At 38.6% G+C, this 72,089-nt stretch overlaps 1 protein-coding gene across 1 annotated transcript; it reads right to left on the bottom strand.

Annotated features, from left to right (window-relative positions):
- Positions 1-33,903: 33,903 nt before the first annotated feature.
- LOC149253628 (small ribosomal subunit protein uS14z/uS14y/uS14x) lies at positions 33,904-35,390 on the bottom strand. The gene is made up of 4 exons (XM_089459989.1): positions 35,154-35,390; positions 34,742-34,842; positions 34,461-34,560; positions 33,904-34,260 (listed from the first exon to the last, which is right to left on the bottom strand). The coding sequence occupies exons 2-4, from the start codon at positions 34,801-34,803 to the stop codon at positions 34,252-34,254; spliced, it is 171 nt and encodes a 56-aa protein (XP_089316115.1). The 5' UTR covers positions 34,804-34,842; positions 35,154-35,390; the 3' UTR covers positions 33,904-34,251.
- Positions 35,391-72,089: the final 36,699 nt, after the last annotated feature.

The raw sequence follows: 72,089 nt of genomic DNA, 5'->3' as shown, positions 1-72,089 counted from the left end.
GACAAGAAAAATCTTTATGTAAAGAGGATAAACATGTGTTGCACTTATTGCCATAAGCAAGGACATATTGTTTAAAGGTGTTGGACTTTGAATCCAACAATTCTTCCACAAAATTTGAAGAAGGTGGAAAAAGAGAATGGCAAGAATGGAAAGAAAGTTTCCATAATTGATGTGTTTCAAGATGATTCACATGTTGATGCCAATGTGCAGTTAAAGGAAGTGCCTTTGATGTGGATTGGTAAGAAATGGTTAGAGTTCTTATCCAATTAAGGTTGCATGTCTTTTGATTTGATGCATTTCTTTGCCAATGGAATGCAAGTTGCAGGGTTTTACCAAAAAGGTGAATGAAAAAGTTGAGTATGAGACTCACTTTAATGCAGCAAAATTATATTCATTTTAGCTTTGTAAGTACATGTACATATGATTGAGGATCTTGTACTTATGATTGTGCTTAAGAGAAAGTTGAAGAATGGAATACATACATGAGAATGGTATGTATGAACATAGGGATGTTGATGATTTCCTTGTATTTGAACATGTATGTGTAATTGACTTGATGGTCGATTGCTTTGTTTAAACATGCATGCAATGTCATGTCGACTTAGAAAAGTTGATTTTGTCTCCAAGATTGGAAAAGGGAGATAATGATGAAGTGTTTCACAAAAGGTGGAATTCTTTCTACTTTGAAAAAGAATTGTCAAGTTCTTTTTGTACATGCTTGACTTGAAGAGTCAGTTGTTTGAAAAGGGCATGTTTTTGTCAGCTTGTTATTTAATCGATCATTTGTAAATAAAAGTACTGAAATGTCACATGATGTGAAATTTGTTTCTTTGATGGAGCAAGAGTTTATGTCGTCAAATTATGTTGTTTTTGACAATATGTCAGTAAAACATACTTTCATTGGTACAAATTCTGAATGAGTCTAAAGAAGATAGTTCTTCACAGGAGGACAAGCACATCTAGGAAGGGAAGCGTTGACTACCTTTGAGTTTTGGTTCAAAGGCACTAGCCATGCAAGGCAAGTGTATGGAGGTTGAAAGAAGAGGATGTTGTTACTCTCATCTATTGTACAGATCAGTAAATCAGTCTTTTGGGGTCCAAAAGATTCCTAATGGGGAGGAGTGATCAAATATTGATCCAGGACCTTAAGGACCAATCAGGTGCCAACATGTGGCAAGCTTGGAGGCCACCACATGGCCATAGAATGGTTATGTAAAATATGTTTGGGTCCGACGGAATCGAATTCGGGACCTCCGGCAAGACAGGACAGCGCTCTAACACCTCCGCCAAACGTTGTTTCTTAATAAACCATGGATGTGGTGCATATTTGTTTTGTATTGGATGGAGGTTTGTTTTATAAAGTGCTTCAATCCACACCGTTGATCTAAACTTTCCAAATCCAATGGATATCGCGTCTTCCACTCACAACTAGCCCGGACGATCTCAACCATTGATGTATTCCGCTCAATCTAACGGTTTTCGCGCAATCTCACGTAGATTCATGCACAATGGTTAATACTCCGAAAGCACGTGAGAAAAGTGGTTTTCCTATGCTACATGTCGGTTGCTCGGGTTAATCGTGTGAATTTGGAAAATATCGGTTACAACCTTTTTATGCGCGCGAGATACCGCTCTCCACTTATCAATACCGCGGTTGAAGGATTAACCATGACTGCCAAATATACGCGTGATAAGGTCTTATCCCTCATGTACGTGCCCAACGGTTACAGTAATAGTTACCTCTGACGGTCATCCTAGCGGAGCAGATAAACTTAGGTGGATATGCTAATTTTAGCTGAAGATAAGTGCAGTTCGCCAATATTGGTGGAGTATCCCTAGAGGATATTGCATAAAATCACTCCAAGGGCAATTTTCGACAAGAAATAGAGGAAAAGCAGAGAAGCAAAGAGAGTGGAACAAGAGGATCGCTAGGCTAATTGGAGCCTTCTAAAGCCAATGGAATATTCCAAAGAAGCTAAGGAAGTCATATTCATGGAGAATTTCATCTAGGAAGATTGATTGTGCAACTCATAGCCACCAGGGGTTGGAAGCAGTTGTAGGAGCTACCAGTACTCATTCTCAACAAACCAATAGTTGTTCCTGGCTGTAATGAGCATTCTGAATCCATTGTAGGGATTTGCAGAAGTATTTGGATACTTCTAAAGGTAGAGATGCTACAGGGAAGTTTCAGGCAGCAAATGATCAAATGATCAGTCTGTTGTTGGTGTTTGATATGTGTTGGAGACAGTAGAAGAAGTTTCAAAGACAATTGAATAATTATGAAGGAGTTAGTGCCATCTAGAAGATCAATGTAGCTTAGAGCATTGATTGAAGGAATCAAGTCTAAGGAAGCTTAGATCTGTTTGCAAAGTGATGACAGCCATCACAGGGATATAGATGGTATTCTAAGCCCATTGGTTCAATTCAGTAACCTTTGGAGTTAAATGTGGAACTTTTAAAAGAAACTTTACCATCATCCCAAAGAGCCAAGTCAAGATGGCAAAAGCTCAAGGAGACGTAGCCCACGATATTTGGATGAACTCCTAGATTAAATTTGTTGTTATGTGTGGTTGTTTATTTGCTGCATTATATGATTGTTATATCATCAGAAACAAATGGACGTAAAGCACTTAAACAATTAAAAACAAACAACATACACCTGTTTCAAGTATTTAACTCCGCAAATGTCATACATAAGCTAGATCATATATTTGTTAAGATTTGAGTGTGAGGTTCTTGTAAGCATAACAAGTTAAAACCCCATTTCAGATCAATTAAATTTCTCGACCCTAAACCTACCATCTTCTACCATTGCTTCCACTCGAACCAGGAACCCTTCTCTCCTGTGAATTTATTAGCCAAATAAACCTTCATCTCTAATACTAATTGTTAGAAATTAATTAAAGGATCAATGAAATACAAAAAATATTGCGGAAACACAAATATAGAAATGCATATAACAAGAGAGGCATATATACGTGAGTCACCCAGTTTTGGCTACATCCACAGATAAATAGCTAGTCCTTCCTTTTATATTATCCATCAAAATGAAGAGATACAACCTACAGCAGATCCGTTGTATTTTCCTCTTCGCTCTCACATAGTATCCTCTCTATTTATCACTCAGAATAATAATACATAGCCGCAATATAATTTCCTCATATAAACTGAGGGTTGCCTTGTAGGGAAAAAATCCTTAAATTAACAAAATTTCTACCATCAAATCATCTGCATAATTAATCCATATTGACTACAAAATTGCAATATTTTACAAGGTAAATTTTCATCTATTTTTAGCTTTGGGGGCGCTGCCCCTGAACTCCCATTAGGGTGAGGGATTGAAACATGCAGTCACCCCCACTAGCCCCCCCAAGAAGCAATAGTGGGGATCCAAACACGACTAAAAAAAGGCCTCCAAGTCAAGAAGACAATCAAGCTCAACATCCAACAAGATGAACTACAATTACTCTTGAAAACTTTGAACAGGTACCTAAAACATATTGAAGACCACCTTGACCTACCTCTAAATCCGAAAAACTCGCCTAACAACAATAAGGCATTGATTGTGGTATACATAATAATACTCATAGACTTTATGGCAACTTAGTTCTCTCTATTGGATTTTTGGTTTTGTGTTAAATGGTTAATTACAGTGTAATGGTCTATAAACCAAACACCTGACGCACTAAAGAGGGGGATGGTCTGACCAACTCCCCCCATTAAATCACACATGCTATGAGTCATGAAAACATAGTGAATAAAATGGTAACCCCTGTGATCTTCATGTCTTCTTACCTTGCTTAAGCCTGCTCCACCATTTTCTACCAATTTTGCATTTTTTCCACACTCTAGGTTCGAATTTTTCCCCGTCAATGTTTGGTTCCTTGGTGCTGCAGTGAAGGAAGGCCCAAGCCCTCCTATCCTAGACCTCCATTGTTCTAATTACACTACTACTTAAACAAGTCGCTACCTTTTTACAACCTTTGGGGTGCAAGAGAGGAGACTGAATGAACCCCAACGAGGGTGTCGACACCAAGAACCAACATACAACCACTAGAGTGAGCACATTGTTCTCACGCTGGTAAAATATCTATTGGGCATGACCTCTCGCTAGTATAGTTTTTTTAATATTGTGTTTATTATTCTCAAGCCTAAGATACTATGTTGCACCACTAAGGTCAAACTCTATATGATTTTTATTGTTGTTTTTATCCCTATGGTTCTCTCCTCCATCCAAATCTCTTTATCTCCTTCATCTAAATCTCTTTCCCCTTGGATTCATCTATCCAAATGCTTTAGTACCTTCCCCCCTTTGGTTGGCTCAATATTAGTCCTTTCCCCTCCGACCTGCGCTGCTTAGACCTCCCCATTGTCTTACACCCGCCTCTTGAAGTCCATAGATCAATATTTTGGTCCTTTCTAAGCGAAATGCCCAAGCAGAGCATACACCCAAGGTGTGGGTCTTGGGGTCATGGTTCTTTGGATAGACCTAGAGCCTAGTCCCAAGCTCAATTATCCATTGAAATTTTCCTTTCAATCATCCCTCCTCAAGTTCAAGAATAAAGTCAACATATTAAAGCAATGACAACAACAAACAACAAGCCCATTTGAACTCTAAAATTCAAGTTGATTGTAATGTACCCCTTTCTAATTCCAGGCCACAACAAAGGTTAGAAGGAGGTGGTTAATGTAATGACCTGACCTCCATGGTCTTGTTATTGAAATGGGGTCTAGTATTTTTCTCTTTTTTGACCCCCTCACAGTATAAAACAGATGGCATTGTTGTGTTCACCTCATCGAGACCTTTCCAACGATATAAATTTTACCTTGTTCCAATTCACAAATTGAAAGGTATGACCATTCAAAGATAGATCAAGTACATCCTTGCCACATCATCAAATATTCCCATGTGGCAATCACATAGTAACCCTTGTGGCGCATGACATGACCTCCCTGTCATTGTGGCCAAATCCACATGGATAGATACAATCCTCCATGATGTAGACAGAGGTCAGCCTCATCCATGAATTCTCAAAATGAAATTCTAATCAGGGCCCTGACCCTGACCTAGCCGCCCAGCCTGACCCCTGACCTAGAGGCTCCGCCCGACCATACCTCTAGGGTTGATTAGGTAACATACCTTGTCTGGCTCGACTCCCGACTAGAGGGCATGCCCAACTACTCACTATGCACACCATGGGTCGGGCACAAACTCATCCTGAGTTCAACATTTTCCACCAACCATCTTGACCCCCAACTTGGAAGGTCCAACAAATAACTTTAACATGTGTTAAAGAGGGAGTCCATACAAGTTGATAGAATTTTTTTTATTGAGGAAAAACCTGTGAACAGATTTGAAACCAACATTTCGGACTAGCTTAGTGAGTCCATCATCAGGGCAATGAGATTTGTTTTTGAGAAGAGAGAGCGTGAAAAATACGGAGCTTATTAATAGTTATTTGAAAAATATTGTTGTTGTCTTATTTGAAATTTAAGTAATACATTATATATATATAAATAAACAATAATATAATAAAATTATAACTAAATAAATAAATAATAATAATATACAATAAATATAATAAATACCTAGCTAAATAAATAGGTATTTATTAATTTATTTTTATTTATTTATAATAAATAAATAAAAATAAATTAATAAATAAATAATAATAATAATAAATTAATAATAGATTTATTTTATTTGAAATTTAAATAATAAATTTTATATATATATATAAATAAACAATAATATATTAAAATTATAATTAAATAAATAAATAATAATAATATATAATAAATATAATAAATACCTATCTAAATAAATAGGTAGTTATTAAAATATAAATAAATAGGTATTTATTAAAATAATAATAAATAAATAATAGAATTATTTTATTTGAAATTTAAATAACAAATTATATATATATAAATAAACAATAATATAATAAAATTATAACTAAATAAATAAATAATAATAATATATAATAAATACCTATCTAAATAAATAGGTATTTATTAATTTATTTTTATTTATTTATAACAAATAAATAAAAATAAATTAATAAATAAATATAATAATAAATAAATAATAGATTTCTTTTATTTGAGATTTAAATAATAAATAATATATATATAAATAAACAATAACATAATAAAATGATAACTAAATAGATAAATAATAATAATATAGAATAAATATAATAAATACCTATCTAAATAAATTAATTAAATAAGTATTAATTAATTTACCATTTATAAGCCGACTACTAATAAAGACAACAGCAATATTTTTCAAATAACTATTAATAAGCTCCGTATTTTTCACGCTCTCTCTTCTCAAAAACAAATCTCATTGCCCTGATGATGGACTCACTAAGCTAGTCCGAAACGTTGGTTTCAAATCTGTTCACAGGTTTCTCCTCAATATAAAATAAAAATAAAAAAAAAACTTTAACATGTATTTACAAGGCTTTTATAATTAGAGAAATTTTCTAATTTTCCTAAGAAATTACCCAGGCTCGAGGCTTTCACAACCTGACCACCTGGTTATCTCAAACTTCTAAGATCGAGGATAAAGGTACAATATCTTTCACCTCTCTTTCAACACACCATGGCCATAGAGACCATGACTCAACACGTTCGGAGACACCACTTGCATGTCATTCAGTTCCACCAACTTCTCACTTTCAAACTCCATTGGAACAAGTATAAACTCGACCATTAACTTTCCTATTAGAAATACATAAAGAACATGCATCTAAGTGCACTTTGGGAAATCAATCAAGTTTCCCAACCGCGACATAATTAAGTATTTATTCCCATGCAATGCAGTTCACACACACAAAACAATTAATGAAATCAACAGGGTTACATGCAAACCAACACATTCATCAAGTTAAGGGAATAAACACAAACTCGATTTACCATCTCCTCATAACCAAAATTCATTGAGAGTCAAACTCACTAACATATACATGAATTCAATTGTTCTTCATAAATTTATAGGGGAAATCGACACCCCACTTACACACAGGAATTCACATTCCCCATTAACAGTATAAGAGTACAACCAGTACAATAGCATGTACATGTTATTCGAATGTAAGAAACATAAGTAAATAATTATCTTATTCAACAAAATAAATAGACAAATGAAATCAAGACTTTGACTCTCACCCAACCGTAGACTCATCAGAACCAAGTATGTCTTGCAATAGTCACCCTCAAGCCAGATTATAAAGCTTGAGGACGAGTGCTTAAGGGATCAACCAAATCTGCCAACTGAAACAAGGACTCTAGAGAACCATCCACCTCCACCCACCAGTTATTTCATGCAGTTATTGTCTCTCAGGGAATCTAGAGGTCCTCCACCTCTACTCTTTAAGTCAACTAGGGAATCCAAAAGATATGCTTCCAACCCCTAATCATCGAGGGAATCTATAGGCTATGCCTCCTCCCTCTAAGCAGCAAGGAAGTTGATGAGCCTAGGTATTGCAACAATAATGCTGCAACTCCTAGGGCTACCAGCTTTACTTATCAACCCGGGGTTCATACAAACTTGGAGGTGACAGTGTTATATGCACAAGTAGAAGTGAAGGTACTGCCTGTTGTCATTGCTCATCTGGCAAGGGACCCTAGGGGTTCCAAGCCAGACTTCTATAGGGTCAGAAGAAGCTTGATTTTGATGGAAGAAGAGCAAATATATTCTAAGGGAGAGCTACTCTACTGCAGTAATGAAGAAAACAACTTGTAATGCTAACTCACACCAGACCCTAACTAACCATCTAAACAGCTATGTGAAGCAGAATTGCTAAAACAACACTAATCTAATGCTGTTATCTAAGTTACAAAAGTAAAAGCATCAAAACTAGACTAAGGGGTAAGCAAAGGAAACTAAGCTAAGTCTGTGTTTAAGCGGAAGAGCAGTCGGAGATCAAAATTGGTCAAAAGAGGACGTAATGAGAAATAGTGCATAAGAGCCGTTGGATCAGGCGGGTGAAAGGTAAATGAACGGCTGAGATCGGATCATAGGAGGGTACATAGATAGATGGGTGAATAGGGTTAACTAACAGGATGAACGATGGAGATTATGTCGCGGTGGTTGAGTGAATAGATGAACGAACAGGGTTAACAGGAGATGGACGGCTAGGATTATATCACGGAGGCTAAGTCAAGAGATGGACAGACAGGATTAATCGGCAGATGGACAGCGGAGATTAGATCGCGGTCAAAAGGAACGTGTGAAAATGGTAGTGGGTTTGCAGAGGTGGTAAGTTGTATTTTGTGTGCCCTCAAAACTATACCCTGTATTTTGATATTTCACACGATTAGCCCTATCGAGCAACACGTAGCACGAGAAAACCACTTTTCTCGCGTGCTCTCAACGATTCATGCAAGTGTCCGCGCGAGATTGTGCGACAGTTGTTGGATCAAGCGGGCTGATCAACGGTGGAGATCAGCCAAGCTAGTTGGTGATCGGGTGAAACAACAGTTGTCGAATCAAAAGACAAATCTGTGGTGGAGATTAAAGCAGGAGAAGAAAACGTGCAACGGAGCGGTTTTAGAGGGCGGTAAGATGTTTATCGCGCGCCCTCAACGCTGTAAGCAGTTTTCTAAAATTTTACACGATTAGCCTCCCGGGAGACACATAGCATGGGGAAACCACTCTTATTGTGTGCCCTCAGGTGGATAACGATCGGACAGAAATCCATGCGATATCACGTGATAGCCGTTGGATCTAGCGAGGCAGATCAATGGTGGAGATTTGACCAAGCTAGTTGGCGAGCAGGTGCGCGATAGCCATCGGATCAGACAAGGCAGATTGACGGTGGGGATTTAAAGTGCATAAAGTCAACGTTGAAAATGAATTGGGCAATGATTGGTCGGGTTTTGCTGTGTAAGGTAATCTATGGGTAAAAACCGTTTAAACGTGAATTAACTACTTTCGCCTAAGTATTTCATGTTGAGGGAGAATGAAAGGGATATGAGGGAGATCAAATGACAGGAAGAGAGTGAAGGAGCATATGATCATGAAAGGAACAAACTAACAATGTAATGAGTGACTGCGTTAAACAACAAACTCCCTGTGAAAACCAAAACCCTGTGTTTTTGGGGTTTTTGCAGGGTTTCTTCCTCACGTCATGGTCCCAAAGAGAGGAGGTGAGGCCGAGACACCTGTGGGAAACCTTATGGATCTTTTATTTGCTAACCTGCTAATTGAATGAAAGCATAAATGAAGCAAACTGAAACACAACTAATCTACTCTACACTACTGTAATGAGACTGCAACTACTTAAACAAATAAACAGTTAAACAATAAACCTCTGTAATGGAAATGCAGCTACTTAAACAAATAACCAGTTAAACCATGAATCATCTACTCTATACTGTGGTGATGCAAATGCAACTACTTAAGCAAATAAACAACTAAACCATGAATCTGTACTACTGATGTAATGAAAATGCATCTAATTAAGAAAATGAACAGAAAACAAGAATCTATGCTAGCATAACAATACAATAAAGAGGAGCTTTGGCTGCTAGGGTCAGGCCCTAACCCAAGAGCTTCAGCCCTCTGAGTTAACTCAGTGTTGGCTCAAAACAAAACTCATCTTCATTATAAATCAAAAATTGTTACAAGACTTGTAGCTTGAAAACAAAGTAGAGTTCTACAGTGAGAAGTCTGAATTCTTGCTAACTCTTGGTAACTCCTGGTAACTAAAAAACTAAGGTCCTAAGCCTCTCTACTTATACATCTGAAGGCTCCAACGAATTCCTTCAAAATTAAGGAGGCATAGCTCCCAATTCAATGATAAACTCGTGCTTTCCCTTTCACTAGCTCGGCTTCCTTCTAGTAGGGAGGCTTCGCTCACAACTCAAGATAAACTCATACTTCCACTTGCTTGGTTGTCTTCTAGTACACATGATTTGGCTTGTTTTGCGCTCTCACTTGCTTGGGTACCTTCTAGTACTCCTGATTTGGATGTTTGCACCTTCACTTGCATGGTTGCCTTCTAGAAGGGGGGTTGTTTGTACTTTCAGCTGATGGAGGGATAATCGAATGGAGAGGCAGTAAATGAGGAGGATTTACCTCCTATAATTCCTCTCCCTTGTCCCATTCGATTTTTTACCAAGGCCTTTACAATAGTTCCTTGCTTTTATCTTTTATTCCTACATTACATGCACATTAGACCACAAAGCAAAATATCCAACTCTACTCATCTCATAAACAAAATATAGTCAAAAGTATGCAACAAATTGTGAGAATAGTTGGTTAGACTAAGCTAGGAGGTGAATTAAGGTCAATTAAGGCCCATATAATTACTTAATGATGAGGCTCATCAGAAGTCCGGAGGTTGTTCCTCCACCCTCTAAGTAGCCAGGAAGTCCAGAGGTTATGCCTCCACCCTCTAAGCAGCAAGGGAATCTTTTAGGGTCTAACCCTAACCCCTTTATTTATGTAATAAGCCCAAGGGGCCTAGTGAGAGTCATAGTTAGTTAGTTGAGTCAATAAATTCTGTAAGTGGTTATCCGCATTAATAATAATTGTAAGTGGTTCGCATTATAGAAAAGGGACAATAATTAGTTATAAACGGACCATAGTTAATAAATAAAGTGGTTAACTCGTGTTATGCAAAGGAGCACTAGAAGTTAGGGTTTTGGATGTCAACATTAAGCTATAGATAGGCTTAGATAGCAAGGGAAGAATCATCGAGTCTTATTGTAATTGAGCTCTGCTCTGTTGGAGGTTTCCCCCTTGAAGAGGCAAGTGAACAATGTATTTTGCTTCTGAATAATAAAATATTTTTGCATCTTATCTCATTTCATGTGATATTTTTGTGTTTCGGGCTATATTGTTTCGTATTTATCATATTCTGGTTTTCTCGCAGGTCAAGTACATAATAAGTGGTATCATAGCACTTTCTAGGGCTAGTGGTACCTCTAATTTTCGCAGAAATTTTTTAGGCTAGAGATGTGTTCTAGCGTCTTTAAACCACAGGACATGTTGTTGAGTGCATAAACCTGCAAATTTGGGGAGGCATGCATGCAAGAACTACAAGAGGTGATCATGCTTTTTGGACTCTCTTGTAACCGATGTGGATACCCCTTCAACTAGTAACGGATTAGACAAAATTGTGCATAGATTGTACTTCCACGTACCCTTGGGTACATCGGAAGCCCCCTAGGGTAACCTAAAACCTAACCTTAAATAAGTTTTTGTTCATATTGCTACTACAGTATACTAACAACAGAGCTCGGGGAGATTACTCACACATACAATAAGGTAATTGGGTAGTACAGCTAAGGGTACGGTCAATCCTCCTTAGTTAGTGCCCTAAAAGATTGGTTCAAGTACTATTGTTGGACCCCTGCGTATATTGTGATTTGTAGCACCTGAAACTCCTTCGAGACCACAGTTCCCTCATCTATCTAAAGATCACCCGCACCTTTTCTTCCAAATCAAATCTAGTTATTGAGGTCTAACTGTCGCTCTCCATATCAGATCCAATAGTTGGGGTTCTATCGATGTCGTACAGATCAGATTTAGCAGTTGTGGTTTTCACAACGCAGATCAGACTCTGTGCAGTAAGGGTTTTGGCCGCCATATTCAAGATCTGATTTTCATAGCACATTCTGCAGTACCAAGACTTTGGGGTTTCTATTACTACAATCCAGGCCTAATTTTCGAAGGATATTTGAAAGTATCAAGCTTTCTAGAATTTGGCCACTGCAGTGTTGATCAGCTGGGAGTAAAACTCCTTTTGGAGTAAAAAAAAAAAAAAAAAAAAAATTGTGGCCATTTTGGGACACTTGTAAGAGACCTATCCCATAAGATTTAGGACGAAAATATGGTCGCAATGGTACCATTCACTTGTAAGCCCCCAATTTTCAGGGAGTCCCATTTTTTTCCCTACGTGACTTCAAGTGACCCACGTCACTAGACTCCTGAGCTTTCCCTCTTTCCAACCATACTACTCTCAAGTGAGCTCAAAATCTCACTGGGGTTGGTGTATGTATGGTACCGAGTCTCAAGTTATCGTTGCACAGAAGGCAATGGAGAGAATCGAACTCCTCCAAAAAAAAATTGAGACCTTCTAGGCATCACTTAACTGCATCATTGATGCATTGTCTGACCTGAAGAGTTCTTGCAAACCCATGAGGGAAGAACCTAGTGTTGATGCACATGTAGAAGGAGAATCTAGCCATCACATTCATTTCCATGGAGCTCACCAATCTTCAAGCCACCGAGCACCCAAGTTGGACATGTACAAATTTGATAGCTCTAACCCCGTAGTATGGGTGGCACAAATGGAACAGGGTTTCACCCTTAATAATATCTAGGAAGATGGAACTAAACTACATGTGGGAGCCATTTACTTGGACCAAGAGAGATGGCAGTGGTGGCAGTGGCATCAGAAATGTTATCCAGGGAGGCCAACTTGGAACATGTTCTCAAAAGCCATATGTGACCGCTTTGATTGGGAATCTCACTTTTGGGTCGTCTCACTAAGCTCAGGAAAACAGGTACAGTAAGGGACTACATTGCAGCTTTTGAACAATTAGCCATTAAAACTAACGGACTAGGAGATGCCTTTTACTTGGAATGTTTCATCAATGTCCTAAAGGAAGCCATCCAAGCCCATGCATGAATGCATCACGCAATTACTTGGTTGGATGCATTCTGCAAGGCCTTAGATGTAGAAGTCGCCTTAAATGCCCAGTCCAATCGTCCAAATTTCATCGCAAAGGCACGTCCCACCCAGGCTATGGGCCCCACCCAAACACTTAAGGTTCAAAAGGTGTCGCCAGCAGAAATGGCCGAAAGAAGGAAACAAGGACTCTGCTACTACTGTGATGACAAGTACTCCTCAGGACATAAATGCAAGGAACCAAAATTATTTCAAATTGATAACTCGATCGATGAAGCTCCATCCACTGAAGTTCCTGAGGAAGAAGTGGGTGAACCCCAAACCGACCTAGACAATGATCTCATAGCTACGCCAAATGAGTCGATTATATCACTACATGCCTTGGATGGAATTTCTTCACCTCAAACTCTCAAAATTCGAGGTTTTATTAAGCATCAACCAGTAGTGGTGTTGATTGATAATGGCAACACTCATAACTTTGTCCATAAAAGAGTAGAAGAATTTGTTCATTGTTTTTTACGGGAGGTATCTAATTTACAAGTCCTTATGTTGATGTGGGGACCATGGAATGTGAAGGACATTGTGAAAATATTAAGCTTCATATGGGGGATTATCACCTCAAAACCCACATGTTTTCCATTGAAATGGGTGGTTGCGACATTGTCCTTGGTTTTGAATGGCTCGCACATTGGGCCCTATCACAATGGATTTCTAGGAGTTATATATGAGCTTTAAGCGAAATGGCCACACTCATACATTAAGGGGAGTCCAGGCAGGTGCTCCTACTATAATCAGGTCGCATCGAATGGAGAAGCTTTTAAAAAAGGGCCATCATGGGGTAGTAGCCCAATTTAATGTCATCCAAACCATTGAATCCACTCCTCCTCATATTCATCCTGATATGCAACATGTATTAGATCACCACCAACGGGTTTTTGACAAACCTAAGGAGCTCCCACCCTTTAGGGGTGAACATGATCATAGCATCCCTTTGGTCCTGGGTGCCCAACCACCAAATGTCCGCCCATATCGATATCCTTTTGCACAAAAGAATGAAATTGAAAAAATCATCAAGGAACTCCTCAAAGTCGGTGTTATTTGTCCCAGCACCAACCCTTATTCATCTCCAGTGGTCATGGTTCTAAAGAAAGATGGAGAATGGCACGTGTCCCAACTTTAGGGCCTTTAAAAAGCTCACTATCAAGGACAAATTTCCTATTCCAGTAGTTGATGATCTACTTGATGAACTGCATGGTGCTAAAATTTTTACCAAGATAGACCTTCGCTCGGGCTATTATCATGTAGACATGAAGGAAGTGGGCATTCCCAAGATAGCCTTTCGAACTCATGAAGGCCATTATGAATTCCTGGTCATGCCATTTGATCTCATTAATTCTCCATCCACTTTTCAGAGCCTCGTGAACCACCTTCTGAAACCATATCTCAGAAAATTTGTCCTAGTCTTTTTCAATGACATTCTCATCTATAGCATAACATGGGACAAACACCTTCAACATGTTGACCAGATATTGCAATTGCTCCAAGATCACAAATTATTTGTCAAATTTTCCAAGTGCTCCTTTGGCATGGAAGAACTAGAGTATTCACATTGTGGGTCGTGACGGAGTGAGGGTTGATCCGAAAGAAATCAGGTAATGCAAGATTGGACCCAACCAAAAACATTGAAAATTTTGCAGGGATTCTTTGGTCTCACAGGCTACTATCATACATTTATACGCAATTATGGACACATTGCCAAACCCCTCACTAATCTTCTCAAGAAAAAATAATTTCTATGGATTGACGTAGTCCAGCAGGCCCTCTTGGCTCTCAAAAAGGCCATGAGCTCCACTCGAGTATTGGCCTTACCAGATTTCACCAAATATTTTGTGATTGAATGTGATGCTTTAAGCACAGACGTTGGCACAGTATTAATGCCAGAGCGTATACCATTGGCTTTCACCAGTCAACAAGTCAGTGGAAAACTTCTTATTCAATCTACATCTGAGAAAGAAATGATGGTCATTTCACATGCAGTAGACACTTGGCGACCATAATTATTGGGGTGGCGTTTCTATATACACACTAACCATCATAGTCTAAAATATTTTCTAGAGCAGCATCTATCCTCGCCACAACAAAATAAATGGCTTGCAAAAATGTTTGGATATGATTATGAGATAATTTACAAGAAGGGGCGTGACAATGTAGTGGTTGATTCCTTATCGCGCCAAATTGAGGATGAAGGCACCCTTTTATCACTCTCTCTACCCATATTATATTGGATTGAAGTAGCCCGCCACGAATGGTTCGCCCACCCCTCTCTATCCCATCTCATTAATAACTTAAGATAAAATCTTAATGCCTCAGAAGACTACTCTTGGAAGGATGAGGTTCTTCACTACAAGGATCGGGTAGTGTTATCTCCGACCTCCACCCTCAAAACCCGCATCTTGGCAAAGTTTCACTCCTCTCCGCTTGTAGGACATTTAGGCTTTCAGAAGATTTATGCGCTAGCATGCCGCTCTTTCTTTTGGACCAGCATGAAAAACAACATTCTTACTTTTTTAGTTGAATGTGATGTATGCCAGTGCAACAAAGGGGAAACAATCAAGATACAAAGAACCTTACAACCATTTCCACTCCTAGTTTACCTCTGGATGGATGTTTCCATGGATTTCATTACAATTCTCCCAAAGTCAAGCAAAAATTCAATCATCATGGTGGTTGTTGACATACTTTCCTAATATGCTCATTTTTGTGCTCTACCACACCCATTTACCTCAACATTGGTGGCTCAAATTTTCATGGACCAAATATTCAAACTGCAAGGCAAATATGCTCATTTTTGCGCTCTACCACACCCATTTACCCCAACATTGGTGGCTCAAATTTTTATGGACCAAATATTCAAACTGCATGGCAAATATGCTCATTTTTGCGCTCTACCACACCCATTTACCCCAATATTTGTGGCTCAAATTTTCATGGACCAAATATTCAAACTGCATGGCATGTTGACTTCTATTGTGTCTGATCGAGACTCCACTTTCACCAGCAAATTTTGGCAGGAACATTTCAAGCTCCAGGGCACACAACTCCAACTGAGTATAGCTTATCATCCCCAAACAAATGGTCAAACAGAAGTAGTCAACAAATGTTTGGAGACCTATCTGCGGTGCTTCACTTCAGATAAGAAGAACCAATGGTTATAGTGGCTACCTTTAGCTGAATGGTGGTATAATACTAATTATCAAGAAGCCACCGAGATGACGCCATATGAGGCAGTGTATGAACAGCTCCCACCTCCACCAGCCTCTTGTATCCCCGGATGTTCCAAAGTACAAGCAGTTGGTCAACTCCTACAGAATCGTGCTACCATAATCGTTCATCTCAAAGACAATCTACATCAAGCTCAGAACAGAATGAAGCAAGAGGTCGACTTACATCATTCCGGTCAGTCATTTCAAGCAGGTGACTAGGTGTTCCTGCGACTACAACCATATAAGTTGACCTCTCTCAAAGAAAAGGATTTCCATAAACTAGCAGCAAAATTCTAAGGGCCTTATCAAGGACTTCAGCATATAAGAGCAGTCGCTTACAAACTAGGCATTCCAACTACTTTAAAAATCCACCTGGTCTTCCATGTATTGTGCCTCAAGAAATTTGTGGGGAACAATTGTAGGATTCAAATAGGTATGCCATAATTGGATGAGGAAGGCTCACTTTGGCTCCGAACAGAATAGGTCCTCAATACTCGTGAAAGACATCTCAGCAGTCATACGATCAAAGAAATCATCATCAAGTGGAAAGACACCTATCAAGAAGATATGATACAGGAACTAGCCACTATTCTTCTCCAGTTTCCACAGTTTCAGCCTTAAGGACAAGGTTGTCTTTTATGGGGGGGGGCATGTTAGGGTCCAACCCTAACCCCTTTATTTATGTAATAAGCCTAAGGGGCCTAGTCAGAGTCATAGTTAATTAGTTGAGTCAATAAACACTATATCAATAATAATTGTAAGTGGTTGAGTTGCATTATAGAAAAGGGACCACAATTAGTTATAAATGGGGCATAGTTAATAAATAAAGTGGTTAACCCATGTTATGCAAAGGGCCACTAGAAGTTAGGGTTTTGGATGTCATTAAGCTATAAACAGTCTTAGATAGTAAGGGAAGAATCATCGAGTCTTGTTGTAATTAAGCTCTGCTCAGTTGGAGGTTGCCCCTCAAATAGGCAAGTGAACATTGTATCTTGCTTCTAAATAATAAAATATCTTTGCAACTTGTCTTATTTCCTGTGATATTTTTGTGTTTCGAGTTATATTGTTTCGTATTTTTGGTATTCTAGTTTTCTCGCAGGTCAAGTGCATAACAGAATCTATAGGTTGTGCCTCCACCCTCTAAGCAGCAAGGGAATCTAGATGGTGCACCTCCACCATCTAAGCAACAAGGGAATCCAGAGGTTGTGCCTCCACCCTCTAAGAAGCAAGGGAATCCAGAGGTTGTGCCTCCACCCTATAAGCAACAAGGTAATCCAAAGCTCTTTGTAACAAAGAAACCAAGAAAACAAGCAAAGGGAAGTTAAAGAATTCTCCTACCAGTGATCCAAGGAGAAGGCCTCCACCCAAGTTGTAAAGGGGATCAAGAGAAAGCCATATCCACCCTCCAAACTTACAGGGAGTCCAGAGACTATTGTCCTCATTTAAGGGCTATCCTTTTACCTCCCAATACTAAACTGAATAATCACTTTTTTTCCCTACACTAGGTTAGTATCATAGAGATATCTTTTCTCTTGTGTTCTTGCTAGTTTCTTCTACATCAGAAATCAATCTCTCTTAGTGCGTGAGAGTACTCTCTTTCCCCCCCACTTCTTCGCTCTCTCTTGCATGGTCTCCTCTTCCCCGATGATGCCTCATCTTTTCTTCGAGTTGTCGCAACCATATTTTGATGCCTACTCTAACAATGTTGTCCCACCTTTTTTCTCATCCACAGTGGTTCTTTCTTTTCTTAGTAGTGGTGGGGATGTTGTTGTGTCAGCTCTCTACCCTTCCCTCTTGTTGGTCGACTTCCACTATCCCTTTTTCAGCGCAACCCATCCTTATGAAATTTGTCCTCTGCCTTATGGAATTATCCAAGGCATGCATGGCATTAGTTGTCCTTCTTTCCTACTTAATTAATATATAACGCAAGCCCATTCAAGGAACATCTACCAACCCTTAATGATTGCCAAGGCTCCTTCAAGTCCCATGCAATCTTCTTTCTCAAACTCTAGAATCCATGTCCTAATTCTTATGGCTTTTAGTTTGTAATCAAAATCCATGAGATATCTACAATTGTTTGTAAGAGGGGAATTTTCCAAAGGGGTTGCCACACTGAGGACTATCGTTGAGTCCTCGACCTTGGCCATACTAGGGAACGTCGAAGCCAGTGTCTTCATTCCATCACCCTCCACTAGCAAATGAAAACTATGTTGGGTCGTGTCCTCATAAAAACATGAGGACAACAATGAAATTATATCTCCTAAACAACATCCAATGGATTCAACGACACTAATGCTCATGTTTTTCAGCCTGGATGCCTAGCTAGCGCAAACTAAAAGGTATCTTTAGTGTGGGTGTCACACTCCAGCAACTCCAAAGTGTGTAGAATCCAACCCCAACAATATCCTCCAACTATTGATGCATGCACGAGTTTTTTATTTTTGTTTATTAACAAGGAACCTTATTTTATTTTCTTATATAATTTACAGCTATGGTATGTTTATATTATCCAACAAACAATATGTAATGGTTTTTTCAATGATACTTGACATTTGTCTTAGTGTAAGGATATTTAGGTAGTAGGATTACCTTTGTTCATTTTAATAGACAAAAAAATGATACAACACCTTCACTAGCATTGATATGGTTGCCCTTATGGTAAGCCATGAAAATGATATGATATGTATGCCTAATATATGATTTAATGGGAAAAAAATTAATTAACAAATAAATAAACACGCATACACACACCAACCCTTCTAAAAAAAGATAATTTAATTCAAATATATCTAAAATTGTGCTAACAAACAATTCAACCTCAATAAATATCCTTGAGCTTATTAGAAGGTATAACTATGATGGGAAGCTAAATTTTACCCCAAATAAATATCCCTCAGCGTATTACATGCTTTAACCTTATACATTAGGAAGTGAGTTGGGATTTGCGACTAGAGTTTCAAGCTCTGCGACTAGGGTAACTACTGGGCTAGTTTGTGGAGCAAGATCTCTGACCTGGAAAGGTAGCGGTGGATAGTGGGTAATCAAAAAGCATTCCTAAAGCATCCATTTAGGGTTTTTTTTGGGTCGAGCGAAGGTTTGGGAATTGATGTCTTAAATTGTCATGTTAACACCCTCAGTGCCCAACTATTCTCGTCAATTGAAAGCTATGCCGACAAGATTACTGGGTAAATCATTCTGCAAGATGACCTGGTTGGGGTTTATTCATGGATGATATTGAAAGGGTGGACTATGAACCAACACCTAAAGAGGAAACGTTGATTTGGGTTACCATACTCAAGTTTAAGGCGAAAATGAAGGATCACTGAATGGGATCACAATCGGAAAACGATGCAGAAGTTGCCCAGAAACAAACCAAAGGGCTGAATTGGGTTACCATACTGGAGTTTAAGGCGAAAATGAAGGATGATTGAATGGGTTCACAATCAGAAAACGATGTAAAAGTTGCCCCCGAACAAACCAAAGGTAACCAGGAGAAGCCAGATGGAGGTTTGCAAGTCTCCAGCCAAGAGTTTGGTGCAAGGGGGAAAACACATACAAGGACTCAAGCTTGGGACAAAGGGAAGGAAGTATAACGGTTTTGAAGATACCATGGGGGTTGTCCTAGGAGTTTACCCCTTTTGGGCCTGCACCTCTTAAAGAAAATGTATTTCCAAGTAATGACTTCCATGCCTTCTCTAACCTTTTGACAAAACCAATTCTAGATGAAGGATTCATTACTACATGTGTTTTGAACCATTTGTACCATCCCAAATGAGCCCTTCCCACAAAAATCGGCCAGCAACCTGCTTCGTGAATTTTTGGTGTCAAATGGGTAAAAGGACCTTTCCGTTGAAGTTAAGAAGGGAACCAAGGTCCAGGGAAATTCAAATCCAGCCTCTTCGAAGAAATAGGAGTCTAATGGTAGCTAGAAGAAGGGGTTAAAGAAGAAAAATTACCTCATAAAAAACTTGAGTGAAGCCAGACTATTGTTGGGAAGGGATGACCCCATGCAAAATGCAATAGATATGGCCAAGAAATCACTAGTGGATCGTCCAAGGAACAAGAAGTTCAGTATGGAATACATTGAAGCATGGGTAGAGTGTGAGATTTCACTAGTGATGCAACATCCACTAGAGGTAATGTTATTAACAAAAGGGTGGATTCATCTAATATTTGAGGATGTTGGGGAGGCCTCTCGAGTCAAGCAGAAACGGTTTGGACAATCCAAAAAACCCCCTTTCCTTTCAATTTTTGGATTCCCTTATTCAATGCGGAAAGGGAAAGGTTGGATGAAGTCCTTATATGGGTCAAACTTCTAGGATTACCAGTGAAATTTTGGGCTACACGTGTTTTAGGATTTTGGAAACCCCTGGGGGAGATACTTGGACCACAACTCCCCCTTCATTGGGTTTGGAATCAAAAAGGTAGCACAAATTTTGGTACTCTTAGATCTGTGGAAGGGAATTCTAGGAAACGTTGATATTAGACTCAGGTCGGGCAATCTTCAAATGTTGGACTATGAAGGGGTTCCATTCTACTGCAAAAGATGTCATAAATACAGGCATCTAGTTAAAAATTGTGATCTCCCTTTCCTTGGAAGAGCACAGTCAACACCCGCAAAAAGGTAGAGTGTCGGTTCACAGGGTTTGGAATCAAGGTCACTAAGGATGGACCAAACAATGCAAATCACATCAGATCATCCGAGGAAAAGCAGCGCGAAAAAGGATGGCTCAGATTTTGGCTTTATGCAAATGGAGACAAAAGCAATGATGAGATGTATTCCCACTCCCTCTCTTCCCTATATATTTTCCCCTGTTGTTGATGCTATATCTTTTGCACAACCACTTCAGATATAAATGTTTTTAACACCTCTTCATCCCTTCCATTTCTCGGGCCTTCCTCGGTCTTGGTCAATCCCTCTCTATCCCCTAACCTTTGTCCATGTAACCCTGCACCTTAAGGTTTTTCATCTCTGGTGATTTCATCACCTTTTTCCCCCTCGAAGAACTCAAAGATTGGAAACATGATATATAACTTGTTCCCAATCCATTATGCATCCATAGGAAGTGTTGGCAATGGGTTTGGGGAAATTCCAAATCTCCTCTAAGGAACCTAGGGGGAGGAGTAGAAAATCCACACTGACAAAAGCCATGGAACAAGGCCGCAAATATCTAGCCACGAGAAAACAACAAATTATCCAAGGGGAACTTAGAGCGATGAAACCCCCAAGAGGGGTTTCTAGATGAAGGACCTCTCCCACAATCGTCGAGGGTTAGCATGGGCCTCCAAAAGGTGTACTCTAAGGTGGCTTACTGACATCAATTCTCCAAACCTGATTCTTCTTTAAGAAACCCTAGGGGAGGGGGATGGTATTGTTCGATGCCTTGAAACCATCCTAAGCCACTGGTCTTTCATTGGGTTAGATGCTTGAGGCAAGTCTAATGGTTTGGCTTTGGGATGGAACAGAAGAGTCTTAAAGGAAAAAAAGTTTTGGGGCATGGAGTTGAGAATAAGGGTGGAAATATTCTCTGAGGACTTAGATGCCACTATCTCCATCCTAAATATTTATGGTCCCCCTACAAATCGTAAGGAGTTTTTGGATCACCTCATTGGCTCAATCTTGTTACAGTGAAACAATCTTATCTTGTGGATGGGGGGGGTGCTGAATTTTTCTTTGGGTGACGCAGAATCCTAGGGTCCTAGATTGACGCTTGATCCTCTCACTGATTATTTTTAGAATAAAATTGATAGAAGTTGCTTGGTGGAAGTCGACTTTGTCAAAATCAATGCCACATGGAGGAACTACAAAACAAGGGAGGGCAAGATTGCAAAGTGTTTGGATAGATTCCTAACCTCCGAGGATCTTCTAGAAAAGTTCCATCTACTAAAACAGTGGAATGAGTAGTAAGGGTGTTAGATCACTCCCCAATCTGTTTGGAGATTAAGGCCGCTTACAAGAAGCTAGTGAATCCCTTAAAAATCAACCCCAACTGGTTAAAAGAAGAAGAGTTCATAAACCTTGTCTTTCTCATTGGAAGATTTACAACCCTCGAGAGGGCACCTCTGTTGCCTTCTAATTTGAATCCAACCTAAAATTAATCAAACAAAAAACTAAAGAATGGGCCAAAAAGAAGCAAAAGACTACACAAGCATTGGAAGCAATAGAGAGCTAGCTTCAAGTACTCTCTGAAAGGGAAGGAGAAGCTTTCGAATCAAAAGAAGTAAAATCCAAATTAACCATAATTGAAAAAAAAAGGAATGTGATCTTCGAAGAAGAAGAGGTTGAATGGAGACTCAAAAGTCGAGCCATATGGCTCGAATGTGGACAAAAGGACAAAAGTTCAGGGAACTGTCAAATTCTTTTTGGATCTATATGACATAATAGGGGCCAACCTACTATCAGTCATCGAAGAGTCGAGGAAGTAACAAAAAGTTCTCCCAACCTTCAATATTGTCTTCATTGCACTTATTCCAAAACAAATGCCCATGAATCCTTTGATGACTTCAAGCCTATATCGGTGTGTAATATGATCTATAAGGTTATTGCAAAACCAATTGCCCTTACATTGAAGTCAATTCTTTCCAGAGCCATCTCCAAGGAACAATTTGCGGTTTTAGAAAGCAAGGGGATACATGATGTGATAAGAAGGGCTCGGGAAAGTGTCTATAACATTAAAATTCAGAGCCTTAAATAGTCTATCCTCAAAATCGATCTCTCAAAGCCTATGATACGGTAAATTTGAACTATATTTGTCTCCATACCCATATTGGCTTTAGTGTGTAATTTATCACATGAATAGTGAGTTGCATTCAGACAATGTCCTTTGCGATATTAATTAATGGATTGGCCGCCACTTTTTTCACGCTCAACATGGTCTCAAACAAGGGTGTTCATTTTCCCCCTTGTTCCTCTTGGGGGTTGAGGGTCTAAGTCACCTCATATCATACGCAAAACATAGGGGAGAGCTACAGAGAACTCATGTCCATAACACACTTTTTGGTAAATGATATCCTTATCTCTTGCACTGGATATAATAGAGTAGTTGGCAAGCTTTCAAAAATATTATCACTCTATGGCAAAGCGATTAGCATGCTCATTGAGCCATGAATAATCAAAAATCTTCTATATCCTTCCACAATTCAAACAAAGCTAATTTGAATCATATATCATACAACACATTCCCTTTACCACAAAGCCATTGAATGGAGTCAAATATTTAGGTTTCTACCTCTCTAACCAAATTCTACAAGAAAACAAACTAGTCATAGCTCATGGTGAAAATCGAGAAGAGACTCAAATGTTGGAGTCTAAAATGGTGTGTTAGGTATCTATTGTTGATAAAATCTACTTTGAAAGCAATCCCAATTTATTAAATTTCGTTGGCTTTGGTTTTGAAATCTATTGTTGAAAGAGTCAAAAGGATTTGATTTAAATTCCTTCGATCATGCACTCAAGAAAAATGAATCCTTCCTTTGGTTTGATGGAGGAAATCAATAATACCTAAACTTCTTGGTAAATGGGGCCTCAAAGATGTCTTCTTATTTTCAAAAGAACTATCGGTGAAGTGCAGTCAGAGACTCCTTGCATCGCAGAATCTATGGACAATGGTGGTTGCACATAACTACATAGCTCCAAGCCACCTGGAGGAATGGATTAGGAAGGAGGACAAACCAAGGGCAAATATCTTTTTTATCTGGAAGGTGGTTCTTGACCTTTTTGAGCTAATTAGAAATGCCCTGGCATGGAAAGTGGGGAATGGAGAAGTTAATAAGTGTGGGTTTGTGCCCAAGGCGTGGTGCCAACCACATCCTCCCGTAGCACCTAATTTTCTCCCTAGAGGAGAGATGATGCTCCAAGCTTGCCCATATCATCAAAATGGAAAATACCACAATCCAAAGACAAGTTTGGAAAAATGTTGAGGTGCTAGGAATTGAGGAGCAATATATTGAGATATGGAATGGTTAACTAATTATTCTAACCAACAACCACATTAGGATTACTAAACGAGAGGATGAGCTAGCCTAAGTGTTTCATCAATTGGTTTCTACACCCCCAAGCTTGGATATAGTGCTTCTACGCGGTGAAATAGAGCACCTGAAAATCCGAAGTGGTGGTCAAGAGTACATTGGAAATCCAAATGCCCTTCAAAAGCTAAAATTTTCATGTGGTGCATGATGGAAAATAACGTACCAAACATTATGATGACTTGGTACTCAAACCCTTCTACTCATTATTTTAGAGCCTTGCCACTCATTCTACGCTAGGGCATATGGCTAGCTTGTAATAACTTCTCAAAATACCAAAACAAATTGCCAAAGCCCTAGCAATATCAACCCATTATCCACATGACATAGGCATTCATCCACCTAATTGTGAACAAATCCCCAGACCCTCAAAACCATGGGCATCAAATGACTTAGCAATCCAGAGCAATACAGATTATATCATCTTCCTATCACCCACAATCCTTTCATGCCAAAATGAGATTTCGGATTATGTCATCTTCCTATAACCCACATTCTTTTCAAGCCAAAATGAGATTTGGACCAAAAACTAATAATAACGCTGAATTAATGTCATTAAAACACTTATTGGTCTTCACAAGGAAAGATGACGCTCACAGTTACAAGTATCAAAACCTCTAGCATATTTGTTAGCCAAAAAAAACTCATTATACAATTTTTACCACAACCTTTCATTGAATAAGTCGCCAATTAATCATTTGCTATACTTTTTACTTACATGATGTATATACTCTATAATATGTGAATGTTTGCACATAAATACTATAGAAAAAAATAAGATCCACAAAGGGACGAACGATCTCTATTATCTACCTTGATATTTTATTTTTTAAATATTTATGCTGACATTTATAATGTTGAAGGAACAAACACAAGTAAATATCATGCACTTATCTCTCGAATATGATGATGATTGTATCTAGTTAACAGATCCACAAAGGGACGAGCTCTATTATCTACCTTGATATTTTATTTTTAAATATTTATGCTGACATTTATAATGTTACCGAGGACAAAAAAGTAAATATTATGCACTTTTCTCTCGTATATGATGTTGATGATTGTATCTAGTTTTAAAACCTAGACATTATCAGAAAATGCAAATGCAAAATATAATTTTTGTATTTTTTTAGATGAAAAATTTTAAATACATGTGGAAGAAAAATCACATGCTTTAACCAACCATATATTTAATATATTAAGACAAATTAATAGTGAAAAGGCAGACGAAAAATGATTGCATTTTTTTGATGAAAATTTTTAGATACATGTCGAAAACACATCACATGCTTTAACCAACCATATATTTAATATATTATTTTGTATTTTTGTATTTTTACATTACATTTTGTATTTTTAGATGAAAAATTTTAAATACATGTCGAAAAAAAATCAGATGCTTTAACCAACCATATATTTAATATATTAAGACAAATTAATAGTGAAAAGGCAGAAATGCATTTTTTAGATGAAAATTTTTAAATACATGTGGAAAAAACATCACATGCTTTAACCAACCATATATTTAATATATTAAGACAAATTAATAGTGAAAAGGCAGACCCCCGGATGCGGGTGACAATTAAGGACAGTGAGGTGGACGCCAATTGGGTTGGCGTATGGCCTCCTAGATGCGGGTGACATTTAAGGACAGTGAGGTGGACGCCAATTGGGTTGGCGTGTGGTGAAACCACATGGCCTCCCGCAAGTCCAAAAATAGCATTTACAATTGCCATAAATGCACCTTATGTGAGCGCTGCCTCCATTCTGATAACCACCATCAACCTCGGCTCAAGGCAAACATGAATTCTTAGGAGAATCTCACCCCTACTCCTGGCTATCGGCCCCTGCAATGCCTCTACCCTCATGCAGTGACTGCACCCAGCCTCCGCACAACCACAAGGAGACGTTGCAACCTACTTCACTGTATTGATTTTGGCTCGGGCATCCGCTTCACCAACAGCGTGGATTGTCATTTTCTCATCCCTTCGGCCTTGGTCGCTCATCCCTCGGTGGAATTGTCCACAAGCTCCACTGTGACGCTGCATCCCATTGTGCCCAATTCTGGACTAAATTCGCATCAGCCTGCAGACAGCATGGTGCGACACAAGATGCGCAGCCGTAGGGGTGAGAACCGAGGGACCCTGAGTCGCCCCTAGCGCTCTCCCGCTTCGGATACCACTTCCTCTCTGGCTGAGCAAATCCCAAGTCGTTACCCAAATACGCGCAGTGGAAGAGGTCACCTCCACTCGGTGGCCTTTGCCTCGCCTCCCAGCAGCGTCCCCTCCATTTTTGCCCCATCTCCTAGAGGCACTCCACCCACTCCTCAACTGCATTCCCAGAATGCCCAATTCACCTTCCGCTTCGCCCTAAACAAACCCCTCATTACGGTCACCATAACCATACGCTTTCACAAGGAAGAGCGGAGCTCGGAGGCACAAGCCACAGAGGCTGGTGGACGCATCACGACAACTAAGGAGCAAGGAACGACGGGAGGTGGTTGCACCAGGGCAATTGGGATTTCGAACATCACTGGTGGTGGCTGCACCATGGCAGGGTGCAACCACACCAAAGCCAAACCGAAACTGGCTCAGACGAGCATTCAAGGCTTCAAGGCGCAGGGGAGCAAAGCCAGGGGCAGCAAACCAGACATGCAAGGAAGGAAGTGAACGAGGCTCCACAAACAAACTGGGTAATGGACAAATACTGTTGTCTTGTCGAGGAAGAGCACCCGACAGTGCAGGCTGTCGACACGGAGACATCGCTGCTGGCAAGTGGCGACATGGACGAGCACAGATGCTTCATCATGGAGGAGCACCCTCCATCGCCGCCACATCCCTAGCCTGCCACCTCGATGTCGTGTGTCAGCGTCTTTGTCTGCCACCTTGCTGCCACTCAACGTGCCACGCGTCCACCACATACTCTGCCACTCAGCATGCCACGTCTCGAGTTCATTAGGACTATTTTTTAGCTTTCTATTTTCAATGGGATTTTGGGGAAAAACTATAAGATTTTTGGCTCTTCAGTTGGTTTTTCTTTTTTTGGGTCTCATTAGATACAATGATACAAAACTGGATGCTTCGCTAGTTTCCCCTACATGGGTAGCAAGCTAATTTTCTGAACTTTTTGATTATGGACTAGTTTCCCTTCTGGGCAGTGCAAATCTAAACTTTTGATGGTTGATGCCATTCTTCTGGCATGGTTAAGTACAAGCTTCGGCCTCAGTGTATGATATCTTTTTTTCTTTAATAGAATTAGTATAACTTACCAAAGAAAGATAGATAAACAAAGACAAAAAATAAAAAATAGTGAAAAAGCAAGAAAAATGATTGAAAAACAAATTTAAGGCATAATCTAAAATCTAACCAACCATATATTTAATATATTAAGACAAATTAATAGTGAAAAGGAGACGAAAAATGATTGAAAAACAAATTTAAGGCATAATCTAAATTATGAATGAAAGCTTCTCACTGAAATTCCTAAATTTTGATTTTATGTTTAAAATATATTTTTGAAATGCATAAATAAATTTAACACCCTAAAATAAAAACCTAAATTCTATTTTTAAAAAAGGCAAATTTTTAATCAATTAAAATCAACCTGAATAAATACCAAAATAAATCATTTCATCAAATTACTTAAACCATGCCACAAATTTAATATGCGCAACAGTTTCCATATAATATTCATACTATGTAGTTAACCACCGCAGGAAAACATTTTTAAATTGAAAAAATATTTTTCACATATTCACCGTTATTACATTAAAAATTTAAAATATATCCTCTTATACACAGACCATTTTTTTTATAGCAGTTTCTAAAATATTTAAATTATAAAACAAGGGCAAAATTATATTTTTATGTTTTTTTTTTAATTTTACAAATTTGGCTATATAAAATTGTGAAACTACACTTGTTAACCAATATTAATTTTTAATATTAAATAAAATACACATTCCTTATTCACATCAAGATTAAATACGATATAATAATAAATATTAAATTATTTATCTATCATAAAATTGTGCACTTGACAAATAGTTTGATGTAATTTTTAATATTAAATAAAATACACATTCCTTATTCACATCAAGATTAAATACGATATAATAATAAATATTAAATTATTTATCTATCATAAAATTGTGCACTTGACAAATAGTTTGATGGAAACATTTTTCCTCAAAATCATAGGCTTCAGCATGAGCTCGCGCCACCCTTGTTGCAAAGCAATGAAACAAGATAATTTCTTTTTGCCATAATCCTAGTTTTCTCACTCAAAGCAGAGTCTAAAACATCTCAGCAATAAAAAGAATACTTCAACCCCTTCCCACAATAACCATCCCCTCCCCGCATTTCTTTCCCCTTTATTCTTGCACACAAATACCTCAATCTTTCCCACTATCATCACTGCATTATAGACTAGCAAAGAAATCTCAACCACAGCCGCATTTCTTTCCCCTTTAATCTTGCACACAAATACCTCAATCTTTCCCACTATCATCACTGCATTATAGACTAGCAAAGAAATCTCAACCACAGAAAAATCGAAAATCTCAACTATAACATCTAATAAAATTTAAAATATATATATATATATATATAGAACAGCATACCATTGTAATAAACGTAACCATGATTTCAATGCCACTGTAACATGCACATTTCAACTCCCATCATACCTGAAACCTGAATGGTAGAATAAAAATATGACTCCCAAAGATCATAGGCACATAGGCACACATGACGAGAAAAAACAAAAGGATTCACTGCCCCCCTGTCCCTTTCCCACGTTACCAACTCCTGTAAAAGATCCCCCACTCCAACTTATCGGTTTTCCTTTAAACTAGAGTTGAGAAGCAAATTTAGTGGGGCCTACCATAGAAGGTATCTTGCCACTCCTGTAGAACACACCCGCCCAAACTGCTTGCCTTTCCTTTAAACTATTGAGGATTTAGAAGAAAATCTAGTGGACCTACCTGAAAGAAAGAAAAACACCCAACTTCTCGGCTATCCTTGAAACTATACAGGCAAATCTAGTGAGCACCCCCATTCAAGCAGCAGCTATCCTTGAAACTATAGAGTGGTTTAGAGGCAAATCTAGCGAGCAACCTCATTCAAGCAGCAGCTATCCTTGAAACTATACAGTGTTTAGAGGCAAATCTAGTGAGAAACCTCATTCAAGCTGCAGCTATCCTTGAAACTACAGTGTTTAGAGGCAAATCTAATGAGCAACCTCATACTAGCAGCTATTCTTTAAACCATACAGGGTTTAGTGGGATATCTAGTGAGCAACCTCATACTAGCTATCCTTGAAACTATAAGGATTTGTGGATTTAGAGCCAAATCTAGTGAGCATCCTCATACTAGCGGCTAATCTACAGGGTTTAGAGGCAAATCAGACACTCTCATACGAGTAGGACATGGCTAGAGTAAGCCTTGATGGGTAGCCCAGTTAGTTGAAGCCCTTGCCCTGCAAGTCATTGACCCTCCATCATGAGGTGTGTATTCAATTTGCCTTGGGTCCATCAAGGTCAGGCCCCGATAGCTGAGTCGAATGACCGTGAGGTTGAAAGGGGGCCCATCAAGGTCAGGCCCTTGCAGCTGGGTCAAATGCTCGTGAGGGTGAAGGGAGACCCGGCCTAGGGGTTCTGCGAGAGGAAAGAAAGGTCATGGCCAGAGGAACCTTTCTCATGTTACCACCTCTAGTAAAAGCCCCCCGCTCCAACCAACATATCGGCTTTCCTTTAACTATTGGGAGCTTCGAAGGGAAAGAAAAGGTCATGGCTAGAGGAGCCTTTCTCATGTTACCACCTGTTTTAAAACTTACCCACTCCAACCAACTTATCAGCTTTCCTTTAACTATTAGGAGCTTACAAGCAAATTTAGTGGGGCCTACCATAGAAGGTATCTTACCACTTCTATAGAAGATCCCCACCCAAACTTCTTGCCTTTCCTTTAAACTATTTCGGATTTAGAAGCAAATCTAGTGAAACCTGGCAGGTAGGTCATGGCTAGAGGAACCTGTGTACCTTATCATAAAAGATGCTTCACCCCAACTTCTCGGCTATTCTTGAAACTATGGGTTTAGAGGCAAATCTAGTGAGCACCCTCGTACTAGTGACTATCCTTGAAACTATAAAGGGTTTAGAGGCAAATCTGCCGAGGACTCGTACTAGCGGTTTTACCACAGGGCTTACTAGAGGCTATCCTTGAAACTATACATGATTTAGAGGTAAATCTAGTGAGCACCCTCATACTAGCAGCTTTCCTACAGTGTTTAGAGGCAGGCAAATCAGTCACCCTCATACTTGCAGGTCAGCTAGAGGAACCTTTGCACCTTATTACAAAAGATTCTCCACCCCAACTTTTCGGATATCCTTGAAACTATAGAAGGTTTAGAGGCATATCTAGTGAACAACCTCATACTAGTGGCAGCCATCCTTGAAACTATACAGGGTTTAGAGGCAAATCTAGTGTGCCCTACCCTAGAGGAAAGCACCCTCATAACAGCATATCATGGCTTGAATACCCTATGTACCTTCAGAGCCTTACCCAAATTCGTTCAATGCTTTCCTAAGAGTATAAAATCACTTTTGTACTTCCTAATAAGAACCCATCCCTCCCAAAACTAAGCTTTCCCAAAACTAAGCTTTCTTGTACCAAAGGTTCTGACTTTTTAAAGAGAGGTCTAGAGTGTTGATTTATTGGTGTTTGAATTTTCTGCTGATTATCTTCAAAACTAGATTTCGGAGCGTTGGGACCAGATGAACATCACAACTCTGAAACCCAGATCTGTTCCCACAAAAATACATCTATTTTTCTACAGAAAAGGACAACCTTCTTGTCACTGAGAAGAGTTCAGTGCTTTCCGAAGAGTATAAAATCATTTTTGTACTTCCTAATAAGAACCCATCCCTCCCAAAACTAAGCTTCATTATACCAAAGGTTCTGACTTTCTAAAGAGAGGTCTAGAGTGCTGACTTATTGGTGTTTGGGTTTTCTGCTTATTATCTTCAACACTAGATTTTGGAGCGTTGGGACTGGATGGACATCAAAACTCTTAAACCCAGATCTATTCCCACAAAATTACACCTATTTTCTACAGAAAAGGACAACCTTCTTGTCACTGAGAAGGGAGACCTTGGCTTTGGACATCAAAACTCTGAAACACAGATCCGTTCCTATAAAAATAACACTTGTTTTCTACAGAAAATGACAACCTTCTTGTCAATGAGAAGAGAGGCCCTGGCTTTGAACAGTTGGCTCTTCATGTCAAATTACTTAACCTAACATCTTTTACCTTATTCCCACTTCTAAAGATCAAAACTGAAATTTAGATAAGAATGCAAAAACTCCCTCATCAATCATGAGATAATGATATCCTCGTGTACTCTGAATTTAGTGGGAAACTTTACCAAAATCAACAATCCCCATCACGGCAAGATGTGTTAAGTTCTGCAAGACTGTACTACATAGAAATAAACATTCCGTGAAGAAGCCAAACAAAAAGGGTCTTGGATGCCAATCTAGAGGAGAAGAGAAAGACAAATGACAGATAAAAAAATGGCCAACACCCTCAAAGTCTTGTAAAACCAGATACGCAGCAGCAGGGCAAAAATCCCAAGGGCAAGGGTATGGCACCTACTAAAGATCCAATTCCACCTCTTCAAAAGACCGGATATCTTTCTCAGGAAACTGGAGAAAAACAGGTATTTGCAAACCTAAAAAGTTCAACAGTATCTAGCTCTCTTTGGTGTTTAAAATAGAAATACTATGAGAAAACTACAAAGGCCGAAAAGCAAGAATCCAATATTTGATAATAAAAGGTCTTTGTCAGCCTCATTAAACAAAAACCATTTGTTTCATGGATAGACTTTCACCCGCAGCTCCTTGATCCTGTGTTTCAAAGAATCAACCCAGAGTCCCCTTGTTCCCATATTACAAAGAATCAATGTGTTTCCCTGATTTCTAATGCAAGACAAGTGAATTTTCTGGATATTTTATAGCGTTGGAAGGGATAATGGTTAGTCACAACGACAGGGAAGACTAATACTAAATAAGACTCTTGTATCAATCAGAAAATGAACCATCCACAAGTGTGGTGGAAAATGCTAAAAATTAACGTCAGGTGCAATGTGCATATGGTTCTTACAAATGATAGATGCAGAATATTCGAGTTCAATTGTTCACCAATGAGAGGAAATTCAACCCAGGCAGCAGAATAAACAATGCAGCTATCAACTTTTGTCTCAACCAGGACTAGAAGACAGACTATGCCAACCTCAAATGCATATGGTTCAGCTCAATACAAACGACAGATCACAAAATACTCAAGTTCAACTAACTCGTGATAAAAAGAAATTCAAATCGGGAAGCAAATTATACATTTGAGACTACTGATAAACTTTATTCTTTAACAAGGTTAAAAGAAAAACTCAACTTAAATCTTATACAAGGTTTAAGGACAACTCTGAGACTAATGGACAAGTTTCTTCTCAATTTGGAGGCATGGACATGCTAATTTTCATAGTATGTTCAAATTAACTTCCATAGGAGGACAAAAACCTCTTTGGCTCCTCAATCACAATGGCAATTTAAAGTAATATTAGAACATGTAGCTTCTGGTTTCATATAAAAGCCATACGTATTGTCAATGGCAATTGATCCTGGAAAAGGTTTAGTGGCCTTGGGTTTTCCCTGAAAGATCAATTTGAGTGGTTTCAATTGAAAAAGGCCAATTTGAGTTGAGTTACTCTTTGACACTAAATTAAAACAGGCTGTTTATCAGTACATCGAAGGAATTGGTCCTAACTAAACCTAACTAAAAGATCAACATAAATATACACCACCCGTCCCCCCACCCCACAAAATACAGGTAGAGGGAGGTGAAAGTGTGAAACTGCGCAAGGGCTTGTCCCTAACTAAAATATCACTAAATTAAACAGGTTGTTTATCAGTACAACCAAGGAATTGGTCCCAAGTAAAAGATCAACACAAATACACCACCCCTCTCCCTGCCTCCACCACCCACCCCCTCCCCTGGGGAAGACAGGTAGAGGGAGGTGATGGTGGGAAACTGTGTAAGGGCTTGTCCCAAAATAAAAGAAAAATGCAGGAACAACCACATATGGGACAACTGGGTGTGCATTTTTGCACACAGTGCACACCTTCATCCAATCATCCTCAAGGGGATGGTTGTGTGCATTTAAAAAAATATTTACTATCATTATTTATCCCTAAACTCTGGCAATGATTGGTAAATGCCATTTCAAATACTTTATAATGCAAAGCAATTGAAAGAAAAATTAGCAAACACAGAGCAACATAGCAAATTTGAAAACAACAAGCTGCTTCCAAAGGAGATCAAACCAACTAAATTGAAGTTAATTCAAACAAAATGATACTCCACCAATGGTAAAATAGTATGATTTATGGGAGCTTAAGCTGAAGACAAAAGGATGCAAAAAGGTAAATTAAAACAATATCGGCATTCTCTGTTCTGGATTTCTGGAACAATTGGGCATTCTGTTCGTAGGCTCTACAAATTCATAAACCAAGTATGTGTTTTGGAACAGTCAACTAGGCATCGTTGAGAAAATGAGTACGTCGTTATTTCATTCATGTCTTCGTTGCCTCTGCCTTCCAAAGGCTCCCTACAGTTGCATTATACATTATATTTTCTTTATAGACGAAAAAGCTTTCCTGCTTTAAATTTAACCAGAGGAATCTGAATGGATGTACCATTATAAAATGCTTGAAATCCAATCATGAAAAAAAGAATAAATGTCAAAATGATTACTTTTACAAAATAAAGTTTGGTTGAAAAGGAGCCTCTAACAAAACGAACATGATAAATGGATTGTAAAATCGATATTGCAAATAGACAAAGGAGATTGAAAAAATGACGATCAACCATAAGAGCACAACATAAATTCTCCATAGTGGATTTTGGAATAGAAACTAAATAATTTCGTTGTCCAATTAACCAAGGATTTAAATCAACTACAAATTATGATTCTATTCGTCAATGAACTTCAGAAAATTTGTCTACTAAAGCTCTACATATATAACCTTTATGTAGAGTTATAAATCAGCTTGAATCAGCCTTGACAAAATTTGATAAATTATGAAGTATTTCAATCTTTTCATCGGTAAGTTCTGAAATAAGAATGAAATTTGAACAACATAATAATAAACAATAAACCAAAACCCCGATTTCTAATTGAATTATTTCGATTGACTCGATAATGGGAAAGATCACTGCCAACATTGCACCGCCTTCACCAACGAATTCCATCTCTCCTAGCGATACTGCAGACGCAATCCAATTTTTGAATTAAAATAACTTACAAGAGAGACTTGAGTCGCAAAAAGTTGTCTACTGCCGTATTCAGCACCCATAATGTGACTTAAGTTCAAACAATACCCATACTAAAACGTCCAATGTTTCCGAATAATATAGAAGAGGCCGTGACCAGAAGAGCATAACAAAGTTCAAATAGAACATATACCTTAACAAATCCGATGTCTTTGGCATAAGAGCGAAAGCACTGTCGGCAACAATTAAGACCATATTTCCTAATCAAGCCATGTGGATTGCCACACACCCGACTGATAGAAAAGCCACAAAGAGACCATGAGAAAATCTATTTCGTAGAATTAGGGCTGCTAAAGAGAACATATCTCACCACAACATTCAATACGTTAATAATGCTCTAGTAAAAACAAATGATGAGGCTGCAGCTCTCTGTTTTCTATTGTAAAAGATAATTCCATCAATATTTATACATACCAGGTGCGGGAACCAGGCCCATATTTCTTGGGATGAGAATTCCAGACTGCAGAGTGAGGCATCTTCGATCAAAAAAATCACCAAATTCGACCTCGCAAACTCTGTAATTGTAAAGATTTAAGGCACTCAAGACAGATCAGTGTGTAAGAACACAAATGTTAAAAACTCATCAGTTTTTATAACAACAGGCAGATTATGTTCAAGTGGTAAATAAGTGAGCCATATAGTTCTCTTAAAAACAAAAAGACTTATTCATATACGTCTAAATTTCTAAAAGCCACCTAACCCTGGTTCATCAAAACCCTACTGTAATTGTGAAATTTGTTGAAGACTTATAAACCCTAGCTCACTAGAATACATACAAAACCATCAGAAATAAGAGGAAACATTGAAATGGGTTTTTCTTAGGTACCGTATTAACTGGTATGACTTCGCTCCTTCCTCGCCCTGCCGCTCCTTCTACTTCGCTCCGTTGTATGCAACACTGGATTGTCTTCAAACCCTAATGTAAGTATATGAAGGATGCTCAAACTATTAGAACGCGTTTTATTCCACTTTCACGTCCGCAAAAGCCCTAACTTGTTGCCCTAGGTTCGGTATTTCAAGGATATGTTGCAGCGATTGACACTGTGGTACAGCCGTGTAGTATTAATGTTGTGGTGTTTCCATGGGACGGGTGGAAGGGAAAGGCGTTAGGTTAAGGGTTTTTCAATTTTAAGCGGCAAAAAGTTCAAATACCCAAGGTTATTTATTTAATTTTTATTCATATTTATTTAGGATATTATACATAGAAATAAAATTTTGTAAAAAAAAAACATTTTTATTAGATGTTTTTAAGTTTCAGATTGTTAATCGCTCATATAAGGAAGTTTAATTGCCATAGTTGTGTTATGAAGTATGATTTAAACCAATAAATTTAACGGTCAAATCTCCTATGGATCAAGCCAACAAAAAATGATTGTTAAGTTGTTTTCTTACATTTAAGGAAAATAATCAATCTCATGTCATTTCTTCGAACAACCTATCTTAGCCTCATACTTGAAGTCCAAATACAAAATCCCAATTGCAATGTTACCTTTTGCCCAAGAACACTTACATGAAGGACTTGGATAATTATTGTTTAAGTGTGTAAGTTTTGTTTCAATTGTGTACACCAATATAATGACAACATTGCATATTCAACACTTATATAGTTCACAAATCATGTTTATGATTGTACTAAACCTACACCATGTGTTGTCTATGAAGTGGATCTCCTTTTGTTCATATAATTTCAAGGTAAAATGTGCATAGCTTCACACTATATATGAATGACATTTAACCTCAACCCTAGGTTAATATCCAATAATAAGTGGGTAAATTAGTAAGAGTTGTTGAATTTTGTAGTTATGGTTGGTCTTCATAATTTATATTTTCGCTCTTGTAATGTATAAAGAAATTGTAAGACATGCTCTTAATGATGGACTTAAAAGAGAAAATTTTGAATTTTGAATGTTTGGCTCTAAAATAGTCAAGTCGGCCCTCCCTCAAGTCAAGTCAGCCCCAGTGAAGAGATACACCCATTCGTGAATGCAAAACATTATATAAAGGCATTCAACCTCCTCCACAAAGGCACCATTCAACCTCACATAAGAAAGAAGTTTTTCGGAATTCAATCGAAGGATAAGAAGGACGAAAAAGAAGGACAAAGATATGTCTCTCTCTAGCTCTCATTTCTCTCTCTACACCGCACGCGTGTGAATTATGGGCAACAGTTTCTAGGCAGGCCAAGTTGCAGGTCTGAGTTGCAAGGCTGAGTTGCAAGGTTGAAGTTGCAGGGCTGAGTTGCAAGGCAATTTGAAGGCTTGACTTGAGGGTTGTGGACTAAGTTTGACCATAAGATTTGTTGGTCAATTTGACCTCATAGTTGACTAACAACATTAGATGTATCTCTTGTTGAACTGAAGAATTCCTCCAAGAAGAAGGTCTATGGGTTTTCCCCCAAATGGGTTTTCCCAAGGAAAATATTATGCTCTCTTTATGCTTGTGACCTATGTTGTCTTTGTGGTTTATGGTTGAAATTTTTAAGTGTAATAGCTTAATGAGAAACTGGAATTGTTAAAAGAAGATATATATCATTAGAAGTAATTACCACTATTTCATAAATAGTGTGCTTGTATCTATTGCACTTGAAAACTCAACATGGTATTAGAGCTTAGATGGTGAAAGGGACATTGAAATCACTCTTAAAGAAGCTTTGGTAAGAGATCACTCTTGAGAAAAACCTTGTAGCTACAATCTATTTGCTTATCTATGACTATGGGTTCTCATATGAAGGCAGAAAATAAATTAGGAGGAGCAATAAACTTTAGGGCTTGGAAAACAAGGATTGATCTCCTTCTTGCAAAGGAGCATCTCTTGGATATTGTGAAAGGAAAGGTTATTAAACCTGAAAAGGAAAAAGAAAAAAAAATTGAGAAAGTTGATATCACAATTATAATTATCATTGTAGATTATGTTAGAGACCATTTGATCCCATATATTGCAAGTCCTACTCCTCAAAGAAAATGTATGATGCCCTAATTGGTTTGTATATTGTCAACAATATTGGTCAAACAACGAGTTTGGAGAATGAGCTTTGTTGTTATGAAACCAGCTCACACAAAGATAGAAAAGAGAGATAAACATCTTAGAATTCAGCCTATTCGATGGGGCAACCTCCTTTATATTACACAAATGAACAATTCTTGGATGATTCAAATGACAAAACCTCATTTCTATATATAGGAGTCTAAGGGGTCACAATATAACCAAGCCGACCAAACAATAATAATATAAAGGCACAAAAATAACAATAGAGGGATTCTATGGGGCACAATAATAACAATATGGGGACAATAGGGGTACAAAAATATTAATAAGGGATACAACTACAATAGTAATGGGGGCATCACTAGTATTATAGGGACCTAACATGCCCCTCTCCTTCAAAAAAGTGTCGTCCTCAACGCTTGAGTAGGTTTGGATGCTTCTGTATAAAATTCTCATCCTCCCATGTGGAATCTTCAGTGGATAAGTTCTTCCACTTGATGAGATACTCCGAAATGGATCGATTTCGTAGCTGTCGAGTTCTTGTTTCTGTGACTGCTTCCGGTTTCAATATAATTTTTCCTCCCTCGTCAAGTTCTGGCAATATTGTTTGAACTGGGAGCTTATCGCCTATAACCTTCTTTAAACATGAAACATGGAAAACTGGGTGCACTCGAGAAGCTGCAGGAAGCTCCAACTTGTATGCCATAGTATCAATCTTTTGCAACACCTTGTACGGACCATAATACTTTGGTGATAATTTATTACCCTTCTTAGATTGCTTGAGGGACATTTGTTTATATGGTTGTAGCCATAGGAATACCCAGTCACCTACATCAAAACTTCTTTTGCTGCAATGTTGATCTGCCTGTTGTTTCATTCTATTCTGTGCCAATAGGAGGTTATCCTTTAAGAGTTGGAGAACTTGTTGTTGATGCTCGATGTAATGTTCCACTGCTTGAACCTTAGAATTTTCTCTTTGTCACACGGAATGAGTCGATCTTGCGGACAAGATAGACCTTCCTAGAATCTAAAGAAGACCTAGTGACAAGCAAGCCAATCACAAACTATCTTTCTCTAAATATGCATTTATAAACAAAGGCAAACAAGTGTTTTAGGCCTACCTTGGGTCCAACGCAAGTTTGTGGAAGCCTCGCTCCTTCGATCCAAATGAGCTCCCTTGTCGTGAATCTGCAAACACAAACAAGCAAACAAATTAAATAGCACCTGAAAAGCCAATATCATAAAACATATTTAACATGAAAGTCAAGGAATTCATGAAACAAATGACATAAGATAATTTGTTGAGAAAAATGAATCTGATTGTATTAATTCAAATCAAAGAAGAACTTTACAACCTGTGCCTTGACGCTGTACAAGCTCCTCCCAGGGTGCAGCAAGAAGTCTCCTCTACTTTGACAAGTTTCACTCTCTTCCCAATGAAGCCAAAAAGGTATGTGATCTCTCCTCTCAAGCTTAACTAGGAAGTCTTAATTCCACCAGCATTTACCCTCAAAAATGTTTAGCTTCTAACCTCCCTAGCAACCAGCCCAATGCCTTAATTTATAGTGCAATGGAGGGAAGTTACTAGGTCCTCCTTCAAAGGGATAGCTCCTCTTATCAAGGGATTAGCTCCTTCTCTTTTGGGATGCATGAACCACCTAAGAGCGGCCAATCCACGTCAAAATTCCTTCTAGAATCATCTAGAATTAACCCAAAGTGAGTTTTTTAGAATAAACTTGCGCCTTTTTTACTTTCACAGGGGTCCGCACCCACACCTTTAGGGACAGAGCGGTCAGGTCCGCAGTTTTTGTAAACAGAAGGTGTGGGATCGCAGGCAACAGTGAGAGAAAGTTGGAACCAAAGCTTTGTTGATTTTCAATGTCTTTCTCTCATTTTCAAAGCTTGACTTGAAGACCTGAGGTCTGAGACTTGCTTAGGAGGACAATACAAGTGATGATAGACCCATACTGACTGCAAATAATCATGGTGACGATATTTTTGTGTAACAGATTGCCCCCTAAAGTGCGAAGTCTGTAGTAGATGAGGATTCCATTTATCATTTAGGAAGAGTGAAGTACTTTATCATTTCGAGGATCATCTTGTGGAGAGCCCGGTTGGAACCTGTAAAAACATTCAATGCAAGATATATATATGAGATCATATCATCGCTGAGGTAAGCATTCCCATACTCAGATCAAAACTGACTTAGAAAACTAACTACTGCTCTGATACAGGAATGATCTTGTAAGACATCACAAGTATAGACTCATGCGGACACAGTATGGACGCAGTCATCTATTTATGAATAGTCCATTATATAATGAATACAAAATTCCTCGCAGCTTGGATTGTGGAAACTAGATCCAGGGTCTTCATTTCTACTTCCCAAAACAGTACGATTCTATCCATGCGAATGAATGTGTTGATGTCGAACATGATAGAAACTACTTGATTACAAGTCAATGATGTAAACTGTTAACAAGTGTGAGAGAAACCATCAGTGATGTCAATGGCTCTCAAAGTACCCAGTACAATCCATGAGATGTGAATAAATGTGTTGATGTCGAACATGTCATGGAATCCCTTGATCGAAGGTTAATGATGCAACTTGTCGTCAAAGGCGAGAAACCTGCCATTGAGGCATGCAGATCCCAAGGTACTGACGATTTCTAGATCATCTTTCTAGATAATGAGTTGAAGTCGATAGAAAACGATCCGTCGTAGGCAAACCCACAACACGAAATCATAGATCAAGTTGAAGAAATTTAGTTGCAAGGACTGACTCAGGGATGGTCAAGATGGATGACAGATATTTTGCAGATGAATGGCTTATTGGCAGTGACCTCTTGAACACATAACGATACAACAGATGGCTTGGTGACAATTGACCCAAAGTTAATACCCAGAAAACGGCTGAAGACTTTCAATATGGTTTGATCAACTGTTAGGCAAAGGATTTCCCAACCCAGGTGAATAAAAGTGTCGTGTTCAAGAGTGGTTACAAAGTATGACAAACAGGCTCATTTTTCTCTCTTTTCCCCCACCATTTCTAGCAAGTACCTCTTTATTTTTGACAAGTTTGAGGAGGATAACAATTGCTTGATTATAAGCTCATCCTTCGGATGAGTCCAACTTAGTTTAAATTCGAACCCTAAGAAGGAGTGGTTCGTTCCTGTTTGTAATTGAACAGGTCCTTTACTGTGAAATTTTAACGAGTCCAGTATAGGAGAAACTCGGCGTTTTTCAATTTTAGAGAGTCTGAAAAAACTTAAGAAGACTCCAGGGTTGACCTTTTTCGTAAATTTGTGTCTCCCAAGCCCAAAAAAGTATAAAATAATACTTGAGAGAATCACTTGATCTTTACGACCAAGGAGTAATTTTCATAATTAGTGCCCTTGATCCGAAAAAGTAAAAAAGCGATCAATGACACGTCGTTTTATAACCAATATCGAATTTAAAATGACAAAAATCCGGCAATCTTTTCATGTTTTTACGGTCAGAAAAGAGTTGTAAGTGGACCATCTTTTTAGTTCCGTTTTAACGAGTTTAAAAAGAAAAACTTGGCGATCTTTTCATGTTTTAGGAGTCAGAGAAGAGCTTAAAGGTGACTCTAAATGTTTTTCCGTTGAAAATGATAGATTTCGCCTGAATAATCCGTTATCCTGAACAAAAATGCAAACATTACTCATACCTGTTTGAAATGGATAAAAATGCTGCAAAAATTACCTTTCCAAAGTGAAACATAAACAAATTTGCAATTTATTTACTAAAAAAACTTATAAAAAGGGCTTTCGTCAATTCATTTTTACCGTTTGAGTTTTGGGTGAGAAAATAGTACTTTTGTTCAGAAAACTTCCCGTGAAGATTACGGAAAATCCAACCGTCGGAATTGAACGTCGTCTTCTCCAGGTAATCCACATCATCATACTCTTCATTTTTAACCGTTTTATTTTTTGTTTTAGGCTTTTATTTCATTTTTGGATGGTTTTTAGGCTAAAAACCCGCACGCGGTGGCCCGCAGGCGTAACACTAGCAGCCCGCGAACCCCGACTTTTTCTCAATGGGGAAAAAGTCAGGGGTCCGCACCTTCCATGTAGGCAAGGTGCGGACCCACGCACTGTCTCTAACCCAGAGGGTGCGGTCCCCGCAGCAAGGGTTTTTAACCCAAAAATTCTCAATTTTGACCCAAACAAATAATTTCTAGCATTCTAAATTGCCTTTTTATTGGATGTAGAGAGTTCATCATGCTAGATTGGCGTGAACGAGAGCATGAGGACGTGGATCTTGCCGTGTTGAATCACCAACCTTCGATCGATGCATTGAAGGCATGCGGCTTGTACAAATTCTGGGCCATACCTGGCATGAGGGCCCAGGTGGATTTCTTACAGTGGCTGGTTGACAAATGGAGCATACAGGACCAGTGCTTCTTCATTGGTGGCCACCAGCTCGAAATCAAGCCGGCAAACATATATTTCTTGACTGGTTTGCCTAAGAGAGGCGAAGACTTGACTCTATTCGGGACTAGGCCAGGTGGCCAGTCTGTCGATAGCCTCCGGCTAGAGTTCTGCAACAGCCAGGCTAGAGACAAAGGGATAGACATTAAAACCATATCCCTTCCTGAACTCATGGTGATCGCGTTTACTGTCACCAGACTTTGCGGGAGTGCCGCATTACATATTGCCACCAGATCCCAGATGCGGATGGCAGTTGACTGCTTTCGAGGCACCATCTTCAACTGGTGCGATGCTGTGTTGGCCAATGTAAAAGGCCAACTAACCAGAGCAAAAAACGGACAACTGAAGACCTTTGGTTATGAGGCTTTGGTTGTGAGCTTTGGTCTGGAGAGGGTTCCATGTTGATCCCGCAACACCTTACTGTTGGAGCTGGGCTTCCTCGAGAGCCCAAACTGATGCGATGGGTTGCAGTTATGGCCCGTCATCCGGACGAGGGGACAGAGGTTGTTTGATTTAAACCTGAGTATTTCCAATGGTTGGAAAACCAGGTTTTTTCTATTCAGGACTTCCCTTACGCTGGGGTAGATTTTCGTGGTGACCCAGACATGGCTCTTCCACCAGGAGAGCAATGGGATGACTCAGGTAAAATCATTTTCAACATTTTCCTATTTTAAATTTTATTTTATTTTATTTTTTATTTTACTTTTTTTTTTCGTCCCAAAACTGATAGTAAAAGTTTCAAATGCAGATGTGGGTCCACAGCGACCAGCCCCTCTCCGGCCTTATGAGAGGAAACAACCAGTTGCAGCCACGCCAGCCCCACAGGACGAATCAGCAAAGGTTTTGGTCGAGTTGGAGAGTCATCTAAAGCGCTTGACAGGAGATATTCCGGAGACCAGCATAGATGACATTCCTCGTCGACTTCAGCGCTATGTGATTTGGGTCCCAGGACCTTTTAGGAGGTTCCTTTGCAAGGTGGTCCGTGCAGTGGTTTCTTATTGAGATCATCACCAGTGATAGGATGATCGCCTATTGTAGGCACATATGACATTTTTGCTTTTTGTAATTATCATTTTTGTCGATCATAAGGTGTTTTTCAACCTATGATCGAGGACGATGTATTTTTTGACACACTCCTATATATATATCACTATTACCGACTTATCCTGTAAATCATGTTATGGAATGGTTTTAAATTTACATGTATGATTATTGCAAATGTCTACTTAACATTCGAGAAGCAATTGCATTTGCTAATGTATTTAAAGATCTTGGAATATGCTGATATTCAATGTAATCAAATTCACGTTCCAAGAGACGCACTCTCAAAAATAATCTCAATAACACTGGATTTCTAATGGCATATACTCTATTAAGCTGTAATACAACGAGTTCAGAATCTAACCTCACTATCAAACTCCGAATCCCAAATGAAATAGATTCAGATAATAACTCAATCACTACACTATACTCGGCAATGTTGTTCGTTGTTTGACCGAGGCTTACCCCATGCATAGATACCAACTCGTCAGAGGGTGAATAGATAACCCAAGCTACAGAAGAAATGTTCCTTGTATTACGACAAGCGCCATCAGTGAAACCAATGTATGTTTGGAGAGGCATCGACATCTGCAATGCCAAGAGTAAAACCAAGATAAGCAGGAATGATGACGAAAAACACTCTCTAAGCACACTTTTTAAATTAAAACACACCAGCTAGAAAGAAAATCTATCCTAACTAAAGATCTCCATACCCATTCTTTAAGTATAATACCTCTTCAAGTAAAGACCATTTATGGGTTTACCTAAAGAGTCCCCGTCAAAGTCTACCAATTCATAGGCCCCTTTTGCTAGCTTTCGCTTGACAACATAGGGACCATGCCACATAGGAACGAATTTTCCAGCGTCTAATTTATCATTAGCTTGATCATAAACTAAGACTAGATCTCCCTCCGAAAAATTTCGAGGGGTCACATTTTGATCATACTGAGCTTTCATACGTTTTGCATGAGTCTCGATCGCCAATGCAACATCACATCGATTCTCATCTAATTGAGCCAAGTATAACAAATGTTTTTCCTCTTCGGAAGTAGCTGGAAGTAACTCGATGGCCATTTGCAATGACGGGATTTCGCATTCAATGGGTAACATAGCTTCCAGACCATAAACTAGTTGGAAAGGAGTGAACCCTGTTGATGTTTTTACTGAGGTTCGATACGCCCAAAGCGCTGAAAATAGCATGTTATGCCAATTCGACCGATGAATCCCAATGATTCGTCAGATCATGATGACTAAAACTTTGTTGATGGATTCAACCAGACCATTAGCTTGTGGATAATAAGGAGTTGAACTATCGTGACGCAAACCAAGCTAGCCTGTAAGTTCAGTCATCATAACATTTTGAAAATGACGCCCATGATCAGTGATAATCGCTTGTGGGACACCAAACCTAGCAATTATATGATTGAACACGAAAATTGCAGCTGTCTTGTCGTCTGCCTCAAATGTAGGCATCGCCTCGGCCCACTTGGTAAAATAATCTACCGCAAGGATGATATACGCATGCCCCCGGTCGAGTGAGGGTTACATGTAATAAAATCAATACCCCATTTGGCAAAAGGACCAACGACAATTATAGGGTGGAGAGGAGCAGGTGGAGCGCGCATCTTTCGATCAAAAATTTGGCAGTTGTGGCATTTTCGGACCGCGTTAATACAATCTTTAAACAAAGACGGCCAGAAGTAGCCAGCGCGCAATATCTTTTGGGTTGTGGCATACCCAGACATATGACCGCCACACGCTCCAGAGTGACAGTCATTTAGAACCCTTTCAGCTTCCTCGTGAGTTAAACAACGTCAAAAAACAGAGTCTGCCCCACGACGATAAAGAGTATCTCCAATAATCCTGAATTGTTGGGACTGGAATCGTATTTTCTGATGTTCTGACCTTGAAATTTCTGGCCGAAAGGATTGGGTCTGGAGATAAACGATGATATCCCCATACCATGGATCTAAAGTGCTGATTAGAAACAAGGATTCGTCCGCAATGGGTTCCTCCGCCACAGTTTCCGTGTCAGCACGCGGGAAGTCACACATTAACTCCGCAAAAACTAAAGATTTCTTAGACTTAGATTTTTCAAATTCCAAGTCGAACTCCTACATTATAAGAATCCATTTAGAGTACTTGCCCCCTAGCAATTGCTTGGTCAAAATGTAGATCATAGGGTTTCAATCAGAAATTATTGTAGTTTTACATAGTAAAATGTAGTGATGAAAACGTTGGACAGCTTGAACAACTGCCAATGCCAATTTCTCCACATGTGAGTATTTTAGCTCAGTTGGATTTAAAGTTCGACTAAGGTAGTATATCACATGTTCAGTACCGAATTCATCTTCCTGAACTAAGACCATTCCAATGGTGGAATGAGAGGCGGCGAGATACAAGAAGTAATCCTGGTTGTAGTTGGGAGGATGCAATAAAGGTGCATGGGTCAACGTGTGTTTTAGTGCAAAAGATTTCTGAGCTATCTCATCCCAATAGAATGGAGTATTCTGTTTCAACAACCGGGTAAAACCCTTGGTAACCTCGGCGTAGTTAGGAATGAATCGTCGTAAAAAGTTTGCTTTCCCTTGCAAACTTTGGAGTTGGCGAAGACTCGAAGGAGGAGGCAATTTGACAATAGCTTCGATCTTCGAGGGATCGACGCGAATGCCAGCTTTCGAAACAACAAACCCCAGTAATCGACCCATTTCTATACAGAAAACACACTTGTGTGGATTCAACCGAATCCGATAATGCCTACACCTCATAAAAATTGCTCGTAAATGGATGAGATTATCAGCTCGATGTAATGAATGAGCAGGCAAATCATCGAGATAGGGTTGCACAATGTTCTTGATGTCATGAAACACATAAGACATGGCCCTTTGAAAAGTTGCTCCGGCATTATTGAGCCCAAAAGGTAATTTGAAATAAGCAAATGTCCCCCATGGACACATGAAAGCTGTTTTTTGTTGATCGGCAGGTAGAATATTGATTTGATTGTATCTGGAAAAACCATCCATGAAGGAGAATATTTCGCTGCCGGCACAATCATCAATGATTTGATCGATATAGGGAGTGGGGTAATTGTCCTTTGGACAGGCTTGATTAATATCCCTATAATCGATACATATTCTTATTTTCCCTTGCTTTTTGTTAACTGGAACAATATTCGATACCCAATCCGTTAACGGGATCGGATAAATGAAACCTGCTTTGAGTAATTTTTCAACTTCTGCTTTAATAGCAACAGCTTTTCTTGGGTGAATTTGACGCAAACGTTGCCGGACGGGTTTAGCGTCCGGGTAAGTCTTGATTTCATGAACAACAATCGCGGGATCAATTCCTGGCATTTCCTCATAGGACCAGGCAAACACGTCGCAGAATTCTTGAAATAGGGCCTTATATATTTGAATTTCGTTTTCTGTACATGAGGCACCTATATGAATGTTCTCAACAATTCCAGGCTTAACCGAAATGTCAATAGGAATAGTTCGAGAGATGTTTCCCAAATTTAACTCTGAATCAGGATGTTTCATTGGATTCTGAGGTTCCTTGACATATTCAGTCGTAAAAATTGATGAAAAATCATTTTCAAAACGATCATTCTCGGGTAAAAACGAAGATCTGTGATGGATATCTTCCCATGGTAAATCATCTACACATAGGATTTCACAAATTTGCTCATCAGAGTGAACAAGTTCAGAAAACGTGATTGAATTCGAGCTTGATGTGAAAAGTGATTCTTCACGGACCACATTCAATTGAATCCCAAAATGATATCTAACACATTCATTAAGTCAATTTCGGTTGAAGATGGGTCGGTAAACGATTGCACGGCCTCATACACAATTTCATATGGACTTAAAGGCATGACATCACCAAATGAGTCTATCTCAGATTCAGAAGGAAAAATCCAAGGATCATCATAAACAATGGTGTCTGACGAAATCATATGAATGGTTGCAAATGAAGATGATGCGTTGATCGAAGGAAAAGGAAAAGTTCCCAATAAACCGGCATCTTTAACTAGTCCTACTCCAACATCCTTATACGGGATAGTCGTTTTACCGACATGCTGAATACTTTCAGAAGAGGCTAGGTCGGATGAAAAGTAAGCCAGCTGGTCTATTGTTACGATCTTTCCATTATGAGGAAACTTTATAACCTGAAAGACCGATGAAACGATAACTGTCATAGCATAAGACCAACTACGACCCAAGAGAAGGTTGTAATCTAGAGGGGCATCAACCACCTCCACATCTAGATTAACAATTTTTCCTTCAACCCCTATAGGTAAATCCTGTAGAATGCCAAAAGGATGAAACCCACGGCCATCAAAGGCCTTTAGAATCGTCGGGGATTGATTTAGCGAAGGAGAACCAAGCGATCTCCAACACTGTATTGACATAATACACGTTGAGGCTCCCTCATCAATCACAGTCCGATGAATAGGCCTATTTTTTACTATCATTGGAATTTGGAAAGCCATTTGATGAGGTAAGTGTGGTGTATTATTTTCTAGATCGAAAATTATTAGGTTCGAGTCCTGAACATCAACAGCTCCTATAGCCGACAAAAGTAATTTACGTTGTGCTGGACATGATTGTAGCACTTCCAAAGCCGACATTGCTGAGGGTGAAACAGCTAAATCGTCAACAATGTTATAGTTCTGAGCCGCTCTCGCATGTGGATTGAAAGCTGGCTTTCGAAGTATACCCTTGGTGGGCGGTTTGATTACCAAGTCTGGATTAGGTTTCTCGACCTGTAGTGGATCGGAACCGGGAGCTGAGGTTGATGGGTTAGAATGAGAAGATTCTGCTTCTTTACCATCAACAGGACTTTTACTACCATAATCATGCGATCGAGTCGCAATCCTAACATGGGACATCATCAGTATGGGTTCTTCATTGGCACTCGAGGAAGAACCTATCATCTTACTGTCTTGACTTGGAAAAGGATCCTTCAAAACAACAAGCGTTTGGGAACCTTTGACAATCTTCGCAACCTCTGCACGATGAGGGCAGTCTCTTGTAAAATGTTCTTCGTCACAAATGAGACAAGGATAACAAGGTTTGCGTTTTTCATCATTGGATTCCGATTTTTCAGGTTTCTCTTTTGAATTTTTGTCCGTTTTATTCTTCTTCTTCCCTTTCTTCTTGCCACCGGATTTTGATTTGGCTGTAGATGACTCTACAACGTGAATATCGGCGGAAATCTCCGCGGAAGAATCTCCTGTCGGGGAATCAGGCAAGGTTATGATAGGAGAAGAATCCTTGGAAGACTTCTTCTTACTTTTAGTGTTAACCATGCCAATCATACCATCAGCGGCATGAGACCCTGAAGGAGCTGCAGCGATTTGATTTTGCTTGGGAAGATCGGGGATTTTCTCGTGTAACGTACCTGACTGAGTATAGACCAAGTCAAGGTACTGTGCTTGAGCAATTACTTGCTCCTCAGTAACAACTCTGGCCTTAGCTACATCTTCAGTGATCTTTGGCAACAAAGATTTTACAAACCATTCAGCCAAGATCTGATCCGGAATAAAAACCTTCACTAAACGTCGTCGACGTCTCCATTCATGAATATGATTTGAAATGTAAGTGGACGTCGATTGCTTTAACGAAGTTAGTAACTCCGTGCCATTGTCATATTTGACTGGCAACTGAAAATGAGTTAAAAACGAGGTAGCTAACTGACTAAAATTATAAAAAGTTCCTCGCGGTAACTCAATGTACCACTTGGCCGCGAGACCAATTAGAGTGCGCTGGAAAAGCCTTAGATGGATTGAATCATCTGAAATGGAGTTAGACGCACACTAGAGGTGATAAGTCATCACATGGTTCGACGGGTCCTCTCCTGATTTGCCTTCAAACTTAGGAATATCACTGGGCAACTTATTCGGCATTGGCGGCCAAAACGAAAGATAATTAATGGGATCGTTCGTTAGGCGCAACAAGTCAGACAAGTCCAAAGTTGCGATAAACGGTAACTGATGATTAGGGTCCCTAAAACTCTGGGTCATGAGACCAGCCCCAAGAGGAGGATATCCAGGATAACTAGGAATAGGAATTGCATTTGGGATATTGTATCCTCCCGGAAAACTAGGATTAACCGGACCATACTGGGGTTGTTGAGGTTGTTGATATGTGTACCCAGGGTACGGTTGATACTGATAGACTGGCTGCTGCACAACAGGACCTAATTGGTACTGTCCCTGGTACGGTTGATAAGTAAATTGTGGTTGACTTCAGACAACCGTACTTGAACCAGGTTGTCCTACAGGCATCTGAACCGAAGTTTGAATTGTGGATCCAGATGGAGGTAAAGATGTCTGAGGAGTAGATACAGGAACAATAGAAATTGGAGTTGTCGATACTCCAGAAGTAGGTGGGGTAGATTGAACAGATGTTGCGGCAGTTGCAACAGTCGTTTGAGGCAGAGTACGAGGCGTACTAGGCCCATGCTGAGAAACTACCAAAGGTACAGAAGTTTGAATAGAAGACTGGACAGGTTGCTGGGGTGTACCAGAAACTAAGGGTTGTCCAGTTTGAGATGACAACTGTACATTCGGCTGCAAGACCTGTTGAGTTTGCGATGGATCCCACACTAAATTCATTCCGGGGTACGGACCCATAACATGTTGAGAATATTGAGGACCATAACCGGGTTGAGGGTAGGATTGATAATTCAAAGGTACATTTCCCGTTCCTTGAACATATGATTGACCGGAGGGTGGTTGGAAACCTTGGTTCGAGTACTGACCTTGGGGTTGATACCCTTGAGGCACGTACTGATACTGGGGTTGACCTTGAGGTACATATTGATACTGGGGTTGACTTTGGGGTACATATTGAGTCTGGGGTTAACCTTGAGGAACGTACTGTCCCGTAGGTATGTACTGTCCTTGAGGTTGCCCCCCAGGCACAAATTGGGTACCTTGAGGTTGCCCCCCAGACGATAATTGAGGATTTTGAGGCTGCCCCCAGGCCGTAACTGGCCACCTTGAGGTTGAGGATTGGGAATAGTACCTGACATCATGAGAATATCTTCTACGCTCAACAGCTTAGTACCATTGCTTCCAGTTAATAACCTTTGTTCAATGGGTTGAGGAGATGCTCCCGAAAAATTACTAGAAAGTGACTGATACCCAGAGGGAACAAAAGGACCGTCGTACAAAAAGGATTCTAGCGATTGAGTAAACATGGACGACTGTCTTGACATATTTAACGGAGGATAGTAACCTCTAGGTGTTGGGTGATAAGGAACACGAGGTGGTGAAAAACTTAACCCTGGGTTTTCTAAGAAATTAGTCAAAGAAAGATACCAAGCACTGCTCCTAGGTGGACTGTAAAAAATTGATTCACGCTCCCTTAGTTTAATAGCAAGTTGATTTTCAGGGATAGGGATGCCTACTTCTTCTTCCGGAGTAGTAAGTTCTTCGATAGCTATAAGTCCAGAAGGAAGATTTTGGGTAATTATTCTTTCTACCCTAGGTGAACCAGGACCACTAGAAGCTGGAGAAGCAAACCCCAATGTCGGAGTAGCAGCAAATTCACTTTCAGGTTCAGATATTTCAGGTTCCTCACCTATATCACTAGTAGATGAAAAGTTACCAGTAACTTCGGAAATAGACACTGATTGTGGATTATAATCTGCTACTAAAGCTTGAAAATCAGGATGTACCAGCAATGAAGACTCTCCTTCAGGTGACCCAACTCTACTGTCTCTAGGAGTTACGAGGACTCTTAATCCTTCAGGCCGGCTCGCTGAAAACTCAGGAGGTTGGCCCCGAAGTTTACGGGACTTCCTCAGTAATTCAGCCACGATTAAGAAATTTTAACTACTTTACACGCAAACAAAGTAAAATCTCAATGAAAACCACCTAAAGCCTCTAAAGAACCAAACAAATTTGAATCACATGCCTAAAGAATCTAGGAGATCAAACACACACAAACAGCAACTTTCCGTACTGAAAACACTAGTTGGTGATGAAATCCAACGTTGCAGAGTTCAATACAGAAATGGCGGTTGGAACCGTTACCCCGGCAACCTGCTTAATGAATAGACTAGCACAAGTTCCTTCACTTAACCGTCTCGAGTGAAGAGAACCCCCCAGAAAATCCAAGTGAGTCTAGCCGACGTCTGCTCCAGGTACAGTGGGATCTTCCCACCACTGTCACCTTAGGAAGAATCCTAAAGAATATGGTCACTAAGGTTACCAACCGAAACAAATATACCTGGGGGAACAGTCTACGATCCGATACGCACGCAAGGGCAAAGTAGCAAGCTCAATCCCCTTGAAGGCTCCTTGACGTAATCCAAGGTTTACCAACAAGTGACTCTAGGCTCCTCGAAAATGGTTAACCGAGGTTTACCGTTTTTAATACGTGAATATCTGGCGTCGTTCCCAATGAGGAAGGATTGATTCCCACACTGGTTCGGACACGATCTCGTGCTTCTCCTTTAAGAGGAGCTTTCCCAGAGCATAAATGCAACAATTGGATTTCTTCCCTACCACAAGATACAACTACTTGTTTGTTTTTACTGTCTTGGAGAGTTAATTACTCTCCTACTCCAAGACACTAGCCTAAGCTATGTTGGTGTATCAGAGCCCTAGAAATAAAAATATTACTAGATGAATTTTACTTTAAGCGTTATTTTTATTGGTTTTTGTTTAAGTCAAGAGGTGCGGAGATGAAACTCGTGGTATGAAGACTCGACTCAAAATCACTAAAAATGCACTTAAGATGATTAAACAATCTTTTCCCTTCAATGAACTTCTAGCTAGGAAAGAGTTTGAGAATGCAAATACTTGTAAACACAAATCTTTCTTAACAAACAAATTAAAAGAAGAGCTTTTGTCCTTTCCAATGCACTCAAAACAAGACAACTAGTTATTTTCACAAAAAATTCCCTTTTCTTTTCAAAGCACTCAACCACTACAAAAAACAAACTTTTTCCAAAAGAGATTTTTTATTTTGTTTATAAAACACTCAAAACTATGCAAACGACTAACTTTGAGATCTATAAATTATAAAAACCTATTTGAAGTCAAAGCCTACAAGATGTCTTTTTTAATGATGTTTTACTTAGCTAGATGTAAACTAATGACCAATTTATGTAGAATCACAAATCAGTCAAAAACAACCAATTTTGTTTTCTTCTTTAAAAATGAAATCCAAACTTTTAAACACAAGCTTTTCCAAGTTTTGTAAAGAGAAAACATAAGGTGGATTCCTCAACAAAGGTATATTTCGCAAATGGTCAGACTCATAAGAAGGCTGGTAGAAACCAAGGTGATCTGAGTTTCCTACAGCTTCTAAGCTCAGAGCTACTACAAGACCAAAATGAAAAACAAACCCAATAAGCAAAACTTCTAAGAATTTCACCTAAAACCCTAAAACCAATGAAATCAACCTAAGGAAAGCTTCTGATAGGTTATATGCAGGTCTGGGCAGTGGATAATAACTTCTAAACAAAAACTAAGCTGACTAACAGAGAAAATCTTAGGTTTTCCAAAATTTTGACAGGGTCCGCAGGCCCACAGTGAACACAGGTGCGGTACCACTCTGTGCTAAAAGCAAAAGTGCGGATAAGTATGCACTGTGTCAAAAGCCTAGGGTGCGGTCCTCTCGCAAAGTTATGAAAAACAAAAAATAACCCTGGATCTACTAATTCTACCCAATTCCACACACAACAAGCCAAAAACAGAAACAAAAACACATTTTCTCAGGTCAAAGTAAAAACAAGGAAAAAATCAAGTCCCCAGTATGGTCGCCATTTTGTCACACGGAATGAGTCGATCTTGCAGACAAGATAGACCATCCTAGAATCTAAAGAAGACCTAGTGACAAGCAAGCCAATCACAAACTATCTTTCTCTAAATATGCATTTATAGACAAAGGCAAACAAGTGTTTTAGGCCTACCTTGGGTCCAACGCAAGTTTGTCGAAGCCTCGCTCCTTCGATCCAAATGAGCTCCCTTGTCGCGAATCTACAAACACAAACAAGCAAACAAATCAAATAGCACCTGAAAAGCCAATATCATAAAACATATTTAACATGAAAGTCAAGGAATTCATGAAACAAATGACATAAGACAATTTGTTGAGAAAAATGAATCTGATTGTATTAATTCAAATCAAAGAAGAACTTTACAACCTGTGCCTTGACGCTGTACAAGCCCCTCCCAGGGTCTAGCAAGAAGTCTCCTCTACTTTGACAAGTTTCACTCTCTTCCCAATGAAGCCAAAAAGGTATGTGATCTCTCCTCTCAAGCTTAACTAGGAAGTCTTAATTCCACCAGCATTTACCCTAAAAAATGTTCAGCTTCTAACCTCTCTAGCAACCAACCCAATGCCTTAATTTATAGTGCAATGGAGGGAAGTTACTAGGTCCTCCTTCAAAGGGATAAAGCCCTCCTTCAAAGGGATAGCTCCTCTCATCAAGGGATTAGCTCCTTCTCTTTTGGGATGCATGAACCACCTAAGAGCGGCCAATCCACGTCAAAATTCCTTCTAGAATCATCTAGAATTAACCCAAAGTGAGTTTTTTAGAATAAACTTGCGTCTTTTTGACTTTCACAGGGGTTCGCACCCACACCTTTAGGGACAGAGCGGGCAAGTCCGCAGTTTTTGTAAACAGAAGGTGCGGGACCGCAGGCAACAGTGAGAGAAAGTGCGGAACCAGAGTTTTGTTGATTTTCAATGTCTTTCTCTCATTTTCAAAGCTTGACTTGAAGAGCTGAGGTCTGAGACTTGCTTAGGAGGATAGTACAAGTGATGATAGACCCATACTGACTGCAAATAATCATGGTGACGATATTTTTGTGTAACACTCTTAAATATGATGTGATGGATGGTGGTTGATATCCATAAAGTGTCATAAATGGGGTCATTTTTGTTGCAGTATGGAACCATTCAGCTAGAGGCAACCATTTGACCCATTGTGTCTGTTTATTAGATACAAAGCAACGAAGATATCCTTTCAAACATTTGTTTGCTATCTCAGTTTGCCCATCAGATTGAGGATGATAAGATGAGCTATGAGCTAACTGAGTACCAAGACAAGAAAATAATTTTGTCCAAAAATTTCCAGTAAAAATGGGATCTCTATCACTTACAATAATCTTTGGGTTTCCATGTAGCTTTTGAATTGTTTCCATAAATGCAGTAGAAACTGTATTGGCTTTAAATGGATGTGATAATGCACAAAAGTGTGCATACTTGGTAAGTCTGTCAACTACCACCATGATGACACTCTTTCCCTCAGACTTGGGTAAACCTGTGATAAAATCCATTGAAACCTCCTCCCAACGTTGGCTTGGAATGGATAAAGGTTGTAATAGACCTGGTGTCTTAATTGTTTCAACTTTATTTTGTTTGCAAACCAAACATTCTGCCACAAACTTTTGAATATTCGATTTAAGGCCATCCCAAAAAAAATCCTTCTTAACCATGTGGTAAGTTTTTAGAAATCCCAAGTGCCCTCCTAAGGGAGAAGCGTGCAATTCCAAAAGAATCTTTTGTTTGAGTTGGGAATTCTTACAAAGGTGTAAGCAATCTTTGTACCATAACAAATCATTTTTCCAGCTAGATGTATCAGATGTACTCGAATCTTGTTGTAACTTTCGAATAAGTGCCCACACTTCTTCATCATTCTTCCATTCCTCCCTTGCTTCGTTTATCCAATCTGGTTGGATAATAGAAATGGCGCACAACAATGCTTCCACTTCCTCATCCTTTCTTGAGAGTGCATCTACCACAACATTTTGCTTCCCTTTTTTGTAGATGATTTCAAAGTTGTAACCCAACATCTTTGTGACCCATTTTTGTTGCTCTTCAGAGGATAATCTTTGTTCTAAAAAGTATTTAAGGCTATCATGATCTGTTTTTACCTTGCAGTGTCTTCCCATTAGGTAGGGTCACCATTTCTTAAGTGCATGTAGTATTGCCAACATTTCCTTCTCATAAATAGCTTTGTGTAAATACTTTCCCTTGATTGGATGACTTTCGAAAGCAATGGGTCTTTCATCTTGCATTAAAACAACACCAATTCCATTTCCTGAAGCATCACATTCCACAATAAAGGTTTTGTGAAGTCTGGTGTAGCTAAGACCAGTGCTTGGCACATTGCCTCTTTAAGACGTTCAAAGGCCTTTGTTGCTTCTAGAGTCCATGAAAATGCATCTTTCTTCAATAATGTTGTTAGAGGTGCTGCTATTTTCCCATAATTCTTAACAAACTTGCGATAATACCCTGTCAACCCGAGAAATCCTCGTAGATGCTTTATGGATGTGGAGATTTTCCATTCCTTAATTGCTTTAATTTTGCTAGGGTCTACCTTAACTCCTTCATGAGATACAATATGACCCATATATTCCACCTCTTGTACTCCAAAGAAACATTTGGATCTTTTTTCATATAATTGTTTCTCCTCCAATAGTTGTAGCACCCTGTCAACATGTTCAACATGATCCTTCCAAGACTTGCTGTAGATTAGTATATCATCAAAAAATACTAACACAAATTTTCTAAGGAAGGGTTTGAAAATGGAATTCATCAAACCTTGAAATGTAGAAGGGGCATTGCTAAGGCCAAAAGGCATGACCAAAAATCATAGTGACCCTCATGAGTTCTAAATGTTGTTTTCGAAATGTCTTCAGTCTTCATTTTGATTTGATAATATCCTGAACAAAGATCCAACTTGGTGAAGTAAATTGATCCATGCAATTCATCCAATAATTAATCAATGACAGGAATGGGAAACTTATATTTAATAGTGAGCTTGTTGAGCTCCCTATAATCGGGACTCATGCGCCATGATCCATCCTTCTTGTGCACCAATACTACTGGAGCAGAGAAAGAACTTTGGCTAGGTTGAATTATACCAGCCTCTAGCATTTCTGCAACCATACGGTCAATTTCACTCTTTTCGGCATAGGGATATCTGTACGACCTGATGTTTGGAGAAACACTTACTGAAATCAAATGAATAGCATGATCATGATCACGAATAGGTGGGAGACCTTTGGGAGTCTCAAATGCCTTGGAATGATTGTCCAAGACTTTTTGGAGATCTAGATAAATAAATGATTTCGATGTGGAAACATCTAGCGAACATAATTGTGCAATTACACCTCATTGTTCCTTTTTTAGAAGCTTTGTCATACCGTTAGAGCTGATTATCTTTCCCTGTTTCCCTGCAATACCCCTTAATTCAACTTCCTTTCCTTCCGCAAAAAATTTCATGAAAAGTTCTTGAAAGTTAAAAGCTATTGTACCCAAGGATTGTAGCCATTGGATTCCTAGTACAACATCAGCACCTCCCATTGGAAAGGAAAGCATTGGACTATTCAATACATATTCTCCCATGGATAGCTTGATATTATGGCACTTTCCAGAGCAATTTATGGTTCCTCCACTTGCAACCATCACTTGACACTCTGGTGTTAGATATAGGAAGCAATTCAATTCTTTTGCTATCTTACAATGAATAAAATTGTGGGTACTTCCTGAATCAATCAACACTATTACCTTTTTCTTCTTGATATGTCCTTCTATCTTGATGGTTTGAGGAATGGTAATTCCAGCCAATACATTACAAGATATGGTTGGATTCATTTCTTCTTTATCTAGGGTTTGTTCCTGGAGTATATCCTCTTCTTTTGACTTTTCTTGTTCTTTTTCTTCCTCCTCTTCACAATCTATGTAGAATAATTTCTTCTCAGCACACTTATGACCTTTAGTGTAGTTGCTATCACAACTGTAACAAAGCCCTTTTGCTATTTTTTCTTCCAATTGTTGTGGTGTCAACCTTATAGGTTGTGGAAGGCTAGGGGCAACCACACTTCCATATCTATAGTTGTGAGTGGTAGGCTTCCTGGTTGCCATAATTTTGCTTTCCATTTTTTTTGCTAACCTGAATGCCTTCTCCAATGAATCGGGTTCCCAAATGGAACCTCATGTTTGATATTATCATTTAAAGTCCCTATGAACACATCAATCCTATGCTCTTCTGGAATATCTTTTACCCTTATGTTCAATTTTTGGAACTCCTCAATGTGCTCCATCATTGAACCCTTTTGTTTGAGACTTATCAATTGGCTAAAAAAGGTGTTGCTTTTTGTATCCTCATAATGTGCTGGAATTTCTTCCGTAAAAATTGCCTAAGTGACAATTTGTTCACGAGAGAAAAGCCATTGATACCATACAAACTGATTTGGTTCCAAATATAAAGTTGCAATACGTACCTTTTGTGTGTTTTGCACATTATGTAGATCGAAAAATTGCTCCATTTGTAGTATCCATGTTGCGCGATCCTTGCCATCAAACTACCTCATATCAATTTTTGGAATATGGTGGGTCTTCAATCCAACATTGGAGTCTATGAAATCATGATTAACATTTCTTTTGTTCTCATCATGAGTTTCTTTTACTATCCTTTCACCTTTAGTGACCATTCCTTGTAGCAACTTATTCAAATTTATCTTTAATTCGTCCATCTTATCGTCCATGCCATTTATCTTAGCTTTTACGTCATTCATATTAGCTTCTACGCCTTTCTTTAAACCATCCATCTTAGCTTCCACGCCATACATCTTAGCTTTTACATTTTTATTTAAACCATCCATCTTAGGTTCTGTTACTTTTTGTGCGAGTGACATTTGTTGCACATGGTCTCGTAATTTTGATATATCATGTTGCATTATTTCCTCTTCCTCATAAGTCATGCTAGAGCTTTTAGGTTGCTTACTAGGTGTTTGCATTTTATTTTCTTGAGTCATCAATTACCGATAATAATGATTTACTATGCTCTTTGAATTCCTTCAAACTAATTTTTCAAACCAAGCTTATGCAAAATTTAAAGAAGAAACTACATTTTTTTTATTTTTTTTTCACTTTGTAGGAGCTCGATATTGAATCTGATGTATCTCTGTAATTTCAAATCATCCAATTATGAAATTGCGACCTGAAGTAGCCCTATGCGTCCTCTTTCCAATGCTACCAGTCTGATTGAATTTAGATTCTCCAAGATAGAGTTATGCACAATCTCCCAAGATGACCTGATTATATACCTTTTTCAGAAGAGCGAACTTGTATGAAGTGCCACGTGTTACTGTTTTGACCTTCAGATCTAAAAAATATACACAAGAAACTACAGTCCATCCTCTTTCTATAACTTCTTACAAAATTTCAATTTGATGCTCAAAACAAAAGTTATGACGATTTTCCCCAGGTCACTTGTTTGGAATGAAGTTTGGGACTCTGTAAAAAGGCCAACTTCCTCAGATCATATCTTCGCAAATATAGCGCGAAAAGCTCTGAAATTTGGACTCGAGGTTCTTAATGATTTCGGCCCAAATGGGTTTTTTTTAGCATTTGAAACATCGCAAAAAAAGTTATGGTGCAAATGCCACGATGACTTGTTTGGAGCAACGAAACCCTAGAATCCAAAGCTCTGATACCAAATGTTATGAAACCAGCTCACAAAAAGATAGAAAAGAGAGATAAATGCCTTAGAATTCAGCATCTTCGAGGGGGGAACCTCCTTTACATTGCACAAATGAACAATTGTTGGATGATTCAAATGACAAAACCTCCTTTCTATATATAGGAGTCTAAGGAGTCACAATATAACCAAACCAACCTAACAATAATAATATAAAGACACAAAAATAACAATAGAGGGATTCTATGGGGCACAATAATAACAATTTGGGGACAATAGGAGCACAACAATATTAATAAGGAATACAACTACAATAGTAACGGGGGCATCACTAATATTATAGGGACCTAACATTTGTGATGTTAGAATGATAATAAATGATATTATATCCTCATATTTTATGAGGATTTCTCAATTGGGAGATCAACTTCAAGTGAATGATGAAATCATTCTCGAAAAATAACTAGTATCTACAACCCTTAATGGTTTACTTGAATCATGGGATTCATTTGCAGAAGGAATATGTGCCAAAAAAGATGTTCCAAAGTTTGATGAACTATGGACTGCACGTACTCAAGAATAATCAAGCCTCATGTTTAGAGGGTGTAGCATACCTGGGGGGGGGGTATTATGGGGTATAGAGGGAGGTACCCAAAGTAATAAATGAGATGTAAGGGCAATAAAAAAAATTGCCATAGTTAATAAATAAAGTGGTTAAGCCGCATCACGTAAAGGACCACAAGTAGTTAGGAATACTGTGATAAGCCCATTGTATTAGATATATGGTATTGAGAGATTTATGGTAATAACCCATGGTATTGTATGTATGAAGCCTATATAGAGGTTAGAGACTCCCCATTGAGAGATGTCAATGATTATTGTATGGACAAGCATATGGCTTATGGAGTGTTCTCTTTCCTTAAAGAGTGATTGTATGGTGTTACCCTACCTTAAGGGTTTGATATTAATAAAGATTTGAAGTTTATTTATTTTCCTCTTGTATTGGCTCTTGAGTTTAATTGTTGTATTGGACATATTTCTGTTTTCATATATTTTTAGGTCAGATCTATTACAAGTGGTATCAGAGCACTTTTTTGGGCAAAGCGGAGAGTTTTTTTTTTTTTTTTTTGTAGGAATTTTTGGGGTGGCGAGTTTACAGACCAGATCTAAAACTTCTAGTGCAAAATTTGGAAAAAAAAATTGCATATATGGATTCTTTGTGAAAAAAAGTTACCCAAATTCAAAAAAAAATCAGCAGAATCGGAGTTCAGATGAGGGAGATATCACTGATTTAAAAATTAGTTGTGTTGCAAAAATCTTTCTGATGACAATTCGTGGATGTCGAATCTCCAGTCAATTTTTGCAGTTTTTGTGGAGAATTTTGAGAAACTAATTGTAGATCTGAGATCCTCTTGAAAAATTACCAAATTTGAAAGAAAAAAATTAGTCGAATCGGAGTATGGATGAGGGAGATATCGTTGATTTAAAATCAATGCTTTCTTCTTCTTCTTCTTCCTTTTTTTTTTTTTTTTTTTTTTTTTTTTTTTAGAATTTTTTGTGACGGCGGGACAATTGTAGCACAAATATGAAATTCTAAAGTGCCTAGATCGAGATTTCTATCACATAAGAAGATGCAGAATGGTCGTTCCATTTCCAAAAATAGGTTATAATAAGGATTATGAGCCATATTGATCGAGTTGTATCCATTTTAAATTTCTGCCAAAGTAAGTGATTTTTTTCAAAACCCTCTTCATGGCTTCTAGCAAGATGTTTTTTTACAGGAAAAGTTGCGGGTCGACTATTTAATATTTTATAGAATCTTAGAAGTGTGACCGCCCATGGTGTTGGAAGGACTCCATAAGGTATTATTGGAAAGGTGAGGCTGCTATATGGTGGAAATCACTTGACAGTGAGATTCTAAAGTTATGTCGCGCTGATGAAATTGAAAAACATTTTTTGGACAAATGGTCTCATACTGGAAAGAAGGAAAACAAGAAACCTCAAGGGTTATTTTCCACTGGTATCTCCTTATTAGAGGTCGATGGATGTATTCAGAATGAGAAGATCATTGTGTATATCAATCCTAGTTGCAAGTATAATTTTATCAATGTTAATGTGGCAAAAAAATTACTAGTTCTAGCAAAACATATTGCAAAATCATAGGTTGATAATGAGGAAGTTCAAATTTATAAAGATTTGAAGCTTTCTATGGATAAGTATGTGTTGCATTATGATTTTTATACTTCATATATGGATAATATGGATGTTGTTTTGGGATATTCTTGGATGGAATTTGTGGGTACTGTCAATATTAATGTGCAAAAGGAATTCATGAAGTTCTAGTATAAAAAGAAGAAAATTACATTGCGGGATATTTCCATTAAGACCCATGTAGAGACTGTGGAGGCAAAAACACAAAGCTCTAATGAAACTGACACTTCAGATGATGAGCCTTTGATGGTCAACAACCAAACACAAACATCAAACCAGGTACCAGAAAAAGCACCAGACACCACTTAGGCACCAATAGTAGAGGAATCAACAAAGATATTCCATTAGTTAAAGCTTCAGCATATCACCACCCACATCACCCAATGAGACAACAACCAACAAGGTGGCAACGAATTAGCAACAAGGACAACAACCCCAAGACGACTGATAGAGTGGTGCGACGATCCACCCACAACACATCAACATAGAAGAGCTACCATGTTCAACTTCCATCTCAAGCGAGCGAGGCACCAGCTAGATCGAGGGTTCACCTTTCTCTTGGATGGATAGATGCATGTGCATGGTACCAATGGACTACTCTTTTGAGTAGATCTTATTATTTGTGTTCTTCTTATGTTTCAGGGACAAAACATGTTTAAGGGGGGTGGAATGTAGTATACCTGGGGGGATATTATGGGGTACAGAGGGAGGTACCCAAGGTAATAATGAGATGTAAGGGTAATAAATAAATGAGTCATAGTTAATAAATAAAGTGGTTAAATCGCATCATGTAAGGGACCACAAGTAGTTATGAATAATGTGATAAGCTCATTGTATTATATATGTGGTATCGAGAGACTCATGGTAATGACCCATTGTATTGTATGTATGAAGCCTATATAGAGGCTAGAGACTCCCCATTGAGAGATGTCAAGGATTATTGTATGGACAAGCATATGGTTTGTGGAGTGTTCTCCTTTCTTAAGGAGTGATTGTATGGTGTTACCCTACCTTAAGGGTTTGATATTAATAAAGATCTAAAGTTTATCTATTTTTCTCTTGTATTGACTCTTGGGTTTAATTGCAGTATTGGGCATATTTCTATTTTTATATATTTGTAGGTCAGATCTATTACATCATGACATATTGAGAGAAGTAGAGGTCCATCAGAGAAGGATATTTATTTATTCCTCTGGCAAACTTGTTAAGGTTTTCCTCCCCTCCTTACTCTACTCGACATAACTGATAAGGATTAACCAAAAATAAAAAACCAACTAGAGTAGGCAGTACTAGTTATAGGTTCAAACATTGTGATTCCACCATGGTTTTCTCCAAGCACATATTTTCCATCAAAGTATCATTGACTAAAAGAATGCAAGTCTCACGTAAAGAGAGGGAAGAAATAGATAACCAAGTGTTGGCAATAGCACAAATTCCTCGTGGACTTCACCATGCTTGCTTCGGAAACCAAGCACAACTTCATGCGAAAGTTATTTTATCAGTGAAAGAAAATGAACAAAAGAAAAGAGCAGAGCGAAAAGTAAATGAAAAAAAACAAAACAACTCAAAACAAAAAAGAAAAACAAATAACTACTCCTACTCCTAACCTAATAAGAGAATAGGCCAGAATCACGTGAAATGAAACTTCCAGTGTAGCCACCAATGCATTAGTTGGCCTATGTATGCGATGGAATTCATATCAATAAAGATATTCAACAATAAACATAAACAAGAAAGATAAGGCAATGCATACCAAAACGTTCGAAGTTTGAAAATGCATGCAGAAAAGTATAAAAGAAACATTCACGAAAGATCATCTGCAGATGCATTATGGTGTTTAGACACAGTGCAACTTGAAGATACACAAAAATAAAATTTCGAACTGTGGAAATGGGCGAACATAAATAAATAAGAAAAAATTCATTTTATAACTGTGCTTGCCAAGTATGACTCCTCCAATCATTGAGCGACAGGATCGTGCAACACAGATTGAGGATGCGAAAATCGTGAGAGAGATTGATTTTCAATTTGTTCGGTAGAGTGATGAGGAGCCTTGAAAGATACATCATTGTTCTGATCAGAATTGGAATTGATCTCAAGGCTACGAGAACCTGACATAACCATCAACTCGAGTTGAAGTGCCTCAACAACTTGTGGAAGTTCCAAATCATCAAAAAGTAGATCATCAAAGACCGGTGGCTTAAAAAAATCAACAACGGAAAAATGAGAATCATGATTGGATGAATGAGTGAAAAGATCACGACAACCATGATCAGAAAGTTTAAGATTGAAAACAGAGGCATCCTCATGATTTGACGAATCATAAAGAGGGGAATATCAAAAACAAGAAATTTCACCCTCTAATTTTTCGAAATTACGAGATGGTAGATTGGGGAAATTTAAAAGAGAATTTTTCTCTCTTCACATTCGAATGAAAAGTTGACATTGCACGAGTTATGAAAATGATTAGAAGTAATAATATCATCAGAAACTAAATTTTCACAATATTCGACAAGAATGACAGAATCGTGGAAAATTTCAGGATAATGAAGGAGGGGTGCAAAAGGAGAAAAATCAACCTTCATCACAGATTCTTGCTCAAATGTGGACTCCCACACATAGTCATCGTAAATGATATCACAATTTTTTTGTGGAACACCAACTCCATCCAAAACTTGATCCTCATGAACATTCAGAGAAACATTCGAAACAGGTGAACATAACAACTCACAATCTGAAGGACCAAAGGAACCAAAGGATGGAGGATGAGGAGATAACACTTCATCGCAAACATTAGATTCACAATCCAAACTTGTGCTAGAATTCTAAATATGTGGGGTGGGAGAAAATGGTGGTAAATCAGTGGGTGAACTCTCAAGTCTCCCCACCTCAACTTACGGAACTGGAGTTGTTTGATTATAAGGAGACACTGAGAGTCACTTGGAACAACAGCTTTGTCCAACGGATATTTTGAAGCTCTAATACCGCAATATGTTGGGAGACTTTCGAAAGATTAATATTCGTGCAGATTCATCGAAATGTGAATAAGAAATTCAAATTTCTCTTTCATTAAATGCCAATAAACATCATCTTCAGAAAATTCAAAGAAAAAATGAATGAAATGATTGTGAAAATCATCAAGAGATTCATCAAGTTCTTTTCACAATCGCATAATTTTCTTGAACACAGATTTGTAATCATACCTATCAAAGGCACGGAAACGTTCTGTGGCAAGATGTTTGAAAGAGTGTATGGAAGCAATAGGAAATGTGTAACACCATTCTTACGTGCCCTTCGAACATAAGAGTGAACAACCTACAAGTAACTTCCTTGCAATGAATATTGTGCTTCGTGCAAAATTCAAGAAAATGAGCAACGTGCTCAAAGAAGGTTGTTTCACCCTCACCATTGAATTTAATATTTGACAAGTCATTAATGATTTCCACCGACACTTTTAATTTAGAAGTTTTAGAAAAACATGTCGGGGATAAGATATGGGATGAATCCATTAATGAGTGCGAAAAGTTTGAATGGATTTCATGGGATCAACTTGTCATATGGCCCTCCTTCTAGCGCCAGAAATGTTGATGGTGTTGGACCCGCAACCATTCACGGGATCTCCCCGATATGAACTCCCAACTAGAACTCACATTGTTTGGAGTAGGAGCCCGAGTAGTGGGGTGTTAATGATATACCTTGGTTGTGAAAATGCATAGAATGGTGCACGGTGACTTTAGTGGGAGCGTGTGTGTGATCTTGTGGAAGTTCAAGTGTGATGCATGGTGGTTTCAACACACGAAGGGAAATGGAAGTTAGCCTATTAAAATCATGTAATAGTACGCAGCTTGAAAGGAATCCATGAGCATAATGACATCACAAGATAGTATGCAAAATAGTCTAGAAGTTAACAGTGATGAATTAATGCAACAACACACATTCAACAAGATTCATACAAATGCAAATGAAATAGTTCATAAGAATAAGCGTAAGTGAAATAACATACATTGAAAATAAAACAATAATAGTCCTACTATATTCACAACATATGCATAAAAGCATGGCGGATCTAAGCTTTTATTAAAAGTCAAAGTTCCAATCATACATACACCATTGATAAACCACTAGCCCCAATGATGGAACGTAAAGTCAACCACACCTGCTCCTCCATAGAAGTATACTCCCTCTATGCTACAGAGAAGCCAAGGCTCTCACAAAACTCCGAAGCTCTTTCTAAGCCTAAGCCCAGCCAAAATCTTGGCTCCCAAAATCCCTTTACATGAGTTATGAGGTTTTATTTATAACAAGAGGGGGAGACCCTTCAACTCCCCTTTATGTCTCTTGGACTACACTCGTGACTCTTCAATTTTTTTTACAAAATGACTCATTACATTACATCATGACTCTTCAAATTACAATATTGACACTCGGAATTCAACTTTAAAATTAATTACAAATAATATTACATTTCACACTCATACCCATATAAGACAAAATAGGGTAGAGACAAATTGACAACCTAACAAGACAAAATGTTATGATGCTTGAGTTTGGGAAACTATAGCTCATCAACTTCCACTTGATGCTTCTCGGTCTCATATTAGTGCCAAGTTCAGTATTGTATGATGGCATCCCCAAACTTCGTGATGGTGTCTAGTTGGAAGTACACTCTAGCCTCCATGGAATTTGGGTACAATGTTTTGGAACCAGTTTCTAATTCCCTCTGAAGCATGACCAAAATTGTTCACACTTTGACATGACCACCACATATCATTGGCAAGAGGAATAACTTCCCCTTCCTTGTCTGGAGCTGAATTTTCTATTGGAGGTGGTGGAGACTAAATAGTGACCTATTATGTGCTAGGAATCAAGTCGACATCCTAATTATGTGGCCCCGGTTCCGCCTTTGTATCATTGATCGCTATCCTTTGTTCAATATGTTGAGAAACCTCTTGATCCTGCATCTGTCTGACCTCCTCCTCTGCTGGTTGGTGGTTCTGTTCTTGTTCTTCATCTTGTTTCCACGTTGTTTCTTATGCTATTGTGTGTTTCCTCTCTTCTTCTTCCTACTTCTGCTTCTCTTCGTATTATTGCTTCTACTTTTCTTCCTCCAATCTCCTCTGGTTCTCTTTCCTCTTCCTTCGTTTTTCTCTTTGCATCCTTTCTTTCCTCGTTGCCTCAATCACTAAAGTTTCTTTTGTAACAATTGAACCCACTCTCATCTTCTAGCTTCTTTCTCCCCCTGGACTGTGAGAAACCTTTCTCTTTCCTTTATCTTGCACGAGGTTGCTCTCTTCTGTTGTCACTACGTCGAGAGTTGCTCCCTTCTATGGAGTGACCTATGAAGTTCTTGCTATATTGACCAACTCGTAGTGTCTGGAGGCATTGTAGCAATTCTTCCATGGATCCTCCTCCTGTAAATGAAATATCATGCTAAGCCATTGAAAGTGAATTCTCGCAGATTGGTTTTTGCAAATACCATGAGGATCATGCAGATTAAGGTATCAAGTACTGAATGCAAAATTATCTACCACCTTTCCTTCGGTATCCGTGAAGTTCAGGTTGCTTATCTCGTAAATTCCAATTTGCATAGGAAGGCTTAGCCAAGGTGCTTTCTTCCTCTTCTGAAAAGCAGCTAATAGCCCTGTGGCGAGATGATATGACATTTCTTGCATGATGAGCTTGTTGTTGGCATACCTTGGAAAAACATGTGGCGATTTCTCTTTGTTGAATAATCTAAGGAAGGTTTCATCTGGTGAGGCAAACCAATCTACGATCTCTGATATTTCATCCATTACCACAGGCGACATGCAAGGTGGTTCTACCTCAAAGATCATCTTGTATAGCGAAATGAGGAAGTGGTCAATTATATTCTCCATAACCCATCAATGGATGCAATCCGAGAGAAGCTTGTAGTAGATGTGCATGGAACGTTCTCAAGGTGACCATGCCTAGTTCATACCAATGAATGCATTGTGTGCACAAATTGCATCCAACAAATATGCAGACATATAGAATCTCACTTTCCCGCCCTTGGGAGGAGTCAGGGAATTACCTACATGGATCCTTAACTATTGAGCCAATAAATATGACCAATTGAGTGGCTTCCCATTGTTCACAATCTAGTTCAGAAGGACTGCCCACCCCTCAGGAAAGGTCTCTGTGTTCCACTAACCGTGGATTCTGCAGGCTAAGATGATTAACATATGATAGGCCCTCCTGAGAGACCTTGTCTTATATGTGTTGGTGGGTGTTTATCGAAACTTTGATGGCTCCTTCACCCAACTCTTAACAACATCCCTCGTGAACACATAGCTATTGGTGGCATAAAAGAGTGAATCCATGTGTGCTTCTGTCTTAGGAAAATGGTACATATGTCGATAATCTATTTCTAAAAAAGTATCAAGCCACGATCTACTGGTACTATTCAAAGTCATGCTCCTCACATCAATATGTGTTACAATCTAGCTAATCACATATACAAATGGGAAGGCGAGATATATGCATGCAAACCTGTGAGCCCTAATCTTTGGACATTAATGTATACCTGTTAATCCTTTAGATTTACCAGGAAGTCCTTTGTTGAAAAAGCTTCATTAACTTTCTGCCATGTAAGATTTGAGTCCTTTTCTACATACAGTCAAGTATCTGAGTATATTGGCAAGTTTACTGGAGTTTGCTCAATTGATTCCCCGGTACTGCTCTTAGTGGTATATTTTGAAGAATTTATCTTGGGTTCCATGGTAGCAGCGACTACTGGAGAGAAGTGCTCAACAACTATGGTACCTATGGGATAGAAAAAACACTCATGGCAAGCAAACATTAGCCTTTTGCAAATCTATATTCGCAGCAAGATCAAGCAGAAAACTGATTCGTTGGTGAGAAAAATTGCATAATTTCCTTGGGCAAGTGAGGGAGAATGGTTGTGGGAACTGTGTATTGTTCAGTTCCAACAAATGAGGGGCAACCTGAGGCTTGAGATTGCGCAATGTGCAGTCCAGCCTGGGCAGTGACTAGGAATATTGCGCATTACACAGTCTCAGTTACCAAGGGGCATACTAAGCCCTCAAACTGTGCAATGAGTAGTTGGTCCAACCTGTACTATGCATTGCGTAGTATCAGAGGCCAAGCCTTAGCTTGTGCTTCTGAACTACGCAATGTCCAGCTAGGAAATGTGAGAACTAGCCAAGGAAAGTGTGGATCTGCCCTGTGAAAGTGTGGAAAACAAGAAGATCTAAGTGATGATATGAGTTGCATATATGACTAATCATAGATGAATTAATGTGAATCAAGTGAAAAAACTTAACAAATGCAAGGGAAAACAAATGTGTAAGGAGAGTCACTGAAACGACGATTGTTGGTGTGAAAAAAAAAAACAAAAATCAATGTGATAGTTATGAAAGGAAGATGACAGACTGAAACAATACTTGTACAAGTGAATACAATTTAAAACTCCAGAAACCATTAAGAGAAACAAGCAAAACAACACTCATAGAAGTGAAACGACAAAAAGCGATAGAAAAAGCGACAAAAGATGACAAAAACAAATCTCACCCATAAAAGTGACGATAAATCCCCGAAGGTTCCTTGATCTCCTCAGGAATGTTAGAGGTCCAAGATATAATGTACAAATGAGCTCAAGGGGCATCTATTAAATATATTTGAGTGAATTAGGGTTTATAACGTGCATGCCTAAAATCAAGGAAAAAGCGACACTTGGCAGAAACATCTAAAAATAAGGTATGTGCCACGTTTGGGAAACTGATGATGAATCCCTACTTTCTAGGGATTGCTTTTTGATTTTTTTTTCTTTTTATTTTTTTCCTTTATTGGGAAACTTATCATGCACAGTGCTGGGAAAGATTGCACAATTATGGGGCACTGAGCACTTTTCCAGCTCAGTGCATTGTGCAATTTATGAGCTCAAGGAGTGCATTGTGTAGTTTTTGACCTCAGTGCTGGGATTTTTTTCCATGACTGCGTAGTTTCTAAGCTAAAGGTAGGACTAATAGTCTGGATTGTGCAATTCCAATCATCAAGGTTGGCTTGCCCTCATGGATTGCGCAGTTTCTAGAGGCAAGCCCAAAATTGTTGTAAGGCCAAGTTGGGAGGTTAGCTTGTGACTTAGAAAGATCAGCTAAGTGTAAAAAAAAGCGAACACAAGCACATATGAAGATAAAAAGTCTTAATCAAAACATGAATACTTGACGACAGATAAAGATAAGCTCATGTCAACAAAAAGGAAGGCTCCAAAATTATAGCATAGGCAAAATTTTAGAGGGTGGTTTTAGCCAATACAATAGATTCTCCAAGCACACTTCCATGATCCTTGTATGAACTTGACTTTATGGAAAAATTTCCGTGCATTGGATTCACTGAATGGTATTAATGACTTCCTCAATGGCATTAATGCATTCCTGAATTGCACCAATGCTTCCCTCGATTGCATTAACACTACCGGGGATGGCATTAATTCCTTCCCTCAATCATCATAACTCATTATAAACAAAACCTTAAAACCATATCCCCCACTTATTTTGAGATGTGTGTTTACATAATCTCTTGGCTTTGTTCACTTTCAACACCAAAATCTAGATTCCCAAGCTCAAGGCTCACCACTATAGAGTTTAGTTTTTCTTGGAGTAGGAAATCTTATTCTGAATATAATTTTAATGATGAATAGGATGTGCATTACGAAGCGTTTATACATTATTGTATGTAGGTACTAAAGGTGTAGAAAATCAACATGATGTCTAAGATGCATAAAGGAAAGGGAACAAAGCTTAATATTTATGATCCCATTGTGTTAGACCCTTAAGCGAATGAAATCTTTTTTCGAGATATCATATCCTTTTATGGCGCCAATGTACACGAGGACTAGGGGAAATCTACCAAATATACACTAACTCCCAATTTTATTCAGTAGGTTTGGATTACATGAAAATGTGGAATATAAGGAAATTAAAAATATATTGAATAGCCATGGTCCCACCCATAATTCCATATAATGGCATGACCATATGGGTTGTGGCACAATTCAACTTATAGTAGGAATCCATTGTCACCATCACAGGTAAAGTCGTGGCCTCCCTGAAGGCTGAATATTTCAGTTAGATATATCATCTCAAGTATCTTGAATTTAAGCTAAACAAGTAATATTTGGATAATTTCTTCACTACTCATCTTAAATTTATTATGATTGTGAAGGGATGGTTGGACAATGACTCATTCAAAGAGTGCACCAACAAGAAATAACCCACTCAACACCCATGAGAACTATTCTATCATCTCACAATGATGATCAGTAGGATATATAGTGAGTTCAACACCTGTCACTTTAAAATTGAATGGTTTCCTATAATAGTGGAAATAGTTTAACCTGGTCATATATTTAATGTGTCAAAATTTTTATTAACCAACTTGTTGAAATCTCTCTTGAAAATAAAGGAAGCCCCAACAAACTAGGGCCCCTCTTTCTATATGTCAACCGTCTTAGTAGATGCTTTATGTGTTTCCAATGAGTTTCCTATTATGCACTGGAAGTAGACACCCATGTTTCCACCCATCCACATCTACTGTCAATAATTGTGGCAGACTATTACCCTAATTTTTTCTATGAAATTTGTGACCATTTCTTGGCCTAAATGCATCAAATCCTATTTGGTTTTTAACAACTCCAAAGATATTTCAATAATCCAAAGGATCTATAAAGGATTAAGGAACTAGTATTTTGAAAAACACTACACATGCATTTGGATATATGGATTTGAACAACCCCCAGGTGACAACCCTTTTTTTATCCCTCTTATAAATATTATTATGAATTTTAGTTCATGTAAATAATGTGGAAATGTAAACATTGATTGGATGTGAGGAAGATGACATAGATCTAGAGGCCTGAGGAGGAGGAGTTTCTTGTAAACCCTAGCCATTGCATTTAGTTCAACACCTATCTCCTTGATGAATTATGGATTGTGTTGGTGCAAGCATGAATTAAGGTATGAACTACCTAACATAGGACAAGAATATAGTATGGTTCTCATGGATCATGTTGACACAATCAACATGCAAGAGAAAGACAAGAAAAAAATACCCTGACAAGATGGGAGGAATAACAAAGTCAATGGGGAGACATCACCAAACATATACGCACGGGACAATTGTACGGTGGTGTGTAATGCAAAGGAACATAGAGCTCCAGAGCTCGAGTTGGGGTGGTGGACACAGATCTCCTTGGGAGAATATCCTTTGTAGCTTGTGTTCTAATCTAGGAATGGTACTCCTTGTATGTGTTAATGCCTATGTGTGTACTTATTGATTTGGTGGGACAATGAGAGTTTAGTGGACTTGAAGCATTCAATGATTTCTTTAGGTCCAATAAAACACTAGGATGCTTGCTGGAAGTAAGCCAGAAAACCCTTTTTAGGATGAGACACCCAAGTGCTTGTTGAAAGGATCTAATAAACCACCAAGTGCTTGAATTGGGGATAATAAACCACTTGTGTGCTTGCTCAGTAATTTGATAAAACACTTGGATAGTGGGCTCTTGACTCCTATAGTGCTAGGTTAGAGGAGAAATTGATAAACCACCCATGTGATGCATTCATCCTTCTGGAATTGAACTACCCTCACTAAGACTTGAGTGAAGTCCCTATGGTTGGTTTCTATTGGGGTAGAGGCCATTGTGGTGCTAGTTGATAAACCACCTGGACAGTGGACCTTTCTCCTTGTTGATCCGTGACTTGATTTTGGTTGAACGGTATTGATGTAAATACCCTTGAGCACTAAACTCCTCAAACTTTGAATCGAACTCAGGGGTGGTCAACTACAATAAATATTCTAGTGTAGATGGCTTGTGGTTGGGTGGAGAGTTGAATTCCCTCCCTCAGTTGCCAGTCACTTAAGGCATTAAGATAAGTTGTTTGCTTATATACTATACTTGGATATGGAATGTTGTTGTTATATAACAATGGTTGTATGTTATCACAATTAAACAAGGAATGCGTTTTCCTATGTAGTTACATTGAGATGTGTTGTGTAATTGTTCTCATGATGCGAGGAATATGTGAATCCTTGTAAGTGCTAACATACTCCCTGATTTTAGAGTTACTAGTGTGAATTCCGATGATTGTTAGAAATTATTTAGACTATTTTGATTCTCAAAATGGCATGGTTTAACTGTTATAAGAATTGAGGATCTATGTGTTTGAAAATTAAAGAGTTTTTATTTATAAAAGAACTATGTGTGTCTTGTTATTAAATAATATGGAGCCTTGTTGTGCATGAATGATTATGTTTCCTTAAAGAAATGAATGAGATATTGCATTATGCATGGAAAACACAAAGAGATTATGGATTTGTTTATATTTTCTTTTGGAGAGGTTTGGTTCTATTGTAGTGGAGTTGCATATCATAGAGGCCATGGAATGGTTGGTTTCAATGCTTGTGTGGTAGTTAGATTTATGACTCCATGAATACGTTATATTGACAATTAATATTTGACATGTGTGAGTTAAAGTCAAGATGTATTCATGTGGTTGAGTGCATTTTAGGTGTAACCATGCTCTTGTGAGTACCTTGGTCAAAACCTTTAATGAGTGAGGAAAATATCAAAAACTAAC

The sequence above is a fragment of the Pinus tabuliformis genome, chromosome 7 (genome assembly GCF_031772625.1).
Source record: "Pinus tabuliformis cultivar Carrire ecotype Pingquan chromosome 7, CPIR1, whole genome shotgun sequence".
Classification (NCBI taxonomy): domain Eukaryota; kingdom Viridiplantae; phylum Streptophyta; class Pinopsida; order Pinales; family Pinaceae; genus Pinus; species Pinus tabuliformis.
Note: the sequence above shows the minus strand (reverse complement) of the source record. Positions and strands in the feature narration are given on the sequence as shown.

Coding starts and splice junctions, on each gene's coding strand:
- LOC149253628 (XM_089459989.1), bottom strand. CDS start 34,803: ATGCCTCACTCTGCAGTCTGGAATTCTCATCCCAAGAAATATGGGCCT. Junction 34,561..34,741: donor GGGCCTGGTTCCCGCACCTG/GTATGTATAAAT, acceptor CTTTTCTATCAG/TCGGGTGTGTGGCAATCCAC.